This window comes from Calypte anna, chromosome 2, assembly GCF_003957555.1.
Source record: "Calypte anna isolate BGI_N300 chromosome 2, bCalAnn1_v1.p, whole genome shotgun sequence".
Classification (NCBI taxonomy): domain Eukaryota; kingdom Metazoa; phylum Chordata; class Aves; order Apodiformes; family Trochilidae; genus Calypte; species Calypte anna.
In genome coordinates this window covers 32,593,590-32,665,678 of record NC_044245.1, presented here as the reverse complement: position 1 = coordinate 32,665,678, position 72,089 = coordinate 32,593,590, and the positions used below count along the sequence as shown (strand labels likewise).

Here is a 72,089-nt window from a genome sequence, read left to right as displayed (position 1 = left end):
GAGTTCGGATTGACAGGAAGCTGAACATGAGCCAGCAGTGTGCCCAGGTAGCCAAGAAGGCCAATGGCATCCTGGCCTGTATCAGGAACAGCATGGCCAGCAGGTCCAAGGAAGTGATTCTGCCCCTGTACTCAGCCCTGGTGAGGCCACACCTCGAGTACTGTGTCCAGTTCTGGGCCCCCCAGTTCAGGAAGGATATTGAGGTCCTGGAGCGGGTCCAAAGGAGGGCAACCAGGCTGGTGAAGGGACTCCAGCACAGACCCTATGAGGAGAGGCTGAGGGAGCTGGGGCTGTTCAGCCTGGAGAAGAGGAGGCTCAGAGGAGACCTCATCACTCTCTACAACTCCCTGAAAGGAGGGTGTAGCCAGGGGGGGTTGGCCTCTTTTCCCAGGCAACTCTCAGCAAGACAAGAGGGCATGGACTTAAACTCTGCCAGGGGAAGTTTAGGTTGAACATTAGAAAGAATTTCTTTACAGAGAGGGTGATCCGGCATTGGAATGGGCTGCCCAGGGAAGTAGTGGATTCTCCGTCCCTATAGATATTTAAAAAGAGACTGGATGTGGCACTCAGTGCCACAGTCTAGCAACCGCAACAGTGGTTCAAGGGTTGGACTTGATGATCTCTGAGGTCCCTTCCAACCCAGCCAATTCTATGATTCTATGATTCTATCACAGTTTGAGTTCTTGTTTTTGAAATCTACCGCTTGTGAGGCACTGGAATCATGGAAAAGCCTGAGGGTTTACTACAAAAAGCCTTTTAAGAGTGAAATGATGAGAACAAGACATCAGATTTGATGTTATTTGGAGAGAACATCCTTGCTGGTTTCAAAAACGTGCCATGTATCTTGGAGAAACCCAGCCTGTGCAGACTGCAGAAACACAGACATGAGCTGGTGAATCTGTACCAGGAATGAGAAGAATCTCTTTTTTTAAAATGCAAAGCATCTTAAGAAATTTTTAATAAATTTTTTGCAAACTTTTTGACACTTCAGTAGAGAACATCCAAAGATTTGATTTTAATGCACTTCAGTGGTTTTGAACTGATAACTTGGTGGAGCCACCAAGATTGCCTGTACCCACACAGAAAACAGATGCCTAACTTATAGGATCATAGAATGGTTTAGCTTGTAAGGGACCTTAAAGATCACCTAGTTCGAACCCCCCTGCATGGGCAGGGACACCTTCCACTAGATCAAGTTGCCCAAGGCTCAACCTGGCCTTGAATACTTCCAGGAAGGGACTGTGTAAATAACATTTATCATCAATTCCTGGAATAAATTGCCTTTCAGTGTCATCTGTTACAAGGAACACTGAGTTCCACCAAAGCTTTTGAAAGCATCAGTGCTTCACTAGGTCAAATTTGGTTAAACATTACAGCTATATACAGCAGCTTCTTGGTGAGAAATGCTCTCATCTTGAGAGGATCATATGTTCTGCATCACAGGAAAAGAAATCTCCAAAACTGAGAAACAAGTTTGAGATGGAAGAGACTGATGAAAGAACTGCTCTGCATCCTTGAGAATCAGATAACACATTTGTTACAGACTTTGTTACCATGCAAGAATAACAGAATCATAGAATATGCCAAGTTGGAAAGGACCCATCAGGATCCCTAGTCCAACTCCTGCCCCTGCGTAGGGCACCTCCAAGACTCACACCATGTGCCTAAGAGTGTTATCCAAATGCTTAAGTTCACCCTGTCTTTCAGTATTCTGCAACATTTGGAGACATTTCAGGCCACAGTCTTGTGGAATGAAATAAAAAGGAAGAATTCTTGGTTAGGTTTGAATCATTAAAATGTTGCAGATGGAGTCCAAATGATTATTCTGTTCACATCAAGCACCTTTGTAGGACTCAAGCAAAAGTCTTGCCTCAAAATTCTGCGCTTTTGAAGACTGGGCAATTTTCAGAAGTACAAAAATGCTTTGGGAGAAGTAATCAGTTTTCCATGTAATAATCACATATAATGATTATAATCATATATAATGATTACTACATATAATAATCATGTTTGCTCCAGGCAAACAAGAGTTTAGATTGGTAATCTTGAAACAAACAAAACTCCACAAAAACCCTTACAATAAAGACTTTCTCCATTTTCTAGCTGTAGTCATTTTCTCTCAAGAAAATGTAAATTAAGTATTATTGCATTAGTTGCCCAAAGGCATTATTTCTTGCTCTGCCTTACTTTTTATGTTTTACCCTCAAGTAATAACCCCAGGTTTTGCTTCTTCATGGTTCTCACCATGATTTTGTTTAGCATTCTCCTTACTACAGCAAAATCAAAGAGAGCTCCTGCTTCTCAGTCAAACTGGGAAAGTATCTAATGTCTTTAAGCTCAAGGAAAACTGAATAAACAGTGTCAGTGATGTTCTGGAGACCACCCGAGTGGCAGGACACCTAAATCCCATTTTACAGAATATAACCTTTCCAGTCCTCTCAGTTCACAGAAACACCCGTGTGTCTTTTTCCAGTGCTGCACAGCCAGATGGGAACCAAAGACACCCAATACTTGGATCACTGACTTGTATCAGCACTGAACACTGAAATGTAATTTCAAAAATAAACATGCATTTGTTTCTGAATACATTTTCTTTACTACCTGGTTGGAAGTCGCAGTGTACTTTCTTCCTTCTTCATTTTTAAGTCAACAGTAGTATAAAAAAGTAGTTTCACGGCTTTGGGCTCAGCAAGAACAGTGTGAGCTCTGGATGCAATTTCAAGATCTCTGTAGCATACAATCTTGGATATGTAGGTTTTTGCATTCAAATTCAAATAACATTTCTTAGATTAGACCCTGGAAAGAAGGACCGAAAGAGCAAGATAACACAAGCTGAAGCTTTCATCAGCACAAACCCAGCAGTGGCTTTGTGAAGGTGGGGTTTTGAGCAGTGTGCTGTTTTCTTCTAAACATCTGCAGAGACCGATGACATTAAATGAGCACAACTATGTTTGAATGGCTGCTCTGACTACAGTATTCAGTCTTACAGTTCCTGCATGCAGGTGTTTAATCACTGTGGTCTCAGTAGCTATGTGTTTTTATTACACTGACTTCTTCCTTTTGGGGCCTTTCACCAGTGTGTCTTCAGACTTGATGGGGGTGGTACCAATGAGAGAGTATATTTTTCATCTTCAGGCTTTATTTCAGCCATCCAGAGTAAGTGGAGCCAAACACAAGCAGTCACAGGCACACACATGCCCTGGGCTGAGCATCCCTGTGAGAGCAGACAGACTGCACATGAAGGTTACTCACTAAGGCTCATCCAGAGGGAGAAAAGGATCCCTGTGAACTCCTGTCTCCCAGGACACACATCACCTTTTACCAGGAATGAAAAATTGGCAGATACAATTTTCCCCTCTTCCGAACAGCACCTAAACCATGTGCCAAAGAGGTTTTTAAAATCTGGATTTTATTTCACATTCGATCAAAACATCCAGAAGGACAAACTACACCAGAAAGATCTTTGCTGGTTCCCATAAAACAAGCTTAAGCATATAATCCTTTGGTTTAGTGTTTTAAACAGCCTCTTAGGTGTCTTTAAAAATCTTGGAGCTCCTTCTTAAACAAACATTTGCAATCAGCTTTGCATTTTGACACAGGAAGAACAAAATTCCTATTTAAATATTGTGGACAAAACAGTCTTCATGCTGAGTCTGACAACTAAGTGGTGTGAAAGGCTGGCACAACTATCCTGACTTCCACAGCAAAAATAACCAATTGTTCATCTGGTTTGTTATTCTCTCCTCAGGAAGGAAGGCAATTTGAAAGAAATGAAGCTTAGATTTGGGCCAGTGGAGTAAACAATATAAACATTTCTGCAAATGAAATCCAGCATTCACTTTATTTGCTCATCTCTCCTTCCTTTCTATAAAAGGCAGTCACCACAACTGAACTTCTGAGAACCTTCCTCAGGGATTTATTCCCAAGATAAGCAGAATTACAATTTCCCAAAGACATTCACACCAGAAGTTCCAGAACTAAATCCATTGCTTCCAACAGAAGTACAACAGTTTTTATAGACATTTAGCCCATCTTGAAATGATGGCAGATCCATCGCATTCAACAGTAAGTTATAGATTTAATTTCCTTCACTGTTAATCTTGCACTCCACACACACTCCTAAAAATCTATTGCAGTAGATGGCACCTCAGCATGATCCTATCCTTGCTGCTGTGGGCTGAATGCTAATCTTCCATGCTCTCCTCCTCAGATTTGGCAAAACTGAGCATCAGCATAAGAAGCATTTAAGCTCTTTCACAGTTTGCAAGCTGTCCAGACAGCTATTCCTGCACTCCCACATGAAGGAAAGATGGAAAAGCCCAATAGATCAGATCTGGCTCATGGATGCTCCTGCTCAGCTCCGTAAACAAGGGACAGAATAAAGTGCCTATCTTGCTGCTGGAGGTGCCACTGGTGTAACCATTCCCACAGGAGAAGCATCACGAGGAGCGTGATGCCCACCAAGCACGTCAGACACTAATGCTGGCACTCAGTTTGACCTTCCCCACTTTAAAGTAAAGTTACAAACCCCCTCCACTGCCTGCACAAGAACATCAAAAGCATTTTTTTCAAAGGAAGTCTCTCAGCCAGTACCAGCTCTTTATCTAACGGATATCATTTAATCAAATGGGAACTGATCCTGAGAAGCCTTGTGAACTGAGCTATGGAGGAGGATGGACCTGAAAGCTTAGCATGCATCACTGGTGAGATGAATGCAGAGCTCTGAGCACCTGAAGCCCATGATGGATGGACAGATAACCAACACCCTATCCCTACCACTGGCAGCTTCAGGATGCCCTGGGCTGACAGGGAGAGAGGGCTCTTCTCACAGCTGCCCTGGTCTAGCTCTAGAGACTTTCAAGAGGTGGTTAAGGAAAGTTGGGGGCGTAGGTCTCCTTGCAATGGCATAACATCATCATATCCAAAAGCTCTTCATTCAAAATCCCCTGCAAGAACTACCCTAACCATAAAATAAACAAAAGACACAACTGTGTGTAGAGTGTTGGCTTCACAAAACTGCAGCAGAAACATTGAAGGCTGCAGCCTTTCTTTTACTCCTAGTAAAACATGAACATCACCTGGTGCTAGAAAGGGCAGAGTACAGACACATTGCTACTCCCATGAGACTGAAGCATATGCTGCCACAGGTTTGTTTCTGTGCTCTCTTCCAATTTTGTGTACATACACAAACATATATGAACCCCAACTGTATAACCATCAAGATCAATTCCACCAAGAGCACAAGAGTAGTGCTGGGTTTACACCTCAGACCAGCCTTGTGCCCTCAAAGTACACATGCTGCCTGTGGATAGGACTGAGAATTGCTTTGAAATTTGCCTGAAAATTGCTTTGCATTGCAATAAGATGCACCAAACAAAGAGATCTGTCGAGGGAGTGCAGTGGGAAATCTGAGCTGTCAAAGGGCTGAGCGAGGCTCACTCAGACAAACCCTCTTCCCTGTACATGGTCACTTCCTTAACGTAAGGATTTTACGTGACCTCCGTCTCTACTGATGAAAGCAACATCTCTATCCACAAAGCATGGCCCTTGTTTTTATTCACTGAGATTTCAGACACAAAAATACAGGTCTGAGCAATTATCTTTGCAGAAAAAGCAACAGCAAAACTGGAATGCATTAGCCATAAATGAGCCAATTAACTCTAACCTTTGCTAACCTGGAAGGCCAATGGTACAAACAGTATGCCAAGAGTTATTTGGGTCCTATAGATGCCCTTTAAAAAGCTAATTATCTGGAAATGAGTGACTGTGTCAGATGACAATACAGCAGTCCAGCAGAAAATGCTGGGAGGGCAGTGGGGGGGTTTCTCCTCCTGGCCCACATGCAGCTTTCCAATGTAATTGAACACCTCTCACTGTTCAGAGGAAAGCAAAGATTTCTTTCAGCAGAAGGTCTTTGGAATTAATTACACTGCCTCTTACTAGGGAATGGTAAGGCACGTTTGTTTGGATGAGTAGAGTTTTAGAAGGTATGAAAAAGAGTACAAAAGCAAAACAAAAAAGAGAGGGGAGGCAGCAAGCTGTGCAAGAGTGTCAATTCTTCCAAGAATGCCAGGATGAAACACAGCACTAACTTAGCTTGAGTTACTAAAAAAGGAAGCTCTGAAATGCCTGTCATGGATCACAGTCATAGACAGGCATGCCTCCTTCCAGGTGAGGACAGGGATTTCAGAATGGCTTTCCAATATAGGGATTAGCATGGCTTTCAAAACTAAAATACCCATCTATATGTTATCTCAGTCAGAGACAGAGCATCAATCCCAACCAAAGGGTCTTCTCCAGGTGACGTACCTGGCATCACAGCAGGTGTCTTAATCATGGGATTCTGATTCCAACTATAGATTTAGTTTTAATTATTTTGCCTTGGTCCTAAATACATTTGTTTTTTTTAAGCCTGTGAAACAAACTAAACCCATGGAAGAGTTAAAAATGATGGTTCCGCTGGAGCCTTGACCTGAAACTACAGCACCCTTCTCAGATTTGCTAAGAAGGAACCAGGAAAACCTGAAATGAAGGCAAACAAGGACCTTTACCTGCTATCTTGTTTCCTTTCTACTGTTCTCTCATCTCTCTGTTGTCCATCTGACTCCCATCTTGCCCCATTGCCTTGAGCATCCATCCCATTTGTCCTTAACTTCCCAGTTAAGCTTAATCCTTAAGCAGCAGAGAATGTAAAAGTGCACCAGAATGAATGACCATGAAATGCATCCACCAGCAGAAAAGGAACAGGACAAGAATCACTACCTGCAGCCCCTACCAGCTTGAAGCAAAACCCTGGACATGAGCCAAAGCCTCACAGAGAAAGCCTTTTAAAGCTCAGCCTTCAGAGTGGCCTGGCCAAGCACTCTGGAAGGCAGATCTTTAAATATTACATCTGTGAATGAAAATAAGCCCTAGGAAACATCAAGGCAAGCACTATTTCCACAGAACTGATGAAGCTGCTGACAGTCATATGCACTACATTTATTCACACCATGGCTGGCCACCTTCCTGCATCTTTCCAGCTCCAAAGGGTGAACACCCTATAGAATGTGGCCTCCCCAGATATTCAGCCCTGTGGTTCTGATTATGTGACCATAATGCATGAAAAATCAGCACTATTTGTAAGCACTAACATGCAAAAAGGATGTGCAAATGAACAGTATTGATACAACCTGCAGGATACAGGCTACCTTAATGCAATATGCAAATGCTGCAGGAACAGCAACAAGTCTTCTGCATGCATGCATGCAGAGTCAGGAACCACACTGCTACCACTATCCTTGCTAGAAGTGGGATGCAGGCCAGCAAGGCTGGAGCACACATCCATGGGTTATTGTTGCTGCTTGTTATGGGACAGGCCCTGACTATATGCGTTATGCACTACTCTTGAGGGCTCATCTTCTCCAGGCCACTTCTGTTTGTGCAGAACAACAGGCTGGTTCACTCAGGCTCTTGTAGCACATGAGACCCATTACACATGAAAAGCCTCTGAAGTGGGAAGAGTAGGATGCTGTCGGGGGTTAGGAAATAATGTACAAAAGCATTGTTGCTAGTGTAGGCTCCTGCCCTTGTGTGTAACTGTCTTCAACAGGCCAACAAGAGAGAATATGAAAATCTATAAAACATCAGCAGACAGCAGGGAGCAATCGGAAAACATGAGACCATAAAACAGCAAAGTACTGCAAGATCATTATATGCTTAGCTTTCACACACAGCCTGTATGACTCCAACACTGAAAAACAAAACACGACTACCACAGCACCCAATGAAAGGAAAACCAGCAGCTAAACCAACCACATCCACCAGCTCTGTAACTATTTCCCCCACTCTCCCACCCTGAAACCCTTTAAAAAAATGCATTAGTTTCTCAGCCCAAATTCAGATTTACAACAGCAGACCACTTTCTCCCAGGAGTCCTTTAGAGCACACTTTTCTCACCCCCCAGCAGCTACTGGTCTGTAGCAGCAGCAGCTGCTCTGTATGCCAGCCTGTTACACAAGTGAGCTGAACAAAAAGCATCTCCTGGGGTGTTGCACATTTAATGAGCTGGGATCTCTTAAAAGAAGTAAATTCACTAATTTTATATTTATTAGAACTCTCGGTATAAGCAATTGAAGTTCACGGATCATTAGCTGAGCTGATTTTTTGGTTGATTACGTTATCAAAACTCCTTATGGTGCTCTGATGACACTTTACTCCTGTTTAATGGTAGTAACAGTTCATGTACCTGATCTGACACATAGAGTTTCACAGTTTCTTTTCTAAGAAAAAATATCTCCAGAAAAAAGTGACCCCATGGTCCTTTCAATGAATCTACTGTAAGAAAGAGAGCACGCTGAGCTCTCCCCAGCAACACCAGTCCCCTCTGTTATTAACTTCCCATTCAGATCACTTAATGCATGCCCCACTGACACTGGACCTAGCAGCTTGTTCCTTAAAAGTGCTTAAACAAAGTTCTACCAATTCACCTCTGTTCCCATTGCTAATTTTTTTCCATTTCATTAATTGCTGAGGTCTGGCTTTTCCCTCCCATTTAAGTTATCACAGCAGTGCTTTCAGACACCTCAAGACACCTCCTGGTCAATAATCACCAAGATCTCCATGCTGCTACTGGCTCCATGTTGACTCAGTCCTGCTGAGACAGCCCAGGGTTGGGTCTGCTTGAACTATGGCCTGGACCTGTTCTGCCATCAACTTATAATGGGAAAAGCATTAGTACAGAGGGTAAAAAAATCCCTACAATCTCTACTTAGCACTTTTGAAATTGATGTGAGCTCTGGCTTAGATCTGACCTTTAATCAATCAAGACAGGACAAGAACAAAAAAAAACCCAAAAAAACCCCGCGAAAAACAAAAAACCAAAACAACAACAACAAAAAAAGCACAGAGCCCTGAGATTACTAACAAGCCATGCTAGTAAAACTCAAAAGCCTAAGAGACACTCTTTGGAAAACAACAGCAAATGTGGAGGGTTGACCTAACCTAAGTATTTGGTATCACTGTAACACCATGCTGAAAGCTCAGCAGAACCAATTTTCTTATTTGAGAATGAAATGTTGTAAATGAGCTCCTCCTCTCATCTAAGATTTACCCACTTCAATGAACTGGCTGAAGCTGAAAACCTGAGATGAAAGGAAAAAGCTCATGGGTTTTCTTAGGAAATTTTTGTTTTTTAATTCTCCCTGGAATTAGTCACTTCTATGGAACCTCCCGAAGTCACGGGAAGAGTTTTACTGACAAGAACCAGAGAGGTGGCATTGACAAGGGGTGTCTTCATGCACATGCCTTCTATTCTGAGATTTCTCCTCCTCTTTCTATTCTGCATTCCATTCAGCTTCACTTTGCATGGCAAAAGTGACCACAACACTTCAGACACACCAGCTGCCTTGTGGTTGCACGTTAGTGTCCAGCCACAGTTCCATATACCATAGAGACATAAGCTTGATCTCTGCTTCTTCCAAAGATTAAATTTTCAGCATACAAAGCACTTCTTCCTAAAAATCAACTTTCTGCCCGCAGCACATGGCTCTGCTATTATTTTTCTGGACCCTGTGGACCTGCAGCATCCTCTCTCTCTGATGATTCTATCTATGTAGGACCAGCGCCTGCTGCTCCCACTTTCAGAGCCTGAAGAAGTGACCATAACTATCTGGCATTAATATTTTTCTCTCATTTTGTCCAGTTCCTTACTCTTTCCTACAAGCACACCCGACCAGATCTATGCTGACCATACAGTCTTTCTCACTAATTTAACCCATTCTCACTGAATATTGTTCTTTCACAGCCCATATATCCCATTTCTGTGTTTTTAACTTCCAATTCTGGCCATTACCAAACCAAATCCCTTTTTTCTCTCCTTCTTTTAAAGGTTTAAAATATTCTTCGTTGATTAATTACACATAGTTCTAGTTGGCTTTAGACAAAGAATCAAATAACAGGTCAGAATCAGCACATTGCAATATCATAGTCTACCCTCTCTTCCCTAGTTTGTAAACAGGACTCCTTAACACCATCCTTTCAGTGTACCAACCCCACTTCCCATATTAATTGTGAAGTTCTCCTACTGCTTAAACTCCAGGAATAGTGTATGCAGTAAGAGCAAATGACTCATTCAATCCAACTGCAAGCAAATATGCCAGAAGGTACATGAACATGTACAAGTGAGTTAAATGTTCTCGTGAGTGCAGTTTCAACCTTTCCCTGGAAATCTGACACCATCAGGAGAGCATGTACCATGCAACCCAGTCACCTGAAAGTGCTGAACACATCACTGAGATGGGTTGCAGGAGGAACCTCAAGTGTCAGGAGGGGGAAAAAGGTGGCAAAGAGGAACACTCCTAAAAAATAGGAATCATTTTGTTTGAAAGAACCTTCATCAAAAGCAACCCTTAGCAGCAATCCCCACAAATCACAATGTTCCTTCAGTACAATGTCCATGGCGACAATGAGACTGAAAAGAAATTCTTGACACAACATCTGAGCATGGAATTATACCAAACATTTGTATTTAGGTCTATGTGTTGGGAGTTTTTGAACGAAAACAGACACATGAGCAATCCTGACTCTTTAGCTTTAGCCAGAGTGAGCTGAGGGCCTTGAGGCCCAGCTGCAAGGTTATTAAAAGATCAGCTACGTGCAAAAGATAAGGGAGTTGGCAGCAGAAAAGAAGAATAACAGGAGGGGAAAGCATCGCATAGACAGCACATAAGCAGTTGTATTTAACCAGTTCTGAGCCCCTGAGAAGAAGAAAGTTACGGCAGATAAAAAGGTGCAGACAGGATGCCTGCGATTGGCAAAGCAGAACAAGAACGATAAGCAGCACCCTATGGCAACGTGACAACAGGTGTGTGAACAGCTACACGCAGCCAATCAACATGAGCCATGAAGACACCAAGACCATATAAATGTCACACTTTGCTTAATAAAATTGAGCTTTGTTGCTAACTCATAATGAGTCGTCTCTGCTCCGCAAGCCCGCCTCTACATCTATGCTAAACCCAGGCTGCCTGCATTCATACAGAAAAAGTAATCAAGGAATTACTTCTGCTCAACTGTTTGGACTATTTGTGCCTCACAGTGCAGAAACAGACACTGAATTCCCTATTTGTTTTTTCTAACAAAACCAAATGATTGCCAGTTTGTTTCCACACCCAAACCTGAAATTTAAAAACAAGGATCTCACACACTCCTTGTGCAGCCTCCACAAAGTGACTCTTTTTCTCAGAACAAGTTACGGTAATATGGACCACCTCAGGCAGACACTCAGCAATCACAAAAACCCCAAGGATTAAGATCTCCTTTTCTATTTTACATCCTGGAAAAGCAGTCCAAAGGGTTTGTTTTGTTCACTGTAAGACTTCTTTTGGTTTAGCCCTTTTGTCAACAAAATTTAGGGATGTTGAAAATGTTGCATCTTTTCTCTGACACAACCCAGCAATACCAGGTACAAAATCAGGTTCTGAATATTTAGTATCAACATCTTTTCTTCCATCTCTCCGGATTTTAAAATAAGTCTATTTAATAGACAACCTGCAAGAGAAATGTAAACTGCCTCAAAACAAAGAATCATGCTGCCTCAAGTTAACCAGATTAATTTGCTTATAATGCATGTCCCTACCAGTAGTTTTCCATAAAAGATGAAGTAGGCAAGATTGCTTTCATATTAGAAAATTCACAGAAGCTCAAATTCTAGATGTCATTCTAACACATCTTACAAGAGTAAAAAAAAGTTTGATTCCTTTCCCCTTTTGCAAATGTAACTTAGGAGCTGCACTATGATTTCCAAATGCCTTCTCTACAACATGAAGTTTCAATTAAATTAGTCATTAAACCAAATTAATTAAGTTGCAAAATTTCTATACAGATGGACTTGATTTTTTTTCAAGAGTCTTCCTTGGTCTTTGCCCTATTCTAATCAACCGAAGAAAAATCAATATATAAGCTGATACAGCCTGTTGGTAGTTGAAGGATGAATTCCAAGTCATTTAATTACAGTTAATTTGTAAAAACTTTCTCTGCTACACAAATCCCAAATTGGCATTTGCACTTATCTGAGAACTGATCGTTTGAACTGATGATGGGGAGGGGTGAAGGGGATACATCCATCCACTCTACGGTATTAAGTAAGTAATGAATGTTTTCCAGGCAACATTTTAAATGAGAGAAAGGAGAACTTAAGACCATAACAACTTGCCAGAGCTTGAGGAAAACACATCACACAAAGTGGCCAATGCTATGAGCTCCCGCAAAGCACTTCACACAAGGCCCAAACCAAAAAGGTTACCTTTAGTTTTGACTCATTCTCCCTCTCTTCCCACTCACATCCCACAACCTTCTCCGAGTGTTTTCATTTGGTTCTTCCATTCAATAGTTATCCCCTTCAAATGCTCTCTTCTTCGCCTCTCCCTTTGTCTCCTATCTTCTCCCAGTTCCCTTGCAGTTATTACTCTCTAAGTCCATCCCCAGGCACTTGTAAATGTGACTTCTCAGCAGTCCAGGGGAAAGGGAAAACCCAGGCACTGAGGGAAGCTTACTGCTTAGGCCTAACCTGAAATAGACTGACACAGGAGCAATTGGAATGCAATTTTATGTAATAAGATGATTTATTCATTATTACAAGGCAGGCATAAAAGCTTACAGATCATGAGAGAAGCAGGTTTGTTACAGCTGTCAGTTCCACCAGCAAAATGTATTAGTCATTTAATTTATTATTTTTTTAATACCAATATAATTATGTATGTGCCTTTCCTTATAGAAGGAGGTTTTGCACAGAGTTCTTTATTTTCATAATGAAACATCAACAATTAAAGTGTCACGAGATGACTGGGCTGTCAGTATGATTGACCTACGTATTACCAAGGACAGCTGCATTAATAGGAGTCACCTCTCATTCCTTTCCTGCTTTCGAAGCAATTTCAGCGTAAAAGAGTACAAATATCTAAAGTACTTCTGAAGTTGGCCTTCCAACCGGGACTGGAAAGTCCCAGCAAAGGATCACTATGAGTAACACCTGTATCATTGATGACATGTAAATCAAAATGAGAAGCTCAAGGCTTTGTTTCACCATCTCACACACACTAGCCACGAAGCCCAATACTCTGTAGAAAGTAAAAAGCACTCAGCTTTATCTCTCAGTGACCATGATGGGAGAGCACACTTCCCCCCTTTGCAGTAGGTCCTATGTAGAATTCATGTTGGATGGGAGCACTTAAAGCCTGCACCATTCCTATTTGCCCGTGAACAACGTGGACCTCAGCAAAATCATACCTGAACTCAAACTGGGCATTCAGTGGGCCTTAACAGCCCTTAAACACTAAGTGGCAGTTTTTACACTTTCAGATCCTCTTTAGCAGACACTCCTCACCATCTAAAGAGGAAAGGGCTAGGGATGTGTGCAGGCTGGAAGAGTGGAAAGGCTGGAGTCCTTTGCCTGAGAGAACCAAATGGTGGCTGTAAAAAACATACTTCAGAAAATACAAGTGGGAACAATCCACTCCACTACCTCAGTGCACAACACAGGGAACACTTGATGGACCCATGGCTGGAACCTCAGAAGATGTAAAAAGCAATAACTTCTTTCCATCCAATCTCAGCATTTACCAAAGACAACAGAAGAGATGCAGAATTTGACACAACTCCCAGTGAGCTGAAAACCAGGAATTAAGTGCTTGCTGATACCACAACTCCTGAGTAAGTTTCATTAGGATGCCACGGATTGCCATTCTCCAAGTGGTTGACTTTGTGGGTTTTTTAATACCAGGGTTCCAGATGCCAGACCTACCACCAAGGACCCAAATGTCTCAACTGGTAGTGAATGTGTTTACATTGGTTTGGTACAGAAATAAAATATGCCTTCAAAGCATCTCTGGCAAAAGCATCTGAGTCTCCAGTTCTAGGCTCCCCAGTAAAAAAGGACATGGACAGGGAGCAAGTGTAGCAGGGTCTACACAGATGGTTACATGGACTGGAATATTTGCCACATGAGAAGAGGCTGAGATCAGCCCAAAGACAGGAGAGCTCAGGGGTCAAAATAATAAATATCTGATGAGAGGAGGTAAAGAAGGTTGAACCAGACTCCTCTCGGTGGCATCCAATTGAAGGACAAGAAACAAAAGGACCAACACTGAAATAAAGACAATTCCATTAAATATAAGAAAAAGTTTCTTTAAAGATGGTAAAAAACTAGAACAGATTATCTGGAGAGGCTTGGTGTCTCTATTAGTGGAGACACTCAGCATCTGATTGAGGACGGTCATGAGCATGTTTGCTTGGAGCCATGGGTTGGACTAGAGAAGCTCCAGAGGCCCCTTTCAACCTCATCTACCCTAGGAGATTCTGTGACATTCTGGTTTTAAGTGTCTGTTGTTAGCCTAATACTGAAACAAACAAGCAGAGCCTAGGTCAGGAAGAGTAAGCACATAATCAGCTAAATGCAGGCTAAATCAATCTATCACAAACTTTTTTGGGGGGGATATTGTTGGGGTTTTTTCTGTGCCTACCCGCACACTTATGATGTGAGGTCTGCTTTGGCATGCCCTGAGTTGTTCACATCATCTTGGGGAATATTAACTTAAAATGTCAGCTTTCAGATTAGATACATCTGAATGCCTTTCTGTATCTTTGTCAGCAGCAGTTAGGAGATGAAGATGTTGGATGCAAACAGGTTTTGCCGTAACATTTACTGACTCCTGCAGAAGAGTAATCGAGTTGAGTCACAGCATAAAGAAAAAGTGAATGCAAGCACTTTACACATGTTTTTTAATCATCATCCCTAAGAATTTGCATTTAACTCATCCAGCAACACACTGAGAAAGTATGAGGATGCAAACCCCTCCTCCTGAGTGAAAAACAACTACACAGTTTCCAAGAAGCATTTTACACACTTGTTATAGAAAAAAAATTAAAGGTATCGGGATGTGGAGAAAATTAATCACTAACTTTGGCTTGGAATGGACTGCCCAGGGAAGCAGTGGAGTCACCATCCTGGAGGTGTTTAAGGAAAGGCTGGATGTGGCACTTAGTGCTATGATAGTGTTTAGGTCATCGGACTTGATGATCTTGGAGGTCTTTTCCAGCCTCAGTAATTCTGTGATTCCATAATCTCTGCTGAATTGTGCAGGTGAACCATGAATTGGGATGGCAAATTAAATGCTGTAATGAGAACATTCCACATCCCTTAAGTGACCTGTTAAAAAAGGAAGGTTTGAGCAGACACTTGAAGATGAACAGAGAAGCCTTTTTTGCCCCTACCTAGCGTTATAAAGTGATGAAGCCCTTTGAGTGCAGTTGCACTCAAAGGAAAAATACCCAAAGTACATGCAGTAAACTCAAGGGATTTGGTTCAGAGAAAGACAAGATAAAGCAAGACAAGATGCACAGTCTACAGACTGAAAATCTGATTGAGATCAATCGTACATTAATGATAGTGGAACAACTCCCTTCCCACCCTGCTCCTGCACGAGACAGAATGTGCCTTGGCATGAAAGAAACAGCAGTGTTGTACCACTTCAGCTTTAGTTCCCACTAAGGAACACTACCTGACTATCAAAAAGCCACCAAATCTACAAGACACATTGGTCAGATACATATATATTAGACCTACATCTTTCCTATGTATTCAGGAGAAAATTATTTTGAGATTTTCCAGGAAATTAGTCTTTCTTGTGCATATGCAATTTGGGAATTACTACAGGAGTTGTATGTTAATCCTGTAGCCTAAATAAAAATGCTCATGCTTGCATCCATACTGTTCCACACTGCACCAGTAACACAGCATGCATATCATTCCCCTGCAGTAATCAAAATATTCCCAAGACTTTTATCCTCAACCAAACTCACATGTCCTAGGTTAAGACATTAGTTTAAAACAGAGGGACAGAAGCAAGCTAGGCATTCAACCTCCTCATCACGCAGCAAAGCTTTCAGTAAACAGCAAGGGAAACAGTGACACTAGTTCAGGTTCACCAAACCATTAAAGACAGCTGTTTGGATCCATCTCCACTCAACAAAGCATTTAGACACACACTGGAGCACTTTCTTGATGTAAAATATTTCTGATGATGGGGGAAGAGCACTGTGAGGCATGGGAGGGAATAATCTATACTTTGAGGTCACTGCCTGTGGTGGACTTAGAGCAATGACACATATTCTTAACTAAACTCAAAAGAATTTCAAGGGTTACATCAGCTGACAGAAACCTCTTACAAGGTAAAGACTACCCTGATTGTACGGATGTAGTGAAGAGAAGAATGTTCATTGCCAAGTCTGTCTCAACAAGCAAACTGTGAGAGAAGGGACACCTGGGTTACCATATACTCAATTTAATCAGTGCAAGGAGTGAGGTGGGCTTCTTTACCTTCTCCTGGTTCAGGACTGCCCCTCAGTCTTTGATTTTCATCTTTGTGAGAAGCTCCTTCACCAGACTTAATGAGAAAGAAGCTATTAGCAAAAATTCAGCATGAGCTAATGGGCTAAAACATCCTACTAACTGAGTCTCTTCTGGAATATGTGGCACATCACTCCCTTTGAAAAACAAGTCTGCTTGCATCATACTCTGTGTATTATTATTTTTTTAATGCTACCCCTACCAGAGACAGCTGAACAAAAGCAGGTGTATTTCTCAGAAGTTCACCTCCTCTCTGCTGCTTACGGCTTCACCTGAAGGCAAATATGAGTAGATCATAGTAATGACCTCTGCTGCAGATATGTCAAACAAGCACAGCATATGGGGAATAAACAACAAGTCATAACCTGTATAGAAAGGGATCCTGTTTCCATCATCAGGTACCACTTTTGAAAAATAAAGAGGTATAAAACCAATATATAGAATTTTGGTAACATCTCTCAATGGACAAAGTCAGTCCTACTTGAAGCAGATTTTTGGCAGGCAGGGAAAGCCATACAAATGCTAACATAAATGCAGCTTCCTGCCCAGCCCCACGACAGTTTACCAGTTTACCAGGCAGTGTGTTATCTGGCAAATTAGACATATAGGCAGCATACTCTAAATAAAATGTTTCCCAGCAGGATGAGACATCCGTGGGTGTTTTCAGCCTTGTATCTAAACAAGGCTTCGTATCTTACTAATCATATACCCATAATATTCTGGCCACAAAAGACACTTACTGCTTCCAACACTGCATTTGACAGCTAGCTAAGAACATCAGGCTTCCATATAAATTAAATCAAAATGCTTTAAAACCAATTTAGAGATGTACAGAGCAAGACTTTACAATTGATAAAGGCTTTGCTGAAGTCATCCTTGCAGGAAAAACCTATTACTTTGAGTACTAGTAATAGTAATTACTTTGAGTCTCTACAAATGTCAGGCTGCCTTTGGTACAGAGCTAGCCACGTGTGCAGCTTCCAATAGAGAAAAGTCCAGCCACTTATTAAGCTTCCTAAGACTGGTACTGCAAACACGTGTCAATTGCATGCAGTTAACCTAGGTCTTCTTTCCCTGCCATCTTCAAAAGAGAGATTCTAATTCAGGTTTCTACATTTTAATTTACCCAATTCAAATTTCTCCAAGTTCACACATTTTTTTCTTGATGGACTTAAAAAAAATTATGAAAGACAGAGACAAATTGAACAGAAATTTTACTCCAGCCTGTCTTTCACCCCATAGTATTTATATATACCTACGTTATTCCTGCCTGACAGTTGCCTTATCTAACTACAGCACTGGAGGCTTCAAGCCTCCCTTAGCCACTCCAGTGCTCAATGATGCTGAATTAGAATGTTTCATTCCCTGATGTCTAATCTTACCTTCCTTTGCTTTAAAAATCAACCCATTAATCCTCAAAGGGCAAAAGTAGCAATAAATCAATTTTGTTGATTTCTGTTCTACACTTTTACCTTTCTGAAGACTTAAAATTTGCCTTTTCTTTATCCAGGTGTTTTTCATAGCTCCTAGATCCTGGTTTGTAGACATCAGAGTTTCTCATAATCTTCCTTGAGCTATCTCTGATGAATTTTTAGTCCTTGACGTGTGACATCCAAGTTCAGAAAAAGTAGCATGCCAAAGAAAAATGGTATCCCCATTATGTTACTTAAAAGACAGACAGTAGCACTGAGATCACTTTACATGTTTTAAGTCCTTTCTTCTCCAACTAAATTATTCTGGAATTGCTTGGTATTTAACTTATTAAAACCAACTTAACCTGATTTTGAGCCTACTAGACTAATCAGTGCATGGTCAAAAGACACGATTTTTCACACTTTTTAGAAATGACCCAATCTTGCATAGCAATTTATGCAAGTGAAAGCGAGTTGCACTACTAAGATTTATCAAAACAGTGGAAAAAGCAAAGACATGTTTCCAGCAGCTTCTCACAGCAGTGACCCCTGTGGCCCCCCTGCTTCCAAAACAGCACTGCCCTAGCCCACAACAATGGCACAGTTGAACCACTTATTCACAAAGCCCCTCAGAAAAGAGGTAAGAGTGAGTTCAATGAAAGCTGGGAAGCAGAAGCCCTAGAGGAATCTAAATACAAACACCATACCTGTACACATACCTGAACAGGATGAGTTTCACCTGTCCTGCACATTGGACAGATGTGGCAGAGGGGGAACCTGCAAACATTTTATGTAAGAAAAAAGCTTTTTTCAGTGAAAAGTGCTATCACTTGCTTAGTGGCACATTATGATTATGTTACTTTGTCAGGTCTGTACCCACAGTGAAGATGCCAGTACTTTAAGCTTACATGAAATTCCCCTTAGCATAAGCTTGAAAGCTTAACAAGAATGAAAGATACTGATTTTATAATGAACAACCATGTGTACAACTGTGCTGGTCATCTATTTCACAGAATCACAGAAAGTTAGGGGTTGGAAGGGACCTCAAAATACCATCTAGTCCAACCCCCCTGGCAGAGCAGAGTCAGCTACAGGTAACGTAGGAACACATCCAGGTGGGTTTTGAATGTCTATAGAGAAGGAGACTCCACAACCTCACTGGGCAGCCTGTTCCAGTATTTATATGCCTACAATTTGTTTCTCCTCACCACCATGGATCCTGAAAAAGCAATAAACACTACTAGAGAAAGTCCAGTCTCCTGAATAATGCAAGTTCTAATGTAGAAATGCATCTCTACCCACCTATCTATAAAAAGACTCGTCCTTTTTGTAAAGCTTTTCAAACTTCAAAATGAAGTGAGTAGGTGGCAGGTGCTGTTGCTGGCATGACACCTAAAAAAGAGGGGACATTCCAAAACAGATCACATTACTTGAGGGTTTTAAACTGAAAGTGAAGCCACAGAGAGTAACGAAAAGATTAGGTTTTCTCTAAATTAGACATCAACCATTCAGAAGGGCTGACAGTACTTCTGTAGTAGTATTGACTTAACATAAAGCAAATGCTGATTGCTTCCTGCTTACATCTGCCCAGGATCACTTGTCTGTGCACTGATGTATGTATGGTGGTAGGTCACCTTCAGCAAATGAACAAATGGATTTCAAAACAACTTGAACAAAGTATAAGTTTTAGCTTAAGGCAGTAGTCATTTGATAATCTGAATGGCTTAACCAGTACTTGCTCCTCTGAAGCACGGGAAGTTGTTTCACAGATTTCAGGGGTCAGGGGGACAGATTTACTATACATACGTAGGAACAATCAAACATGCATTCCCTCCTAGGACTTGGGTGAGACAAGACAATTCTGCCACCTTACTGTTGAGCTACTAACCTGATGACACATGAAAAAAAGAAACTTAATAGACTTATGAATCATGATACTAACTGCAGTGGATGATGAAACTCATGACTCAAGCTACTAAGATTACCATGTTCCAAATTATATTACTTGCATTTCTTTTATGTATTCCTTTGCAGGTAGTATAATTTGTAGTTACCATCAATTAAATGACAGTCATAAATGGAACTTCAAAAAGATAAAAAATGAATCGTGATGTTGAGCCAAAAAGCAAATAAAAATGTCAAGAGATTAACTTTATAAATGCCCTGAGGCACAGCATTAAGATATTAACACAATATACACTTCTGTCAGAACACTCTGCCTAGAAAGTTATTTTACATTTTCAGTAAACTAAGTTCAGTATTTCCTGATGCTGTGTTCTTGAAAAGGTCTAACGTGGTAACTTCTGGTACAGTTAGGACCAGGAGAAAACAATGCAGCCCCCTATGCTCTGAAATATGTACAGGTGACTATGAAGCACTCCACAGATGTACTGCTTACAGAAAAAATCGCTGCACGTTTCTTAAGCTTCCTATCAAAACCTGTTTTTTTAAAGAGACTTTCATTGAATCAGAAATATACAGGAAGGAAAAAAGTGGTGTTCAAAACCCAAGTCATTGGTACTCAGTATCTCTCTGAGTTCCCTGGACCATTTCTGTCTCCAGCAGTAGAAGCAAATGACTACAAATAAGTGAGGCTTTAGATCCTATCTCTGAAGATTGGCTGCTTCCCCAGTAAAACAGCGGGACAAGACACAGCACATCCAGAAGAGGCTGGAAGCCTATTATTAAGTTGGAGCAAAAAAGGCTGTTCTGTGACAAATCACTATAAAACACACCTCTCATTATGCACATTAGCAGTCATGTTATTCTCAAATGGCACCATGTGCCTCCAAGAGAACACCAGCACCAAACCACTCTTGCCCTCTACAATAATGACATTTGTAGAGACAATGTAAGGAATTAAGTGCTGAAATACAAAGGCTGTTGAGTCACAGTGACTGAACTACAAGGGCCCAATAGCAAAGATGTTCCAAGAATTTAACAGCTTTGCAGATAAACAGTGAAGTCAAGCTCTGGTTAACAAAGTCTTTCAAAAGAGTATGAGGAAAACACCATTAATGTAAACATCCTGTCATCCACCAACTCCGATGTTTCTTTCTTCCATGTGACGGGTATGAAATTGTGGCCCTAGCTGTGCCTGCAAGCCATGCACACACATTTTCTCCTGCTCCTCCAGCATGTTACATGACCAGGTAGACATGGCAGAGCCTGACCACATAAGCTTCAATTCTTTAAAGCTTTACAGTACTAAAAGAAAGAGGATGAGAAGCCCCTGGGAAGGTAAAGACTGTGCGTGTCCTTTCCAGAGAAGAAGTTCACAAACCTTCCTAGTAAAAAAACTCACATTATGTTCTGTGTCAAAGCACTGGGAAAATGGTGGCACACAGGAACTTCTGAGGAGTTTGCCTCTCCCCCACCTCCTTGACAGAAGTTACTACTATCAGGAAGTATCTTGCATAGGTAACAGATGGGAGAATTGAGCAACCCAGGGGTACCAGTGGATGGAAAGTTGGAAATGAGGTGGAATTGTGCACTTGCAGCCCAGAAAGCCAACCATATCCTGGGCTGCATCAAAATGGTGTCTAGCAGCTTGAGGGAAGTGATTTTTGCCCTTCTACTCTGCTCCCACGAGACCCCCATGTGGAGTTTTGTGTCCAGTTATGGAGACCTCAGCCCAAGAAAGACAGGGATATATTGGACCCTTTCAGTACTTAAAGGGAGCTTATAAGAAAGACAGAGACAGACTTTCTATGGGGCCTGTAGCAACAGAAGAGAGAATGATTTTGAACTATAGCAGGGTAGATTCAGACTAGCTGAAGATGCCCCTGGCTTGTTGCAGGGGGGGTTAACTAGATGACATGCAAGCCATTTTATAATCCTGTGATAACTTGAAATTAAAAAACCTCCCCAAAAAAAAAAAAAAAAAAAGAAGAAAAAAAAAAAAGAAAAAGCAAAACCAACCAACTTGACAGAAGAAAGGCAGCTGGACAAACAAATGAACAACAGCTCCACATCTTGCTGGCAAGGACAGATGATAAAAATTACAGGCAGACTGATGAGCTTACGACAACTGCACATCTGCAACATGAACGCTGGCAACAGCCAGCCTTCAAGAAGAAGTTGCTTTTGTGGAATCATCATTTTGACAGTTATCTTAAATTAGGATGGAAATTAGTTAAATTAGTTGCTATGGAACAGATCTGCATTTCCCAGCAGCAAATTCAAGCTTTTAAGCAAAGTCCTATGACAAAAAAAAAAAAGTTTTTCAACTAAACCACTTCAAATTCCAGCAGCCTCCACCTGCATCTCCTGTTATTAAGGTCAGCAGGCTTTTACTTTGGAGTATTCATCCAGCTTTCATGAAAGTAGATGAACCAATGCATCTTCAATCTCTTTGCCCCAGAAGAATTTTTCTGGTTTCTGAATCAGTTTTGTGAACTCCAAAGTGCGATAATTGTACACAAATCCTCTGGGCTGGGCTGGCTTTAAACACTTTCATTGTATGTGACTTTTATGCTGCTCAAGACTTCTTGCCCGTTTGACCTCAAGTGTTTCAGCTGGCAGGACTTGCACAGCTTGCAATTTACCACAGTTCATGCAAACAAAGCATAAAAATTTTAGTGTACTGATTACCACTCAAAATCCTTCTAATGAATCTCAAAACACTCAAAGACCACCTAGTGGGTATGTAACTCTTCGTCTCCTTCAAGAACAGTGTCTACCCTACTTCTGCCTTGGCAGGTGGGGGAACAGGCAGTAACTTAACCCACACAGGGAATATATGGCAACACCATGAAGAACTTGCCCTTCATGGATTTTCAGGTTCCAGCAACACCACAACAGACTCTTTCAGAGCACAGAGAAATCATTACCAGAATGGGAACAGAAAAAAAGTTCTCAAGCAGTTTGTACAAAAGGGAAGCTGCAGCAATGCATGGGGGACTCAGTAACAGATGGAGAGGACATTTTCAGTGTTGCCTCAGCCCTTGGAACTAACTATGTGCAACCACATACTGACTCCAAGATCTGTAACATGCACTTTAACAGAATAGAAAATCCAGGCACATGGAGTAAAAGCAAAACCTGCTGTTACCTAAAAGCATAGTATCTTGCATCTCAAAGCCTGGTGCTCACATGCACCATCTTCTTCTGCTTTGAACAAGGACTCTTTCTCCAGAGCTGTCAAGTCTGCCAGTATCCAGTGTACTGACACCAGGAGGTATAGCTCTAGACCCTCCTGAACCACAAGGCCATGAAAAAGGAGATCATACAGAACCAAGAGGGCTGCTAATGTGACATATTAAGCTCGTAACATCATCCTCAAGATACCAGAAACTTCTAGTCTACACTGAGACTGTCAAGCTGAGACAGAACAGATCCAGTCAGCTTGACCATGCTACCAACCATCAAGATTGCAGGGAAGTCGAATAGCTGGAAGTTCACAAGTGAAGAAACATGTGTCAGAGTTTTGGCAAGCTTTCCCAGCTCTGCTGTACAGCAACTGGAAGGGAGTCCCACCCACAGGCCTTAGACAGCTAAATGGCTACTGGCAAAGCAGCAGGGTAGCAAATACAAAACTTCACATCCTCACACAGCAGGAAAGGTCTTGTTTCACCCCACCTATTGCCAACATACCTTGCAGCTGTAACAAACAGATACCAGATAAAAGTGACAGTAAAACATATTTTTAAAAAACAATCCAATTCAGTGGCTTTAACTTCTGAAGATGCTTCTACACAGTGTGATCTTGACATGGTGGCAGTTCCTGAAAAGCTGCCAAAACCCAGTTCTAACTGGGAAGAACTCTGTACCCACCACAATGCAGGCTGGCACTAAGAGAACAGAATTCCATATTGTAAAACAGATCTGTCCACAATGCTAAAGGGCACAATTTAAGAATTTCTATCTAGCTACAGTGTGTCTGCTGTGAAGAGCAGATGTTTCAAGACAACTGCTGCAAGAGCTGCAAGTGAAGCGTGACATGATGCACAGAGCCTGTCAGCACACACCCAGAAATATGATGGAAGTTTTCACCAGAGTTTTAGATTATATGAATGAAGATCTGTCTCTCAAACATCCAAAATGGTCTACAAAGACATCAGCTTGCAAGCTACTAGACTCAGAATTTAAAACTCAGGATGAGTTAACACATATTTCCTTCTAAGTTGGGGAAATGATGTGACTGCAGATGCAAGAAATCTTTGCCTGTTTAGGGGAAGTCCTTGAGGCAGCTGCCTTTTATAGGAATATAATTTAACCTGCAGGCTATACAAATCTGCAGCCACCATCAGGAAAAAAAAATTAAAATAATAGCGAGGGCTTGTAAGAAGGACCCTGTACTAGCAGAAAGGTCTTCTAAAGTACAAAAAACCTCCCACTCTTCTCTAAATTACACAGGTAGAAGGGTTTAAGTAATAATGGACTAAGTGGCAAACTACATGGAAAGATGCAGTAATGTTATTATGGATGTTAGGGTAAACATGAAGGTTAAGGGGCAGTGAATAGAACAGTGGGAGCCTCCAGAAGTGACCAGAGGTGCAACAATTACAAGGCTTGTAAGAAGGACCCTGTGCTAGCAGAAAGGTCTTCTAAAGTACAAAAAAACTCCCACTCTTCTCTAAATTACACAAGTAGAAGGGTTTAAGTAATAATGGAGTAAGTGGCAAACAAGATGGAAAGATGCAGTGTTATTATGGATGTTAGGGTAGACATGAAGGTTAAGGGGCAGTGAATAGAACAGTGGGAGCCTCCAAAAGTGACCAGAGGTGCAACAATCACAAAGGAGGAGCAGTTCCCACAGCTCCGCTCAAACCACGGAGATCAGGAATGCTGATGTTCTCCCAGTCTGCTGAAAGAACTCCTCTTCACAAAGAAAACCAGCCCTATTCCACCTCTGCAGGCTAGGTTAGGTAAAGACAGATAAAGTGTTTTTTTTTCAAGTGCCTGAAGAAAGCATTTTCCAGACCTACTGTAGTGAGATAAGGCAACCCGGTGCCACTAATTGCCAGGGAGTGGGCATGAGCTTGTGTTAAGCCCACCTGTGCCTGATTGAGACGGGCCCTCACTGTGCATGAGCAGGATTAGGGGGCCAATAAAAGGTAAGGCTCAAACTCACAAACTCAGCTCACACTGGAACTCACAATCTCAGCATGCTTGGCTTTAAGTGCTTCCCTCAGCACTGCACTACCCTTATTGCTTCACTAGAGCTCATCTCTGTCAGGGTGAGGCTTCTGAGGAGTCTCACCTAATTAGGCACAGGTGGGCTTAACACAAAGCTCATGCCCACTCCCTGGCAATTAGTGGCACCTGGTTGCCTTATCTCACTACACCTACAGTCTAGAAGGTGATTTTAATAGCTGACTTATGTACTGATCCAAAACCAAGACTGATGCTGACATATAAATGGCAGACACCAAGGTGAGGAGTGCAGAGAAAACACAAATCTGAGCAAGTAGTAAAGGTAGCAGTCCTTGTTAATAGAAGCTTTCACCACCAAGACCTGGAACTGCAGGCCATTAGAGGCCAAAAGAAGGTAAATGTCTTGGGCCTATGACAGAACTGAATTCCTTACTTCTCAGTGGAACAATACCCAGACCCTGAATGTCTCCCGCTGACCTGGTCTGGGCCAGGGCACTGCTCAGAACTGGAGACTGATGATACAAAGGAAGAGTGAGGTAAGTTTGATTTGGGCTTCTCAGAAGTAGCAGCAAGTAAGGAGACTGATGGGTCCTACAAGATAACTTCAACCTCCCTTCTCTATCCTCCAAGCTCATGTGTAGCCAGAAAGATGAAGCTGAAAAAGGTGTGTCTCAAATTAAACAGCAGGCAGCTCCTTACCATGGATTAGTATTCATCTTTGGCAGGATAGCTGTACAACATAACCTTTCTCCCCAAAGAGGTTGTGGAGTTTCCTTCTCTGAAGACTTGCAAGACCTGTCTGGATGCATTTCTGAGTGACCCACCCTAGTTTTGGTCCTGCTCTGGCAGGGGGGTTGGACTTTATGATATTCAGAGGTCCCTTCCAACCCCTGACATTCTGTGATTCGGTGATAACCCTGAACCAACCTATTTTCTTACGGCCTTTGGCGAATAAGTTATAAAAAGAAAGCCACAGATACTGAATTACCATAGAAAAGGTCAAAGTACAAACAAAACTGGCCACACTAAAACTGGAATCAACACATTATTCAAATGGAAAAGCTGTCTTGTCCCCTGACACTCGTGTACCAAAAGGTTTTCAAAGTTTTATTGTGGTTTAAGGAAAAAAAAATAAATTCAACTCACATGCTAGGTTCCACATGTGAAAATCATGTTACTTACAGCTGGTGAAGAGACTGCACATAGTTTAATCAAGCATACACAGAGACTTTGGTTTCTGAAAACCAGTAATGTTAGCAGTTAAGGGATCTAAGAACTGCACTTCAGGTTGCATGGACTCTGGAGCAGGAAAACCACAAAAATTTATTCTAATATACACAGCACATTAGGCTAGTCTTCTCACTGTTTAACATTAATTACAATTAAACTCATCTGTTTATTAATAGTGAAAGATTGCAATCAGTCTATTTGGAAAGCATCCCACAAACTTGCTAAGCTATTTATTTTCACTGACAAAAAACCAACATATTAGTCTTCTGTAATTTCTTTAATGAAAATTGTTTATCACACTAACAAAAAAACTGCATAACAAAACATTTTTCAAAAGTTTTGCTTTCATTGGTTATACTGACAGTATGGAAACTAAAAAATCATTATCATTTAATGAAAAAAAACCAAACAATGAAGCATCTTCCATCCTATTCCATGTAGAAACCTATTCAGTTTCAGGACAGAAAGGGAAGTCTAATATCAGAGGTGGATTTGTTAATCTTGTATGGACTGTGTTACTGTACTTGAGGGCTCCCCAATCCCCCTGGTGCTGCTTCTTGTTCTTTAAAAACTACATTTTTACATTCTTGATCCAACAGCATGCAACCTCAGCAAGACCTTGAAAAATACTTGTCTGCCATCAGTACTGTCCAAGAGCAACACCCAGAGGCGAAATGTATTTCTACAGCAACTCTGCACATTTTGGCCTGTTTCTTTCCAAGAAGATAGGAAAACCTTCATGAAGATAAGCAACAAATTCCTGTAGAACTGAAGAGCTGACAAAACTGGTAATGTTAACAGCAACGTGTTGCAGGCAAACAAACCCGCTCATGACAATCACACCTTATAGCTATTGCAAACAACACTGAAGTACAGATGATGTATGCACACACTTAGGCAGAGCAAATAAGCAGTAGTTTTCACAAATGTATGTATTTTGACTGTTGGCAGCTGCACTGCAAAGGAGCAACTAGAAGGATACCTGCTCTCTAGAAAGCCCATCAAATTTTTCAAATACATTAAGACTGAAAAGAGGCAGGCTGCTCCTCATTTCCTTTATCAATTGTCAAAGCAGTGCTTTTTTTTTTCCTTACATATGCTGTAGGAACAACTTGTTTATGCAGTAACAAACAACATTAAGCAAAAAGGTACCACCCTAGAGCATATTTAAGGAGGTTCGAGGAAGATCTTATCTGGAATCGCAGCAAGAAGAGGAACAGAAAACTGGATTTAAAAAAAAAAAAAAAAAAAAAGAGGACAAAAAAAGAAAAAAGATCTCTGGCATCTAACAAGATTATTCTCTGTAAATTTAAAGCCTACATAATGGGCAAAGACAAAGGGTAACAAACTACAAATACTATCTGTAACACCATGCTTCTACCAACGCTTACTTAGAAGTCACACAGTGACAACTGTGTAATTATAAAACACAACTGCACCTACCCAACCTTTTACGTTTTGAGATTTCAGATCTGGACAATGATTTCAAGAAACAAACAAAATGAGAAGGCTCACTGAAACACCAGATAGGCAAGTTCTTCATCAGTTAAGTAGGGTTTGCTCCATTCTCCTCAGTAAATCACTATTTTTTTCATTTGTCTTCTCAGAACCATGTTCTTCATGTGATTCATGTTCTTCACTTGGTTGTGGTGAAACTGGAATTTCATTAGCTAGCTGGAAGCAATCATCCCTAAGCACCTGCTCAGCTGTCAGTCTGTTACAGCAGAACAAATTCAGAAGAAGAGATTTAACTTTATCATCCTACAAACAGAAAGACAAGGATTCAATCAGTAAGCAAAACAAACTCAATTACAAATAGAAAACAGTCACTTGATGAATACATCTTGTAAGTGCTTAGGGCCCAAAGCCCTTACAAAAGGTTGTACTGTAGCATTCCCAGTGGTCAACTTCACAGACACAGTGCTCACAAACAACGAATTAAAAGCAAGCATTCAGCATCAGGTCTGTCAACCTGGTACCAACAAACTTCCCAGGAAAACACAAATTACATTTTAAAGTATCACTGAACTACTATAAATTATAGAAATACTGAGTTGGTCTTTCTGCCGAGAAGGAACAGAACAGGTACCATTCACCTTTCAGAACTTTATTTTAACTTTTGTCACGTTGCTTTATCCCCCTACAAGAGCACAGGAAAAAAAAAAAAGGAAAACAAAGCAATGGGTTCTACCAACAACATTTATTTTGCTATTAACCCATCACTTGCACTTAGGCTTATCAGAAGAGATTATGTGCCTAAATGCTTAACGCATTAACAGAGCTGAACTCCATACACAAAACATAGAAACACAGCTGCTACACATATGCATAAACACCAGCTGTTGAGGGAGGAAGAGCAGAGCACACACTGGATTTGGACAAGGAGACTGCGACAAAGAGAATCTCATGTGCTGATCCAGACATCCATATTGCCAAAACTCAATTGGAACAGAATCTTTCCATAAGAAGGCTCGCTTGTCCAGTCTCTAAACCAGCAGCACCTCTGACCAGGGTCAATGAAACAGCAAAACCACCAGACACCTGTACACCTCTCACCTATCCCCATTCCACAAACAAAGAGGAATCACTGTGATGCAAAGGAATGTACAAAAGTAGTCAGAAGCCTAAACACTGAAAAAAGCAAATTCCCAACTCTTCCACTGTAATTATCGGAGTGATTCTGGAGAATCAGAGGCTCCTCAAATAATCTGAAACCTGGGTAAAAAATATGAGATCTGAAAACTGTTGATCCTTACAGGCGTAAAGGACTGTTAATGTTTATAAAAAGTTTAAAATGCTCAAAGGAGAATCTCTAGGTTAAGAAGATACAAACATGTGCAGTGAAATACAGGACTAAGCCATAACTACACCTTTTCCCTGCAAAATTAGAAGTGACCAAAGACTGAGCATCTGAAGAGCTTAAAAAGCGAAGTACTTGTATATTTGCATTTCATGATACTATCAAATGTCTGACAAAAACAAGTACCTCCTTCTCACCATCTTCATGCACCAAGGAAACTGAAAACTCATTCCACAAGAAATAGGACAACACTTCATCATGTTTACTCTATTTCATTGTATTTGCTCTTTTGTTGTTTTTTTTTGAATACACAAAACTGGATGCTGAAACACACTGAACACTGAAGCCTGGTATAGCCAAATGAGTGGCTACAAGATCTTATCTCTAAACTTTGCTTTCCCTCAGCAGTTACCTATCATTAATATCCCTGTTTTAAAGCTTAACATTTTTTTCCTATGGCAATTTTACACCTGCTGAAAACAAAAACCATACTATTTGCAAGCAAACAATTCCTCTAGGCACAAGACTGAGGAAGAAGAGAAATTACCAGCCTGTCAAGAGCCTGCAGATGGACATGGAGATTAATTCTGAATAAGCTGATTATAGATAAAGCACTTAAAAGCAAAATAGATTTTCCCCAAGAATTGGGACAAGGATTAACAGCCAGAGGTCTAAAAGACTCCCCAAGAAACAGCTGAAAGATATTTATTACTATTAAATTTCTCAGTAAAACCTTTATTTGTGTTCCTGAGCACTGCAGGCAGAACAGATTGCTTTCCAGCAGACTTTGATGGCTGGTGCACGTGCATGTACATGCATCCAGGATGAATCCTTTAAAGCCACCAACAATGATATATTGATTAGCTTTGTATCACCTCAAAAAGTCAAAATAAAATGCTGCTTTTCATCAGGGAAAAAAAGTTAGAAGAAACTTGTTCTTATTAAAAGCTTTAAAATTAATTAATCCATGCTAAAAACAGTAGTGGCTAAATTCATTCACTGTCCTTGATATAAAGGCAGTTGTTTGTACTTCAGAGGATACTTGCTACAGAAGAACACAGAAATATAATACCCTGAAACTGTCCATTTAAACCTTGATTTGCATACATCAGGCTTTACTTTTAAAACACTATCACAGCAGATATTTTATGGAAAACAGAAGGGAACCAAATATTATTTTTAATGTCCCAAGAAATCTTTTCCACTTCCTTGAACAACTGAGCTGCCCTTATGCATGAGAGAAAAAGTTAGGTTCTTCAGTATCTAAGGATTATTATGTGTAACTGTGAATGATGCACGGGGCATACACATCTGTACAAGTCTTGTGGAACACATTCAAAACCTCCTAATGGTGAATCCAAGTATTGAATCTTCTTTCCTCCGTATGTGCTCCATGTGATTAATTTAATTTTTAATTATAAACCAAGCAACTATAATGAGCAATAAGAAACATCATTTACAGGACCACCTCCCTCAATTCCTGCATGCTTTATTCTTTTATTTGCCATGGTAGCATCACACTGGATGTTAATTTTGCAGAGGTATTTGGTAGCCAGTCCTGTGCTTTTATCACTCATGCTTCCATCACTAGAGAACATTGATGAAATTAAGTTATTAAAAGACATAGTGTAGAGGATAAAAGTCATCTAATAAAAGAAGATTATTTACAGTAGTGTGTTACCCAGTGACAAGCTACCATGCCTAGACACTGGAATCACTGTGTTAGTCCGTACTGTATCATGACATTTCTTATCCTAAATGCAGTAAACAGGATACATTAAGCTCCTAATGAAAATAACCCTAGTAATTTAGCACCATGCTTTAACAGCTCCACAAAGCAGGTAAATCACTAATACACAAGCATAACCAATAAAGACAGATTTAATACTTAAATTTCTTTTTCCCTTGACAGAACAACCCAAATTTATTTGACCAACAAAAGCTCCTTCACTGTTTTGTTTCCTACTGTACCATTTAAAGTATTTTTCTACTTTTCTGGAAAATATTGGAATTAACCTCTAACTCTTTCCTACATTCCTTAGAAAATTCTATCCATAACGTAAGACTTAATCCAAACCTAAACAGGTTTTTTAGTAACAGTATAATGCTTGATTTAAGGAGTTTCATGGCATTTCCAAGTCTGCATAAAGCAGTAAGTTCTCACTTGAAGTAAGAGCAACAGAAGCAGCATGGTATGAGAAGTAGCCCATACAGGTCAAGAAAACTTGGGCAATCCACTCAAGAAGGACTGGGAGGGACACAGGACAAGACCAAAGCAGTCAGTAAACAGGCAGAAGTACCAAAAAAGAGAAGGAAACAGAAATTAACCTGGGAAAGCTAAATATTTTAAAATGGTCATTAAACCTCACAGTGAATTTATTTAAATTATGTATGGTGGTATGGCTTTTGTTATTCCAATTTTTATAAGGAGGAAAAGAAGTGTCTGTAGCCGAGACTTAAGAAGTTGAAAACAGGTAAGAAAAAAGGTCTTATCTATATGCCAGGAGGCTGAAAGCTTATGGCAAAGAGTTTCACAAGAAAATAGACTCAAGGAAAGACAAGCACACAGGTAACTAAAGCACACAGAGAGAAGGTCATAAAATTATCTCCAAGAGGTAAGTTAGTGAAGGGCTGAACCCAAAGCTGTAGACCTAAGTTGGGAAACACGAAGGCACACAAGTCTACTTCTTATTCTCAAAGAGTAACTGAGACACTGGGCAAGGATAAGATTCAAAAAAGGGACTGAAAATAGATTTAAAGGTGACAACAGGTGCTGGCATACAGTAGACAGAGAACAGTTGAGACTAGAAAGAATGAAAGCAGCAACACAAATTTGTATCATGCAGGGTCTACTTGTATCTATGCATTTGTCTTAGTGCCATAGAAACATTTATGTTTCACCAAAAAACCTGAACACTGGCTGTTTTATTAAAGCTCAAAGACCTTGCAGTCATTATGTAGGAAGACAGATGAACAAAGTCAACTTCCCTGACTTCAGAAAAGATAGGGTCCTAATAGTTCCTTTGAGGCTCAATCTTAATGACTTGTTCCCCAAGTCTGTAACTTGGTGTAATTCAATTAACAGTCATCTGTGAAGAAGTTGCTCCTCTTGAGGTAGGTGTTAAATACTAAGAAAATTCTGGGGGCTTCTGCCTTCTTAAATAAAGCTGTATTTCTGCATGCTATTTAGAATGAGTAGAAATTAATCCTATTATTAGTAATAATAATAGGATTTACTATAGTAAATATAATATAATATAATAATATAAAAAATACAAAATATAATATAATAGGATTTACTATAGTAACAACAGTAAATTTAAAGCATTACATCAATCTAACACTTAAAATGAAATGTTTAACTTTAAAAAAAAATAACAATTAACCACCAATAAACACAGTCTTCTCTTTCTGACAACATACCATAACAACCACATTCACATCAGGTGTTCCATCCTCTCTTATGCCCAACTCCTGGTCCTGAGCGCAGAGCTGCAAATGAAAAGATACGTAATGCATAATACTGGTTGTTTCCCCTTTAGTTTAAGAAAACCAAACATCAGTGAAGGATACTCCAAGTTTAAATTGAAATTGTTATTGGAAAATTCCAGAGGAAAGGCTTTTTTCCTATTTTCACATTGGGGTAAAAACATGCAAGAGGCTTAAGTTTGCCTTATACAGAAACAAGAGGAAATAAGTTAGTACTCAACTTTTAGAGCTCAAAAGAAATAGTGTTCAAAAAATAACACTCAAAGCCCATTTCCAAGCTGCATGTTTAATTATATATTTCTCTTTAAGAAAAGCTGAGGGCCAACTGCACTCTAGCAACCAAATGTGAACACCGTACCCATAAATAAAGTAAAACTTCCCCAGTCTTTACTATTGCCTAGAACCATGCCCACTACAGCATTTTTTAAAATGCTGCCAGCAGTTTAAGCTGAAAATACCTCTATTCTGAACAAATACAAAAGACAGCAACACAAAGCATGTGGTTCATCAGTGCTGTGCAACATAGCACCTAACACAAGAAAGCAGATTGCCCTCTCCCTGGCATAATACACACTACAAAACAAAACAACCATCTAAGCACGGTTGCCAGAAAAAAACCCATACAGCAGTCCCATCCTTGCCTTCATATTCCCTTTCTTTTGATTGGGCAATCAAGGCAAGGTCACAAAAAAAGAAGTTCATGAGGAATGAACAAGAAATACAGCAAGAACCCAGAATCCCCAGTACAAGAAACAAAAACAATTTTTGTTCATTTTGCTATACAATCACACTGTATATTTTACAGAAAAATGCACTTTTTCCCATAATAGTAACTCCCATTCATTCTGCACTTAACCAGTCAGCTGAAAATATGAGCACTTGTTTGGCCAGAACAGTTAAAGCAGAAGCTGGAGATAACATTTACTGATCTTCATAAGCCTGCTACAGTTCCACAACGTTACTTGGAATTCTTCCACGAGCTGTAACATACCCAGAAGAGAAGGCAGCCATAAGCATACATGTCAGAGGCTGGAGAAGCTGGCTGTCCCATTTTCAGTTCAGGAGAAACTAAGCTCAAGGTACTGACAACCATAGTGTTTGCAGCAGCACGTTGTTCCTACAGGGAAAAAAACTGTACCTGTAATTTCAAGCAAGATTGACAGCACATTGAAGCAGATGTATCTCCCTTTCCCCTTCTAATGGGTCAGAAAACTTTATTATACAGATCTGTGTTGACCCAGACTGAAATGCAAATTTCTCCTTTACTGATGAAAAAAGTGGTGCATATAGGAAAGAAAAAAAAAAAAAAAAGAAAGAGATAATGTCACACTCCTATCACCTGTAATCACAATAATGTAATAGGGATGGAAGATTTTATTCAGCAATGGAACTAATAAAGCTCCTAAGTTGATGAAGAATGCAAATTGCAATGCTTCTCAAATCAGAAAAATATATGTATCACAAATATTAGAAGACATCTGACACTATTTTGGAGAACATTAGTTCTAAAGTCCAGTTCTGCCAGCTTTCTTATTTTTATTTCTCTGCCTTTGTGGCCTTTACTTGAAGTTAGCTACTTATTCCCTCCTTTCTTTCCAGCATGTTTTAGGACTGTCTACTGACAAAATACAAAGATAGATTGAGTTTGTAACCTAGTCTGTGACAGCAACCTGCACCAGCTAATAGCCAGACTGGAGTTAGGTTGAGTGAGTTGAGGTTGTTGAGCCTGGAGAAGAGAAGGCTCCAGGAAGCAGCCTTTGAGACCTCATAGCAGCATTCCAGTATCTGAAGAGGGCCTACAAGAAAGCTGGGGAGGGACTTTCTGCAAGGACATGTAGTGACAGGATGAGGGCTAAGAGTTTTAAGCTGAACCAGGGTGTAGAGAAACAAGATAAACCAGGTGCCTTGAGTTGCCAAAGAGTGGGTGTGAGTCTACCTGTGCCTGGTTAGGGCAGGCCCCTATTACCAGGGGGCCAATAAAGGTTGGACACACACCCACAGAGAAAAGCTCAGCTCATTCTGATGTGAGGCAATGGAGAAGCCAGCAGCTCATCGAGCCTCAGGAGCAAGAAAGGCTCTTCCTGCTACACCAGGGTATATTTAGGTATATTTAGATTACACATTAGAGAGAAATTCTTTACTCTAAGGGTGATGAGACACTGGCACAGGCTGCCCAGGAAAGCTGTGGATTCCCCCTCCCTGGAAGTGTTCCGAGGCCAGGCTGGATGTGGCTTGGAGCAACCTGCTCTACTGGGAGGTGTAGAATGCAGAAGGGTTGGAACTAGATGATCTTGAAGGTCCCTTCCAACCTAAAACTTCCATGATTCTGTGGAGAAGAACAGTATCCAGACTGCCAAGAGTCTTTGGTAACACATCAAATATCAGCTCCACTCAGAGAGCACAGCATTGAGCAGTACTGACATCCCTACATGAAAGGCACACACTCAGTCCAGCCTGTGAACCTCCCTGCTCTGTGACACGTGAGCTGCCTGTTCCAGCACACCCACACTTACAGGGAAGAGAGTTTTTAAGAAGAGGGATGCTTTTCTCAGCTCTTGCCATTTTCACAGTAACACTATCTGCATTGAGTATGTCCTTTCAGAAAATTCTGTCATCAAAAATTTTTACAGCATCTCTCTTCAGCATGTTGAAAATTTAGGTTAAAACACATACATAAAACACATACTAGAACACTATTACCTACCAAACAGAAAGGCAAAGACTTCATAAGAGCTTGACCAGTCCTCCTACAAACACAGGCTCTTACTCTTGCCTCTGGTGATGCTGATTACCATTAAACATAAAAGACAGACAGACAGCAAACTATAGCAGCATCTCTTTTTTGTTCCACTATTTTATTTAACCGGAGTCCAAACTCAGGAATTCTTTTTTTTTTTCCCTCTCCAAGATTAGATTGTTCCAAATGCAAAAAGACTCAAACTGTCCAACCTTATTCAGAATGTGAAAGAGGAGTCTCAATGCTTAGCACCATGTTTATAAGTAAGTCTTTTAAACTGCACCCACTGTTGTCTATTCTGATAGGCAATTCTGACTAAAAGTCACTAAAGGATTTTTTCCTTACCTCTGATTTTGTGAAATCGAAATCTCCAACGATTCCTTGTTTTCGATTCACAGCAAAAACATTATTTCCATGAAGAGATCCATGTACTACATTAGCTCCATGCAATGCCTGTAGACCTTGGGCCACTCCTTTCATTACTTTTAAGGCCTCCTATTGATTTCATTTGGGTGTTTATCACAAAGATAAATATGGAAAAAAATAAAGCACAGTATCAAGTAAGCTTCTATGCAGAACTGTTGCTTTTTTAAAGTTTGTCCACATTCAAAATTCATGCTAACTCTATTTTATGAAGTAGGGATTAATTCACAGTGTGACTATTATGTCTTGAACAGCCAGGCAGGGGAGAAAAAAAAAATTTAAAATGCTGTCACCAATAAACAGATCACCAACATGAAAAAATAATGGGGGGCAGGGGGAAACTACAACAAAAAACTGTGGAACTTGGACCTTTATAAGCATGTCCCAGGAAGTAAACATATGATTTGAATCACCAAACTAGAGACTGTATTGGCTTCTAACTACTGCTTCTTTGAGAAGAGATGTCTATCCAAACTGCCTATACACTACGTGGGGAGGAGGGAAAGGAAAAGGAGAGGGATGAAGTGAGGGAGGAGAGGGAAAAATAAAAAAAGGTACATACGCAGGGGTCCTCTAACACTTCAATACAGAAATGACTGCCCTTGAACATCTAACATGTTCAGTCCAAGTACTCTTAAAATGTACTTGTAATAGAGCTGAGGCATTAATTTCAATAAAAGAAAGAAGTGTGTCCAAGTAAAATTGCATTTAGAAAGTTAGAAACTACCACCTGACCAGATACTAAGAAAGTCATGCCAAGCCTATCCTGTGCACTTTTTACGGCCACTGCCAGCAACTAAAGGTGGTCAAACACCATAAGAGAAGGCAAAACAATAAGACTTCAGTGCAGAAATAAAATGGTGATAGTCTTAACAGTTATACTTACTTCTAAAGTTAAGGGAGTATCAGCCTGCAAAGCTCCCAGACTTGCTCCTGGGTAGTATGGGACCATTACATACACCAAAGGATCCGACTTCAACCAAAACAGAAAATAAGAAAAATAGATTGCTTCAAATATCAGGAATAGTGGCAAGTTCAATATGAAGTAAATGTGTGATAAATCAGTTTGTTGTGTTTACTGAATAGACAGTTTATCTAAACTTAGAAAGGAAGTATTTTTCTGATTCAATGCCCCAATTTAAAAAAATGTAAAGCTTTAAGGTCCTATTGCAAGACTTTCAGCTTAAACCAGAAATCAAGATCATCAATTTGAGTCTTACCTTGCAGAAAAGAAGAAACAACAGTTGTAATAATCCAGACTTCTCCTTCTGCTGATCCCACACTTTGTGATACTTGGCAACTCGTTCTATGACTTTCACTTCTGAGTTTACATCTACAGAGTACCCCTTAAAAACAAAACAGATACCCCCATCTATTAACTCCTAATGCCTATAACATAATTAATTTTGAAAAAAATTAATGCATAGAAATACACATTGTTAAGATACCACCAAATAATTTCCTCTTCTAGTTAGCACAAAACTCAATTTCAAACTTCATAGACTGTTCCCATATTTTCTCAATTAGCTCTTAGAAAGCTTGTACAAACCAAACAGGAAGTGTGCCTCTGAGAGTTAAATAAGCCAAGTCAAAAGAAGAATATTTACAGCTACACCCTATAATACTAAACCCCTGCTTTTCTAATTGCCAGCAGACTGGTTGAGATGCACAGCAAGGAAAAGCTGCAGTTCCTGAAACTTCTCAGTGAAATCATCAGAAAGGAAAACCAGAATCTGCAAAAAGAGACAGGAATAATGAGCAGGAAAAAAGGTGACTAGATACCAGAAAGAACAGACAGTAGAGGGGAAGCACTGTGTACAGCAGTCCTCAGAAGTACAAAAACTCAGCAAGCAACATGGAAGCAATTCAGAAGGAAAACAATGCTTTATGTTCTACAGACACTGACAAAAAAGCTGCCATCAGAAAAGGGCTGTTAAACACAGGGATTTGAAAAAGAACAGCAAAGTGCATTAATAAGCCAAGGCCTCACCTGCAGTGCTCACTGGAAGACAGTGCCAACATTACCTTTAAAAGAACCTTCTGGCCCTCAATTTCTGAACACACCAAAGGCCGCTTTGTGCTCAGCTTCTTCACAGGCTCAGCATCCAAAAGTTCCCGATCCAGGCTGCTTGTCAGAAGTCCACCAGAGTTCTGAAGCACATGCACACACAGATATCCATGCTAAGCACATGGCATTTAACAGCTGGCAAAACCCAAAAGGCTCTGACAACCTCTCCTCTTGCTCAGTCAACTTAGCAAAGCACAAAACCAGCTGGGATACACTAAAAAGTTACAGGATCTGTTACCAAGAGGCTGGCCGTGGTGAAGCAGCAAATGAAATGCATTCCTTGAACATTTCCCAGAAAAGGGGGAGGAAGAAAAAGACCATGGTCAACAATGCTCAGGGTATATGTCCCCCAAGGGGACAGAGACTGTGCAGAGCACTGCTGGTGCAGAGTCTTGCTAGCACCCAAAACAATAAATGACAGTGCATTCAAACACAACCTCTGCTTACCATATAGTTTAAAATTCCTATTTCTGGATAAAGGAGTGGTAACTCTGGAAACCATTTCTGAACCAAGAAAGCAAGCTTCTCCTAAATGAAGAAAACAAGACCCACAGCTTCAGGTCACTAGTTTTCGACATATATAAATATCCACTGACATTTGCAATGTATAACCAGAACATTCTGAGGTACACTGACAACTGTACTTCCTCCAACAACATCTTCAAAGTAACACTGCCATTTGTTTCTGTGCCACCAAGCACACAACCAGACAACATGAATACAGCAGTTCAACATGGACAAATTTTTTAAAGCTCTGATGGTGGCTAGCATTAAAGCCCCAGAAAGCTTATGCACTATCAGGTAAAACACCTCATCTTCTCTAAAAGGTTTTAGTAAGCCTAAACAAAGGAAAACAACTTAATTACAGGTTAAAAGCAGCAGAAGACATCCATTTCCAGACCCTAAATAGCTGTAATGCTGCAAGGTAACTTACACACAAATGCTGTGTCTGCAGGGGAAGGTATATCACCACAATAAATGTTGGTGCCCTTCTACTTGCTCACATGGCCATGGTTTCTAATGCTTCCTCACATACAGAGGACTTTAAAAAGAGTGATCTCCTTCACTTCAGGATAAAAGCTCATTTTAACCCAGTCATAAGGAAACAGTTCCCCTTCTGGCAAGAAATAGAGTTCTTCAGCAACTGAGCTTACACTTTCACCTGTCACTCTACTGGGCTGAGAACTACAGCTCACATTTTTTTCTACCTCACCCCTTTATAGAGAGGGGAAGGTGGGGAAGGTCTGAAGAAACTATGTTCAAATAGACAAAATTCATCAGTCTCCATGCCTTCTGCCATAGGTTTCACCAAAAAGAGCTACTTAAACTTTCCACACTATAAAAATCATGGGGTTTATTTCACCCAGAGCACAGATTAAAGTAACTGAAATGCAGATGTGGCTCATACAAGTTTGATTGAGTTGCCTAAGTGGTTTAATACTTACATACTCTTCTTGTTCCTTGGATATTTCTTGAAGAACTCTATTTCGCAGATCAGCAATTTCCTCTTTTATTCCTTTCATTTCATACTCACTGTAATCATCAGACTGCATTAAGAATAACAAAGTTAGCACATACTCCTCATTCTGCTGTTATACCAAACAACGGTAACCTACTGTATCAGGATTTAGAAGAAAACAGCTTCCATAACACAGTCTTAGAGCTGAATGTATTCTCAAATGCATATTTTTACTCAGTCTTCTTGCTGGAAACCCAAAAAACCCAACCTCTTAAAACCTAACCGCCAAGAAAGGTGTTTCCTTTATTTCTGTGACAGACTGAATGTTCTACCCCTTTGCCTACTTGTTTCCCAAACTAAACTAATTTTATTTTCTTTTAATTAACTGCTCACAAATAATCGTAACAACATCATATATCTACCAGTAGTGCCAGGTTCATTCACTTTTCTCCCAGAAGCAGGCATCTTTGCAACATCACTTCACGGTTCAAGAATCCTTTCCTTGGTTTCATTACTGCATCTCATTTTTTAAATACAACTTGGAAGCCTACTGCTCCTTCACAACGCTTAAAGAGAGACACATGCAGGTTCTTTTTCCCCTTGAGAATGATCAGAACAACTACAGTGTGATAAAACAAACAGCACTGAAGCTGGGCTAATGTTTACATTCTTTGTACTTCTCTAAAGAGTAGTGGGGGACCCCGAAAACTACAACAGCCATGGACTTCTGTCACCAAAGGGGAGGTACATGCATTATTAACAAAGTAAAAACTTAAAGTAATCACACAATCAGAAGTGTACAAAAAAGCTGGACAAAAATGTTCAAGCTGTGAGCAGCAACCATCACCAGAGGGACTTGATTTTACCTGAGTGCCATGGCTAGGAACTGCAACAAAAGAGCAGCTCTGTACTGACTTTTATTTTTAAGCTGTTCAGGCTTTGTCTCAGGAGCTTGTAAAACTTCCACAGTTAAAGGCAAAATTGAGGTCAGAAAACACAAACTGTTCTATATAGTTACCGCTTACTTGGAATAAACAAAATTAATGTTTCTAAACCAATGTAATAAACAACAGACAAAACCACCAACACTGCAACATTTTCATACTTCCTCAAAGTTGTTCTTTTCAACCAGCTTCCACCTTAACTGGGCTTTTAACTTTTTCACAGTTTTCTTAATTGATAATAAGCTGCTAATATCAGGCCTTTTATTCAGCCATTCTTCAGCCTGCTGTTTGAACTATGAGGAAGAGAGAAGAAAAAAAATCAAAGTGAGAAAGTGTCCAAGAATTTTCTTTTAATATCCTTTAATCCAATGCACTAGAGAAATTACCTGAAGTCTATCAGAATTTAGCTTTTCAAGGTCTTTCCCCACAGAAGAGGGGTTTTATTGTATTTCATTTTAATTACATTAATGACCTTCTGGAAAACTTACATTCTACTTAAAGCTCAATCCCCTGTAGTGACATACTGCTGATTTGTAATGAGTCTACAGATTCCAGCTTCAGTGCTTTATTTAAAAATAATAATAGTCTTTGTATTTAACTGAAATGAAGCATTGGCTAAGGTAATGTACAACTGCAATTCTCAAGCTTTAGCCCAACCAATATACTCCTAGTATTTCCTTACAAAAACCTGAGAGTTTTCAAAAGAAACTTCTGTCAGAAACGTTTACTTCTATAGATCAGTATGATAGAAATAAATAAGGCATAAGCTCACCTCAACACTGGCCAAATACCTGTTCTGTATGACAGTGATCATACTTTGCTCCTGATGAACTTTATTTATAATTTTATTGTAAACATTCATAATTATTCCCTTGTCTGCTTCATCATGCTCCTGGATTGAGTCACATAGAGGAAGATCAAAGACTGATAATCGTTATTCATTTATACAAACCAACATTTAAGATATAAAATCATTACTGAGGAATTCCACTGTGAATGGGAAAAAATCATTTATCATCATTTTCTCTCTTCTTGAAGAGATTCTAAAAGGGAAGTTAGCACATCAGAGTTCATCCAATAGTTTCAATAGAATAAAACTGACTGGGCCTTCTATACAAAGTTCAATTTCAGACTATGCATGCTATGAAACAATTATTTTTTTTTACGACAGGATAGTTAAATACACATGAAGCATTAAAGCATGTAATCACTGCTCTTAAAGACAGTCACTGGTTCTATCACAAAGGGCTGTCAGAAGCAGACTAAACTACTGGTTTGTTTTTTGTTGTTGTTAGCATTATGCTACTTTAGAGGACAGGTTAAACTTTTGCTGACATGATTATTCCCTGGCACAGTACAGAGTCTCACTCAAGACAATGAAAGTACCTCAAGGGGTTAGCAGAGGAAATTCTTACTAGAAAAGTTAAATAAATGGGAAAAAGGCTAAAAAGCACAGAAAAACATCAGTAAAGCAAGAACACTTGCTCTGTGCAATATCAAACTGATGAAAAAGTTCTCTTAACACTGAAAAAAGGAAATTTATCCATGCACATTCACCCAGAGAGGCAATCACGTTATCTTCAACAGAAACTTACTTTCCATCACCTGTATTTTCAACACAAGCACCCAAACTCAGTACAGCTCAGAGAAAACTTCTCTGCATAGAGAGGGGGGACACAGTTTTCCTAGTATTTCTTAGTTAAGTCAGTCATACACACAGCTACATTCCTGTAACACAAAGCTGTCCTCTGCCAGTTGCCTAAAAAACCCATTCTTTCCTCTCTAGGGAGCTACCTCTATCACATTTCCATAAAAAAAGACGCTGCCTTGTAGTAAATAAACTCATCTGACACATTAAGAAAACCTTTTAAACTGAAATAAAAGATGTATAAAATATACAGAAGTCATGACACATAACTTACTTTTAAGTCAGTATCCAGCTCCTCACAAATAGCCAACTCAACCTTTTGGAGAATTTCATCTGCACTGCCAACTACTTCCTCTAAATCTGAAGATGATTCAGACATCAGGTCAAAACACTTTAAAGAGAAAAAAAAAATTAAGCTTGCAACTGAAAGAAATCAGCAAGCAGACAGCAAAACATGCAAAAAAATACACAGAATTAGCACTACTGGAAATCTAATCAGGACTGGTGTTAGATCTCCTCTTTATCTGCCTCACACTTGAGTGAACAATTTCTGGAACTGAATTAAGATTCACCAGCTTAGAAGGAAGTTGATTCTTGCCATGATCAGGTTTTACTTCTGTGATCTCATTTTGATTTTTACCAAATATGAAACGGCAGAAGAAACCAAACTATTCTCTTATTGGATTTCATCTCAAAAGTTAACAGGTATACTCCCTACACAAAGTAGTATACAAGATACTCAATATGGCAGTTTCATTACTGAGGGGGCTTTCCCTTCCTATGCACTATCCTCCTGGAGATAAAGGCACATCCTGGGATCTGTTTCACACTTTATCAAGTGTGAAATAAGGTTAAAGATTTTACCAGGAAACTCTGAGAGTTTTCATAGAATTCAGAAATAAATGAACTTCAAGAGAAAAGATACAGCAAATGCCAGAGAAATATCAGTGAGATCAGCTTATAATAACAATGAACACTGTTTTCAGTAAAGTTTTGTTAGTAGAGTCTGCAGAAAGAGTTTAGCGTTACACTGGCAAGTAGAAAAGAAATTAAAATATGGTCCTCTAATTAACATGCAAGATACACAGTCATAATAGAAACCTGCAAACTCCACCTTGTTTATTTACCTATGGTGCATGTGCACTACACTGAAGACTGAAAATATACTGCCTCAACCTTAAGGGTTGAGAAAAACTTCAACAGTGCCATTTCCAACAGTATGTTGCTTCCCAGTGCCTAGAGTTGCATGCATCCTGGAAAGGAGCCATCCATTTTCTGAAAATCCCATTTTCTGTCATCAATTCACTGCCCATTGTAGATTTTGGTCAATGCCACATGAGATTCATTTGGACTCAGAAAGAGAGGAATAGAATCATCTTTTTACAGTAAGGGGAGGGGGAAACACTTCAAGGAAGCATTTGCACTACACAATTGCTCACACCTTTATCAAAAAAGGAGCCTAGAGGTTAAATCGCAACAGAATAGCCACATATCAAAAGCTGAAATGCTTAAGATGGAAAAAAGAAAATTTCTTCCTTGGTGCTCAAACCCATGCCAAGTCTGCATGTTTCCTTTGTCTCTGGACTATTTGCAGGAAAATTCAAATTTCAAATAAGTAAATCAAAGTTCACCCTACACAAACACACTTTAGTTACTTTCATACACACCGACTGGGTGCACTTTGAATTGCACCCAGCAATCACAGAAACCCACCTTCAGGTTTGTTTTCCCCCTTTAGTAATTGACCATAAGTATGAACATCTGAACATAATTATATTCATTAACATGACCTCTACCAAGTCCATACTGCTGCTGAACAGAATTTTATTATCAGGTCAATGAACACAATTATTCCTGAAAGTGTCTGGACATAGTAAATGCTCTCGGTACAAAAATATAAGGGTAGAAAACCTTTTCAGTATGAAAAGGCAGGTCCTTTTTGGGTTACATACAGTTCAAATGGGCAGAAAGGTTATGCTGACACAAACTGAGCACATTTAAATAGAAGTGCAGCAAGAAGGAGATCAAAGAAGCTCGGCCTGTAGGCCTGCAGGGAGAGCAGCTTACAGTCTTCCCAGAAAGGTTAAGAGTCCTAAATTCAGCAAGAACAGATACTAAGCACAGAGACAGGAAAGCCATTCAGTTTCATCACTCCTCTGCACTTTCTCTACAAGCAGAACTCAATGGATGGTAACCCACTTCCACCATCAATCTCCTTTTAAGGCAAGTAGCCCCCTCAACACATCAGAATGGTACTGCAGAAAATACTACAAGTCACGCAAACAGAAGTGAACAATTTACTTGCATAAATTCTCCACACTCAGCATTTCAATGAGAAAAATAATTCTATTATGTATGTGGCTGCAACTTGTACCTAGATCACATCAAGTCAGACTGGCTTCTTTAGTGATCTTTTATCACCTCCTGCAGTAGAATTTATGAACTAGAACCTTTTAAAATCTTGTCTTTCTATCTAAAGGCCACTTGAAAGGACTATTTAAAGCATTTCAGTCACATAATGAACAGATAGAGCACACCCATACAAAAGTTAAGCTTGCATAAAACAACTGATCTTTATACACAATACGTCCTTTCACAAGAAAGCGTAAGCTCTGGCTCACAGCAAAAGTACAGTAAGAATAAAGGTAAATTAACACTCCTTTCCTCAGTGCATTGCCTTCCCATCTGTATTTAGGCATTGTCATTTAGTGCCACTGCTCATATGCCCCATCTCCCTGCCACAGGTAGTTGAACCTTCTAATGCCTACTCTTCACAAGCTCATATCAGTTATCACACTTCATATTTTTCACCAACAGGAAAGATCAACTGTTTGCCTTACCTTTAAGGTGCCACTGAACCAGTCAGCAAGCGTTTGCAGAGCTGTGTCTGTTTCATTTCTGACACAAATTAATTTCTTAACTTTAAGATTCCTCCACTCAAAGAACTGTTGAAATACCTCCTCAGAGTCATCTGCTTCAGAACCTTGACCATACACCATCTCCAAAGAAGTAGACAGTTCCTGTGCATTAAGTGAATAAAAAAAAAATAGTAACACCCAAGTTTGTAAACCAGAAAAAATATGCGAGAGTGTACTATGGGGGTGCCGATCCACAGCCAGCTGAACATGAGCTGGCAGTGTGCCCAGGTGGCCAAGAAGGCCAACTCCATCCTGGCCCAAATAAGAAACAGTGTGTGCAGCAGACGAGGGAGCTGATCCTGCCCCTATACTCTGCCTTAGTGAAGCCGCACCTTGAGTATTGTCTGCAGTTTTGGGCACAGCAGTGTAAGGACATTGAGGTGCTGGAGAGGGTGAAGAGAAGGGAAACCAAACTGATGAGGGGTCTGAAGAACAGATTTTATAAGGAGATGCTGAGGGAACTGGGGCTGTTCAGCTTGGAGAAGAGGAGGCTGAGGAGAGACCTCGTTGCTCTCTACAGCTACCTCAAAGGAAGTGGTCGTGAGACAGATACTGGCCTCTTCTCTCTAGTGACCAAAGATCACCAGAGATCTCACACAGAAATCAGAGAGTCTGATTTCTCCCTTTAAAACATGGAAGGAAAAGACACCACAAAAGCTTAACATCTTACAAGAAGTCATCTGTACTCTAGCTTCCTCTTCCCTATGGATTGGATGTACTCATCAGGATAGAGAGCAAAATGAGGTTCAATTTATAATGCTAATGTTTCTCAAAGAAATGCTCTGACTCAGAAAAAAAGTGAACAAAGTGAACTTGTACTAAGAAACAAAGTGAGCAGCCAGACATCCAAGGAACACCTCTGGAATGGTCCCTTTTTTCAAAAGTCATTAGTCAAATTTCTTCTGATGTGCCTTTGTCATCACTCTGATTCCTAGGTGAACCAGCAATTACCTACGTGTCTGAGAGCTGAAGGCCCCTGTAAAAAATTTTGCAGTCTGTAAACTTTTATTTCCATCTACAAGCCACGTATTCTACAAGTATATAAAGTCTGGAGTCCTCCTCTTCCTGACATCAAACTCAAGTGCTATATGTATGGGAAAGGCATTGAGGTTGAAGATCAGGGTGAAGAGAAACCACTTTAACAATGGGGAGATTGTCAAACGAGTTGAAGAGAAAGTCCTATGATGACAACTATTTGAGATCTACATTGATGTTTGCAGGCAAAGTGCTGTAGCTCAAAAGAGAAAATTCTGTCTCAGAAGTGGGATATGACTGAATGAACTTGTGCTGTTGTAATAAACCCTTCAGCTTTCAAAATCCATTCTTTTATTTATCCACACCATTCCCAACCAGATGACTGAAGAAACCCAGTGAAAGACTGCTCAAAGTTTCCTTATATAGAGCATTTGACTTTTTCCTTTTCGTGGATTCTAGGACACTTGAGTTGAATCTCAGAGACCCTTCCAAACAACATCTATGTCATGTAGATGAAGAAAAACACAAAATCACCTCTCTCTCCTCCTATTGCAAGAGGTTTTACTCTCTGCATCTCTTCAGATTCAACAGCAAATACTATGGAAAAAGCAGTATGACAGAACTTACTTGTCAGAAGCCATTCAGACACTTGAAATACGCAGGTCATATGAGCAACCAAATTAAAACAGGCTGACACTGCTACCACAGGCCAGAAGGTGGCAGCAATTAACTCCCCTCACTGCGGACCGCAGATAGTGCAGAGGTGAGGAAGTTCCTCGAGGACCGAAACACCTCTTCAGCTCTTACATAAAACTGCAACCAAAGGCTCTAACTGATAGTCGGTAAAAACTTGTTTCTGTTTCCCTACTTGGAAGAACTATTTTTGTCTTCCAGCTCCTAATACGAGAGGATCATCAACACAGTTAAGCCAAAGCCTTGAATTCATGTAGCACACCAGCAGCATTTCAAAAGCATCCCCTCGAGTATTTTTTTAAGCTATTAAAATTTCACTGCAGTACAATTATCTGTGCTTAATGCCTACCATCTAGTGGATGAGCACAGCATAACCTCTAAACACACCAAAGAAAACAACCACAAAAGAGAAAACCCTTCACATCATACCAGAACTTTGTCTGAAGAAACGAGAGACACACAGAACTTCCAGTGATAGAAATCCATTAAAAGCTACCCACCTAATATCTTTTTTAATTAGACACCAATCTGCATAACAGGCTAGAACCAAAAGCTAAGAGCAAAGCATTTTTTGAATGGCATTGCAAAGTAATTCAATTGGTAACTGAGTAAGTAATTCCATGAAAATGTAAACGTTTCAATTTACAAATGCTGCTCTAACCTTATGCAAACTTATGTGCAGTCTGTAATCTTAGTGATTCTTCAAAAGAACCCAATCTCATACATATGTGGACAAATACACATCTGGAATTTGTACAGACAAGCTGTCAAATTATTGCCAACCTTTTTCCCTCTCTCCACATACACTTGCACAGTCAAAATAAAAACAAGTAGTTTTTCTGAAGTTAAAAATAAATTATTTCCAATAGCAAAGGCCAGAAACACCGAGTTGGTAGTATTTCTATTGGTAAGGTCCTCTTCAGAAGTTCTTGCTGCCCCTACAGAACCTATTTTCCTGTCTATTTGCCCACTTGCTGTTGTTGGTTTGGCTGGGAGGGAGAGAGACTCTTGGTATACACATGTGCTTCTGCAGTGCTTAACCCTCACCATTAAAAAAAAAAAACAATAGAAACATTTTACACTGTGCTACACCAGCTAAAACTACACAGCCATCTCAAAAGGCAGAGTGAGCAAAGTGCATAAACCAATCAAAAAATTCAGTGCCACAATTTGCAGGATAGCTCCAATGACTTTCTCTCAGTATCACCTGCCTTCTACATGTGCTTTGTGAAATCTTGTTAGTCATGAAACACAGAACCAGAAATGTTGCTCAAATCCAGAATAATAACTTGCCTCTAGAAACAAACACCTATGAGACCAGGATCACAAGTAATACTGAGAAGTACAGCTTCTCAAAGACATAACTTATCTCAGAAGTGTTATTTAAAGCTTCATCTACTACTGTTGATGTCTCTAACATGTTTCTAACAACTACAAACCACCTTCCACACATTCTCAAGTGTTTTAGAAGCACATAAAAGCAACCTCCTTACCTGTAATGTCCTTGAGCGCTCAGTCAGGGGCAGTTGATCTACTTCCAAAATTAATTCTTCTGCTGCTGAATACAAATTTCGCTGCAACTCATCTCTGCTGCTGATCAATTCATCTCTTTCAGCCTATGCAGAAGGAAAAGCAAGTCAGCAACTCACACACAAATGCCACTTACACAATGTGGAAAGTGATACAAAAAATCCCAAACATTTAATCCTGCAAAGTATGAATACTGCAATATATGCCTGACTAGGAATGAGTGAAAAGGCAAATTTTCTTTTGAATCTCTGCTCCTGTGAAAGGACCTCGCTGTACAAATACAGCATCCTTCAGAGTAGAAAAAATGTCTACATTATCAGATAACTGGAGAAGTTTATGCTTGGCTGCTGATACCCAGGGGAATCCTGTAACTGTAAAGTTAATATTTTCTAATTTTCCTTCAATTTTAACTGTATTTCAGAAATTAGAATCTGGATTATCTATACTTTCATACGTGCCAAATTATAGCCACAAAGTGAGATTGCAAAAGATCTCTTGATAGAAAAGAATACTCAGTAATGAAAAGAATCCTTTTACCATTTTTTTCCTCACCTTCTAGCAGGAAAGATCAGTAACCTATAAGCTCCTTACTGCTTACCTGCAGTAAGAGCATTAAACTAAAGACAATTTTCTAGAAACACATAAGTTCATAAGAGTAAGATATATATAGTGCAATCACATCACCAATGCTTTCTTGCTTTCCTGTGATTTAATGGTCTCATAAGCATGGGAAAAAAAATTAATCTTCCTTCACAGGTAAGTTCCAATCCATTTTTAGAGCCTATTTCTACTTTTGGCATCAGTTTTTAACTTCCTTCAGTTCAAGTTAATACTTTGCAATATACAGAATAACTTAAACTAGGTCTAGCATCAGTATTCTCATTAAACAGTTCTATTTATTCCACACTCCTACATTTCCTTGTTTTTTAATAAGCAACTGAATCGTTCCTTTTTTTTAAACATTGGTATGATTACTTTTTCATCCTTCCAACAAAAAAATGTTGGATATATAAACTACAGTCTCCAGTAAGCTTCCATAAAACACTATCTACAGCGTCTGATAAGTCAGCATTTGTATTACACCCTATTACTGTATCTGCCTGCACTGCCATCCGGAGAACTCCTTATTATCCCTGTTTTTCCATCTGTAAAGCTGCCACCCTCTCAGTAATATTTCATAGGAAAGCTGATTAAGTGATCAGCACCACTACCTTGCTATTTGGACTGAAATTTCTATGTCAAATTCTATGATGAGTTGAGAATATATCTTTAAGCATATCCACTGAAGAATGAACATCTTTTTTACTTTCATACAAACTATGCCCCAGGGTCTACCCCCAGTTCACTGTGTAGCTTGTTTTCAAGACAAACATTACAAAACCACTTTCTTAAGAACAAATCCTCCAGTTGCCCATCCTCCTTTTTGGAACAGTATCTGGGAGACACACAGTTATAACAAACCACATAAGATAGCAGAGACAATGAAAACAAAAATGATGCTATTTTCTCTGCACTCAAACTTTATTTGTTTTACTTCAATCCGTGACACTTACTTATGATGTCTTGCTTTGAGGAAAACTTCAGATATTAACTTCTAAAAGCTTACAAATGAGACTTGTGACAGTGAAAGAGAGCATCAGCACTTCAGGGAGGTTAAAAGAAGAGCATCTTGCTTGGGCAACTGAATAGCAAGATTTAACTCACTAAAACCAATTTTGACAGCTAGGCTGACAGACTAAGTTTGCTTACAGTCTGCTGTAGTTTAATAGCCAGCTATTTCATCCATCTGTCTGACTTCACTGGACTCCCAGTACACTGGATTGACATGTAGCTCATTTTAACAGAGCAGAAAACAAAGTTAGTGACATCAACATAGTCAATCACACTATCAAAAAATATTTGTTAGCATATCTGCAGTCCGTATAATTGAAGTAAGGATAACAGGCAGAGTAACAAGCACACCCTTTCACTTTGTGCATCCTGGACACTTCCTGTACATTAAAATAGTAGCCAAGATTTCAAAGACCAAAGTCTTCAAAATACTTAAGACAAATTCTGCAAAAGCCTTGTGTTGTCCTGCTTCCAGCTGCTTCTAATTCATATTGAAAAGTAAATTAATTCTTCAGAGATCTCTACATTTCTAAACACATTCTCATTTGTACATACTTTGCAATACTCAAGAACTCTGGGAGATATATGACATTTAGCAGAACTCCCATCTTCTTTATTTTTCCCCACTTTAAGTATTTGTGACAGTATCAAGGCCAACTTGCTCTCTTTGGATAACAGGGATTTTATTTACAACTGCTCTTGAAAGTCACAAGATGCCATGCCACTGTTCATTTACACCTTAGCTCAGGCAACCACCAATGATGTCAGAATAGGCAGGGAGAATGCCAGAAGTGTGTTGTTCATTTCTGAAAAAAATGAGTTTTCAAGTGATCATAGAATCACAGAATTGGCTGGGTTGGAAGGGACCTCAGAGATCATCAAGCCCAACCCTTGAACCACCGTTGCGGTTGCTAGACTATGGCACTGAGTGCCACATCCAGTCTCTTTTTAAATAGCTCCAGGGACGGAGAATCCACTACTTCCCTGGGCAGCCCATTCCAATGCCTGACCACCCTCTCCATAAAGAAATTCTTTCTAATATCTAACCTGAACTTCCCCTGGCACAACTTAAGACCATGCCCTCTTGTCTTGTTGAAAGTCGTCTGGGAAAAGAGATCAACGTCCACCTGGCTACACCCTCCTTTCAGGGAGTTATAGAGAGCGATGAGGTCTCCCCTGAGCCTCCTCTTCTCCAGGCTGAACAGCCCCAGCTTCCTCAGCCTCTCCTCATAGGATCTGTGCTCGAGTCCTTTCACCAGCCTGGTTGCCCTCCTTTGGACCCACTCCAAGACATCAATATCCTTCCTAAACTGAGGGGCCCAGAACTGGACACAGTGCTCGAGGTGTGGCCTCACCAGCGCTGAGTACGGGGGAATATCACACCTTGTCAGCACAAAACAGAGGACTACATGAACAGACATGTGGAGCTGTCAAAAGCAGCACGGTGCTGTAAGCAAAACTTCAAGTATTTTGGCAGTGCAATGCACTGCAACGCACCATGCAGACACAACTTCATTATTAGTCGTTCACAACTGAAACAGGTGACCATGTCCTGACTGTCTAACATGTTAAAAAAAAATTAGTCCATCAGAAACACCTCAATTGCTCTTTGAGAATGAAACCTCTTTTCATGACTTTTCTTGTGTAAGTATGATAATTAAAAGGGAAAAAAAACCCAAAAAAACAAAAACCACACATACCTCAATGATACTAAAGCAACCTTGTCCTCTATTGAATAAATACTTTGAGACTCTCCAGTCACACCACTATGTATCTGCATCTGTCCTAACTCTTGTCCACGTTGCTTTCTTTCCCCTTTATCCCCAGCCCAACCAAGTCAAACTGGAAAAGGGAGGCAAAAAACAATTCTAAGATGGCTTTGTTTTATTCATCTGCTGTTCAGCAAGGTTTGTGGACCTGCTGGAGCTCAAACACTCCAGCTAAGCTCCAGATAGTTGCAACTGGTATTATTTCACTTGGGATCAGGAATTCACCTAAGGGAAGTTTGTCCCAGTGAATCCCTAAGCAGCTCCTGGGTACCTCCCAGTCATAGCATCACACAATGTCAGGGGTTGGAAGGGACCTCTAGAGATCATCTAGCCCGACTCCCCTGCCAACGCAGAGTCACCTCAGGAAGGCCACACAGGAAGTCATCCAGGTAGGTTTTGAAAGTCTCCAGAGAAGGAGTCTCCACAAGCTCTCTGGGCAGCCTGTTCCAGTGCTCCAGTCTAGCTTCCTTCTACACATTACACCCCTAAACAAATCACAACACTAAAATACCACCTGCTTATTAACACTCATCTTAATGCTGTCAGGTTTAAACATCTGACTTAGTTTCTAGTAAACAAAATAATTTCTTTTTCCTACAACAATCAAGTGTATGCTATGCTAAAGATGTTCTAATATTTTTACCTGAACTTGCTTGGGTTCATATCTTAGCTCATTATTTCTAGTCCATTTCGTGAGCCATTAAATTCAGTGTAATATTAATTCCGTGTAATGTAAACCCAGTGTAACGTTTAAAATGTTATAGGTTACACTTGAAAATAGTCACAACACATTTTCTGTCATTCTCCCAGAGGCTCAAGCATCATCCCTTCCCTGCATTACAACGGTGGCTGCCACTGACCCAGGAACCTCCCCGTTCCCAAAAGCGGCATCGCAGCCCAGGCAGGCGTTTTCAGACGTGTGGTTGCAGAGAAGCTGCAGCAGATGGCAGCTTTTCCCTGTACAACAGCATCTGCCTCTTCCTGTGCCTCCCCATGAGAGGGAGGCATATACCAAACGGTGGCATGCTGCTTTAACAAGAGGTTTTAAAGACATAGACGCTGCAGCTGCACAGCTGAAGCAGTTTCTATGATAGAACAAAAGCCGTTTAGCTACCATGTTCTGATTTCCTTAGATTTCTTTACAAAATCCAGGGTGTCAAAAAGTATAGCTGTAACAGAAAAAATACCCCTCCACAAATATGGGCAAAGGTAGCAAAGCCTCCCACGTTATCTAAGTGAAGGACAGGTGTTTCCAGTCATACTTGTAAGACTAAAACTGGCTCTCAATGACAGTTAAATTATAGCTTTTATAAAAAAAGTAATTCCAACCTACCACGTTTGTGCATAACTGAATCCTCTCTTGAGCTAAGTCATACGCTGACCAAATCTTCTGCAACTTTTCCAAGGAACAGGGAGCAGTGAGACATCCCTCTGTAACCACTTCTATGGCTTGTGAGAGCTGCTCCTCAAAACGACTGCTCTTGTTTGAATGCCTAAGTTGTAAGGAGGAAACAGCATTTTACCAGGATTTTTCTTTTTCTGAGCAATTTAAAAACCAATGCTATTCAGACCCCTTGAGCATACAGATTTTAAGCTAGCACCTGCCATGTTCTTAACCTAGATTCTTCCAAAAGTAGAAGTAGCAATTTGTCTCATTCAGCTATTAAATCTTTTATTGCAGAAAGAAGAACCAAGAATACATTCATTACATCTCAGTACTGACAAGGTTGTACACAAAAATTTGCTCCTGCTTTTAATTCCCCCTTTGTTCTATTTCCTCCCTTGATTTATTTTTTACTTACCTTCCACAAACACATACACCAATACATATTTCTTCTTAAAAGGAGTTGATGGGTCATTTCTATTTCAGGTCTTCTCACTGAAGTTTTGCCTAATGGGAAGGGCAATTTGGGCTATCCAAAGAGATAACACCTCAGCCCATGGAACTCTGACTACCCAGTTACTTGTAACAACTAGCTGCATTTACTGATTAGCATTTCCTTGAAGATATTGCAAGAAAAGTTTTAATTACAGTTATAGGTAAAGGAGCAGAAGTAACTGAAGTCAACTGGTTTTGAGAAGCAGGCAACACAAATTACAATGTGAGCTTCCAAAATGCTCAGATTTCAGCCTTGCTTTTGGGAAATACTCCTCTCTGTAGAGAACACTGAATTTTTCCTTGAAAATTAACATGCAAAAAAACTTTTGGGAAACAAAAAAAGCATGCATGCCTTTAAGAGACAAACAAGACAATGATAAATAGTACTATATTAGGGAAGAAAAAAAAACAAAACAAACACATACCTAGCTTCTTTCAATGCCTTCATCTTAGCAGCCAGACTCTTCATTTTCATTCCAATGAAAGTACGTAAGGTTTCCTCATAACTTTCAACAGTTTTTCTGGATGCTTCTTTCTCCCTCTGAATCATTTATCATTTTTGGAGCATTGTTTCAACAAAGAGAGATAAAGATAAATCAACTGTCAAAATAGTCAGCCAGGTTTACTAACATGCAGATCATAACTTAGACTTTTGGATACTAAACACATGCAGGCATATACACACACACAGAGCTGGCCCTCTTCAAAACACTAACAAAATGTCTAGAAAGACATACAAACCAGTGAGAATAATTTGACTTTCTTTAATAGCTTCTTAAAGGTTAGTGGTTTATTTCCTTCCTCTCATTTCTGTAGTGATGTGTTCAAGTGTGTTTCTTCAGCTACTCCCCACTTGCTATCAAGCCTTCAGACAACGTGGGATTTTTGTCTTTCTTTGCTGAAAAATTCCTACCCATTAGTTCAGGGAAATAAAGTCTAAGACCCCATTAAACTTACTTCCATCACTACCACACTTCAAAATGATGGAGCAAAACAAGAACTCTCACCGTATGTACAACCATCCTGGCTATCTCACAAGGAACAGTCTTAAGACAAAAGGAGGAATAATCTTGACCCAAAAAAAGCCCACTCACATCAGGCTACATTCAAGGGGTAAACTATATCTAAAAGCTCTCATAACACAGCAAATGCTTTTATAAACTCCACTTTAGGAAATAAAACACTGTCTTCAAAGTCACTCAAGGATTTAAATAGTTCTGTATTTACAGGCGAGCTCTCAAAGTTTCATGACTGCAGAGGGTTTTAAGTACCCCTTAAGGTCACCATCACACATCCTCCTTCCACAACAAAACATTGCCTGCATTTTAGAAGCGATCAAGTACTTTCTTTCTTATAAGAATATCCACAACCTTTTCTTTTACAGCAGTTTACTTGCATTCAACACAAAGAAGTAATTAAAATTCATAGGGAAAAAAAAATAATCAGACTATAAATAAGAAATGCTTCTATGAATTCTTTGCTTTCAAGTTTTTTTTCTTAGCTGCAAACATGCACTACATTGTTTGTTAATTTAGTCAGCATAGAAGTCCACAAACATCACTATCTTCAGTTGATGGAATCTGTGCACTGACAGGTTAGTATGTGTAGAAGCACAGGATTTCTAGGTAGAGATGACTGAGTAGCAAAGCTGGTTATGAATAGTTTTATTCCACAAGAAAGAAAAAGCAGATTTTCTTTTGTATCTGCAGAGATAAAAGTTTGCAAAATAATTTTCTGGATTCATGCAAATGTTGCATCCTTACACACAAGCTCTTCTTACTACCGACATTTTTGACACTAAAACATTCACAGCATTTTTAAGCCTATCAATAATTTAGTGCTGTCCTTCTCAGATAGTGCTAGGAACTTCCTCCATAAAGAAACATAAGCAGCTTTTCTACTAAGAAGCAATTAAAGAAATACTGATTTTTTCTTTTTAAACTGTTCTAAGATTCCCCAGCTGCTATGACTCTGTGGTGCTTTGGGATTTTCAGCTCAACACACAGAAAGCTGTTTTTCCCTTTAAGCAAGTGAAGAGGGGCAAGAATTACAACCTTATACACAAAGCATGTTTTGTAATCAGAAAGCACAAAACTCCATGGCCAAAATTAACACCAGCAGCCCAACCCGCAGTTGTATTAAGTGCAATGCAGGGCCAACAAATACACCACAGGGAACTAAGGTCCAACCTGGACTGAGGAATGCATGGTGACACACACTGACAACACCTCCCTGCACCAGGGCAAGTCAAATCTTCAACCACTTTAATCCTTCTGTATTCCAGACAACAGCACACAGATGGACTGCTGCATGATGAAACCTTTAGATAGCAGTATTATCAGAAACACAAGCAGCATCCTCTTTGTGCTTCCACATACCTGAAGTTCATGTTTCAGCTGTTGAACTTTCAGTTCTAGATCCTTCTGCCTCTGCAAGAGATTTATATTCTCCCTTCTGAAATTTTCTTTATCTTCAGAGAGCTTCTGACCTGGCCTTATTTGTGCCAAGCTAGTGTCCGACACTGAGGCATGAGCTGGCAATTTTTCCCTTTTAAAAATTAATTAAGAGGAATTAAAAAACAAACAAACAAAAAAAATCCCAAACACACAAAAAACCCAAACAAAACCATCAATACTCATTCTTTCATCCTACTGTAGTTCATGACTACGGAACACCACACCAAGACTACAGAAACACCTACACAAACATGCTTTACTTCTTCGGAATTTGTATCCCTCTCCACATCAGCCTTTACAAACGCACTGAGGACAAAACCAAATAATTTGAAGACAACCTTTAAGAAGTTTTCAGAAACACTAACCCAAAAATCTTTCCCATCCAAAACACATCTTACAATGTTACACTTCATACCCAGAGAACTCATGGGCCATTGTAATTCAGACCTTCTACCTACTAAATAAACCAAAGCACTTTAAGGTTAGTGTTTTGGATCTAGACCCTGAAAGTTACAATGAAGAAGAGTGATGTGAAGCCATCTGTCTCAGACTGCTCCACTAGACCCCACAACTTCACCTTCACTCACATGGCTTTGATTACATCCCAGCTTCTTTCTTTCCCACTTTCCTTTGCAGCATACCACCCCAAAAATGGCAGCAATGGGCAAAAAGTTTAAAGACAACAGAATATACAGAAATGGAATAAAGAATCTGCTGTCTGGCAGCTGCTCAAGCCAGTCAGGATAGCTTTGTACAGGGAAGGATTTCTTTCTAAAATACAGATTCAAGATGTACCTATAACCCAAAAAAAAAGGCAGATCAGAGGCACTTTACTATAAATTTAGACTTTTTTGAAGAGCATCTCATTTCATTTTAGTATTTAACAGCACAGACTTGCCTCAATCATAGAATCATAGAATTTTCAGGGTTGGAAGGGACCTTTAAGATCATCTACTTCCAGCCCCCCTGCCCTGGGCAGGGACACCTCCCACAGTGATCTCAGTGTAAAAGAGATATGTGGAATATCTCTGGTATGTGAAAGAGGTGTGTCCTCACGTGATTTATTAAAACATTTGAAAAAATCAAATTATGGATTATTAGTAAATTCAGAACATTTTTGGGGGGGGAACATAACTTCTTACACCATCTCAACTTTCGGAATGCCAAGTACCATCTTTCCCTCCCACAAACATTTTTCTCAGCAGCCTGTTGCCATGGCAATCCTAGCAGCTGTAGTACAAGTCTCTTTAAAAAGATTTCTGACAACTTTAACTGCCAACTTACCACTATCTCTTGTCAATGTAATTACAAGTTGCAGAGGTGTCCTTGTTCCCTAACGCTTACTTCAAACTGTGAATTGCTGTCTTTATTTCTTACAAGAACACAGTTATATTCCTACACAAATAAATCACCAAAACATGTTTGTCCTTCTAGGTGGTATACTTCTATATTAAAAACTCACTGGACACAAATATGGAATGGAGTTCAGTAAGAGGACAGTTACAAGAAGTCTTAAGGATGAGCCTATGGAAATTACACAGATGCTAAAATGAACATCACTGCATTGCCTAACACTGCAAAATCTGCTAGATACCCTGCAAACTTCACTTTCAACTAAGCTCTCTGGTACCTTCTCATCTACTTACTAGGTGCTACCTTCTTTTTCAAAATCCTGCATGCAGATGTAATTACAGTCCGTCTCTGGAAATCAAATGATAAAGAACAAACTATCCAACGAGCACCAATGCAAATGAACAGTTTTCTACAGATTAATGTCCTACTTCCCAGCAGCACAGCATGCACAAACATGCACACACACACACAGGCTCACATATACAACCTTTCCACTAAGTATCATTATTACTTAATGCTGGGAAGACAGAAATTTACTAATTTACATGTTCAGTTCTCCCTCCACCTTCTCACATACCCACATCTCAGCAACTAAGCTAAGCAGATCACTCATACTAAGTTTTTTATGGGGTCCCACTTCCTTACTTTGGGCCAAACACACGGTTTCCAGTAAAATACTGATTCTTGGAGCTGGCAGCTACATGGTCAAAGCGTCCTTTTGAAGCGCTGTTCAGCACACGATCGGGCCTGTTAACCCACAGTGGAACTGGAACTTTTAATTTCTGATGTTGGTTTTGCATGATGTCTGCTTTCCTGTATTCTGTGTCTGTAGTGTTCCCTGGAATTGTGCACCTTTCAGCAAACCCTGCCTTGGCCACCTCTTCTCCAATATCTGTTTTTTCATATTCTGCCTGGACAATAATGGTACCATCTTCATGCTTGGCTTTGCGATGTATTTTTATTTCTTTTTCAAAAACTAGGCTGCTCAAGAATTTCTTCCCCTGTAAAATAAAAATACACTGAAGTTGTGTACTTCATAAACTGAATACTTCGATCTGAAAGCAGCTATATTTCTCCTAAGAAAAAAAAGGACACGTTTAAGACCAAAATGCAAAGAGCTACACAGGTAAAGCTTATGTTTAACATTTATTCTGTAACAAGGCCATGTCTCTACAACTACAGCTGTACCTGGTCTTCATCATCAATAGAATAGCTCTCCCACAATGATCAGATCTGAAGAATTTTATATCATTTGTATCTGACAGAAATCTAAAGTCCCATTAACTCACACGAGAAGTCAGCAGGCAGACTACCCAAGTCTTTCAGATGACACTAGACCAACTATTTGTTATACAAATAATATTACAAAAATATTTTCATTATTACATTAACAGCCTTTCAATATGTGGTCCAGAAGCTGAAATGGAACACAGCAACAAATTTAATTGTGTATCTACCTTGTGGAAATTTACCTTACCAGAATTACTCACTTAAAAAATGTGGAAATGCCAGAATTGGCAATTATCAGTTTAATCAGTAGTAATATCAAAGACAAACAACTTCAAAAGACTGAGAAATGCACTCAAGACCTTCACACGGTATCTGAAAGGAAGTTACCCTTTATTCACAGGGTTTTTCTCTTTTTGCTCCACCACTTTGGAAAACAAGCTGGGTTTGCTAAAAATTAAGAATGGAAGGACTGGGGACAGGAAAGCTACACCAAGCAAGCATATAAAGCTTTTTTACCTCAAGCAACAAGAACTGATGAAAAACAAACAAAACCCAAACAAAACAAAACCCCAGGGAAATGAGAACAGGTATTTTCACCTGTCTTAAGTAATCACATTAAGCAATGCAAATAGGGCCACAGGGATGAGACCATAGAGAAGGGTCTCAGGAGCTCTTCTAAACTAGAGATGTGACACAGCAAGCAGGGCAACCACTTCCTGCCTCCTCCTTAAACTGCTGCTCCCAAGCCATCAGCTGGTGAAGCAGACTGCCAGTGACAAGCCTCAAAGCAGCACGCCATCAGTACTATAAGCAGTATCCCAGAAAGGGACAGTAGTAAAACTTGAGGCTAGTAAAAACCTCACCACTACTGTAACTCCACCAGCAGTAACCAGCACCACTCAAGAGGGCTCAAAGCTTTCAACAGTCCTGTTGGCATTAGCTCCTGAGACTTTCATGTTCATTGCTGTCCAGGGACAGCAGGGTTCAACTACCATTCACATTCACCTACAATTCTCTCCTGACCAAACCTGTGCAGTACCCCAGGAATGACAACATTCAAACAGCTCACAGAGATAAGTCAATTTATTGCAGGTTCTGTGGTCAAGGAAGGTATTTTTCTATCTGAAGAGAAAGAACAAGAGATGCTTGATTTCCTCAGCACCAGAAAGCACTTGGGTGAGTCAGAAATAGACCTGAGGCTCTAGACAGAAAAAGCATACTCTAAAAATCACCTTCCAGCACAATCTGAACTATTTTTGACAGAACAATTTTCATTTCTAGAGTACACTCAGGGCAACAGATCAGTCCTTCCCAGCATGTTCTGCCTTCTCAGTTAAACACCCAGCTCTTAAAAGACTCCACCTGGTGACACTGTTCTGATATTTGGCAGCATCTGTTACAGATGACATAATCTGCTTCAAAATCTGTTACTCACCTGGTCAAACATATTTAAGTTCTCATCAGTTGACAACCGCAGTCCCCAGAGCCTGTACTTCTGAGCAACACTTGGACACTGCAAGTTTGGTGGAATTTCAACTATGTCTGATCTATTCAGAACCTCAGAATTTCCAAAGTCAATGTATAATACCTGACACTGCAACAATAACATAAAATAAAAATCAGCAGAGGTTACACAAACCTGCAAAACATGCAATGATAACTACTGGAATAGAAGCATTTTAACACACCTGCATGTTGCAGAGATCAGAATATTCTGTACTAAGCCTACACATCCTTCAGAGGAAGAAACTGAGAGAAATCTCTTATGCTGGTACTAGACTAAGAGCTCTGTGACAAAACTTTTAAGTAACAAAACAGATCTTTGCTGGATTTTTTTTTCTGTAAGGGATACAATGAAAGCAATATAAAATACTTTATTCAGTTGACAGCTATGCAATCTAGTATTTCAATGGCAACCAGCTTGATTGGAAACTGCCATTTTAAATAGAAGTATTACTGTCTCTATCAGTATCATCAAAAGATGATTAACAGTTCTTTCAGGTCATTTGCATCTTTGCTAACATGTCACCCAAGGGCTGCCATTTTCACCACTTTGAAGTTTAGAAATTATATTGCTTAAGAGCATGAACTACCACTCCTGAATTTATCAAGAGATTCAAACAGCACTTTGCAAGTATGTTACGTTTTGCTAGCATTTTCATCAGCATTTTTCAAAATTACAAGTCATCTGAAATGCACACACACAGCCAGGTTTCAAAAAGAGAAAGAGCTGCATTTATTCCTATCATCTAGAACTGATATATAATTAAAGATTTTTTTTAAATAGTTCCTGCCTTTTCATGGTTGATCACTTGCTGTACCATGCACCTGTACCAACATTTATCTTCGGAAAAACAGGCAGCATAAATCTGAAAATTAGGAAAAGAGATCAAGAGTAGCATTCTGAAAATACAAGCAAACCTCAAAGTAGCATATTTAATGCATTACAAATCTTATTTTTATACTGTCCTATAATTACCCAAAAGCAGCCTGAAAACAAAGTAATCCAATCAATACCCTATCTCTCAATATAGTACATGCTACTGCTTTGCAAACAATTCTCTACTCCCAAAACAACAGATCAGATTTAAAATTGCTGCTAGAAAACCACATTTGATACAGCAGGCTCCCCTGGCTTTTCTGCCAATGTGTTGCTCAACATTTTACTGACACCAATGGCTTAGTAAGCCCGAAAAAGGAACAGGCCAGTCATACCACAAACACACTGGCTTTGCTGTTAGTGCATTTTCTTCATGTTCAAAAGGAATGGAAAAGGTCATTTACCTGAACAGACAGTTGAAGCAAACCATTTTCTTTAACCCTGTCTTTGCAATAAGCCTTAAGTAGCTAACACACTAAAACACAAGTTGCCATTACTCATTAAATACATCCTTGTTACCTTCTTAAGAGTACTCTGTCTGAACATTTAACATTGCAAGTTTTTGTAAGATCTTCTCTGCTCCATGCAATAGGGTAAAGAATTACTTCTCTGAAAAAAAACTGCTCTCTTCTTAAGGACAGTCCACATCATATACTGGACAATAAAATAGAATTCAGTGTTCTGTGTGTTACTTTCTTGTAGTAACTCCCTAATGTTAAAAAAATGCTATGGTTGCAGAATTTGAAGCACAGAAAGACTTAAACTTGCTCACACCAGCTGAGCATTTTCTTTAGGAAAAGCAGCAGTTCTCAAATAGATTGTAAGAGAATACAGCCCACAGCATAATCAAAAATCAAGAAAATACTGAAGAAAATGGTTGCATAGAATTAAGTCTTCCAGATCAGGGTGAGAAACAAACTCCACACATGTACAATCTCCTTACCTTACTGAAATCAAGTTTACCAAACACTGCATTAGCCCGAGGACAAGCTTCTGACAGCGCGTAAGTCAAACTCAAGAGGTCATTTGATCTACTGACATTCTAAGACGTGGAGAAAAATGAGACACTTTCAGTAGCTATGTGATAATTTAAAATTAAATCAAATTCCCAAATTAAATCAAAACAGCTGCCCTCCTGTTGAGACAAGTAATGCTCCACCTTAAGTATTCATCTATTTTAGTCACACTTGTAAGCCTGCTCTCATTTTCTTCCAAGAATCAATGAAATGGATCAAAGGCAAGTAATGTACCCCAGAGAAATAGTTTGTAATTAACATTTTTAACAATTTAATTACCAGCTTCTGTGATCAGTATACAGATCTTGCTTATCAATCCTGCCTCACAAATTTTAAGATGTATTTGTTGTTCTTTTCTCTTTCTCTCCATAATACAAGGAGACAACAGTTCTGGCATACCCCTTGTTCTCCTTACATGCAAGACTTCGGTTTTGGTTTGGCTGAGAGAAGCAGAGCCTTTCGATTTACAATCTGGTATCTGGTATCTGGTATCTTTCGATTTACAATCTGGTACCAGATTTACAATCTGGTAGCAGTAACATAGCACTTATTAGACAACATTCTACTCGTAACTGAAAGGAAAGGATCCAGAGGTCAGAACAGGAAACACCAGTGTAACTAAACATTTGACTTACAAGAACATGCCTAACTTTTGCATCTTACAATATTAAATAAAATACTGTGTCTGAATCTCAGAATGCCAGGTAAGAACCTAAAGGAGAATTATTTATGACTAGTACATCTTAAAAAACCCTTTATTAAAAGAAACTGCTCCATAAAGAGAATGAGTAAAGTTTGGTTCTACTCCCCAAATAACTATTAAGAGACAGCATTACCACCTTGCACTGTCTCAAACCTACCCAGGTGTTGACTAATATGCTCACATCACCTAGCAAGGAGACCAAATAGAAACTGTAAGCTGTGGTACTCCTGGATTTTCCCCTCTCCATGCAGCACCCACATTAATGAAAACTACTCAGTTTCAGGACTTTTACTTTTCCTCATTCACCCTTTCCAACATCCTCCTGTTCATCTACACTCCTGTCCACCTACACAAAATCTCAAAGGACCTTGCATCTCTGAAACATCTCCATGCCAAGCTTACTGAAACTGCCTCACATGCTCAGCTAAGAGGGCAGGGCATACACTCCCAGCTCCCCCTCCAACTGCCTCCTACAGTATCCTACAGTTAACAGCAAATACTTTAACCCACAATTTATTTTTTCAGCATAGCTTCTACCAAATATTCAACAAAACCCAGCTACCATTCAGATGGATGGATGAACTATTCTTTCAGCATTTCAGAAAACAGAGACTGCAGTTTAAAAGGGCACAATAATACTAATACTTGAGGTTCTGAAAGCTAAAACGCTGTTATTTTTTTAGACATTAGGAAGAAATTCTTCACTGTGACAGTGGTGTCACAACAGAACTGGCTGCCCAGGGAAGCTGTAGATTACTCATCCCTGGAAGTGTTCAAGACCAAGATGGATGGGGCTTGGAGCAACCTGGTCTTGTGGGAGGTATCCCTGCCCATGCAGTGGGGTTGCAGCTAGATGATCTTTAAGGTCCCTTGCAACACAAATTATTTCATGATGATTCTATCACTATTTAGTCTAAATTCCACAGAAACCTGAGGGGAGGGAGATAAGATTAAACACCTCAGTTAAAATCAAACAGTTCTGTGAAATCACCTGTGCCCAAAATGTTATAGCATCTTCAACATGGCAGCCCACAACATCTTCAGCTTGAGGGAGAAGAAAAAAAGAAAGAAAAATTAATTTTTTTTCAAGTGTTAAGACAATGTGTTTCTTTCAAAAACCACCGCACATTACCTTTGTCACACTCTGTGTGTCCATCCATGGCAAGAGGGTCTGAAACAAGATATTTACCGTTAGAAGAGCAATTAGGGTATTTTATAGAGGACCGTGGTGCGGGGATGTACACGCACTCACCTCACAGGCCCGCTCAACTTGCACCTCAGGGCTTCGCTTCTCAGCCGACTCCCTCTCTCCCACCGCCTCCTCACCCCCACGCTCTTCTTCAGCCCTTTTACCTGCCAAGGGAAAAGCACCCATTTCTTAGTGAAAACCTTTCTATTTTTTTTTTTCCTTTTTTTTTCTTTCTTTTTTTTCTTTTTTAAACGTGAGAAAGCGCCACAGATCTAGCACGGCAGCGCCTTCCCGCCCGCAGAGCCGTGCTCCCGCCTCACCGCGCTGCTCCTGGGAACCCCCGGGTGCAAGGGCCGGGTGCCAGCCTATCCCCGATGGAGCGCAGCAACCCGGTCCGACCCGACCCGAGCCGGCCCTACAGCTCCCGCGGTGCCCACACGTGCTCCCGCCGCTGCCGCCACAGAACCCGCCCTGCGCATACAGTCTCCGCTCCCGCCCTACACAGACCCCGCCGGCGCCGGCGCCGGCCCCGGCCCCTTCCCGCCCCAGCCAGGCGGTGCCTGCCCGCCCCTTCTTCAGGGGGACCCGTGTGCTCTCGTCGTGCCTGCCAGGTGGCAAAGCGAAGCTTTCAGTTCATCTGTGTTGCAGTAATGCGTTGCACTCACTGTTCCTGCAAATCCGTAAGTGTGTGCCCGGACCCGCCCGTCACCCCCACTGGACAGGGTGTCAGTCAGTGCATGGTGATCTCATAGCGGGGAGACCCTTCAGTGGCCTGAAGGAGGGCTACGAGAAACCTGGGAAAGGACTTTTTATTACGGCATGTAGCAATAGGGGAGTCCTAATGGCTTCAAACTGGAAGACGGGAGATTCAGGCTTCGCGTTAGGAAGAAACAACTGTGAAACTGGTGGGACAGTGGGAAGAGCTTGCCCAGGGAATCTGTAAATGCCTCCATCCCTGAAGTGCTCAAGGTCAGGTTGGACTGGGCTTGGAGCAACCTGGTCCAGTGGAAGGTGTCCCTGCCACGACAGGGTTTGGAACTGGATGATCTCCAAGGTCTTTTGCAACCCAAACCATTCTGTGATTCGGTTTTGAAACACGAATGAGGCAGCAGCAGGGAGGCTCTTGTATTGATACCCTGCCTGCCAGCCTCAGCATACCCTTGCAACGTGCCTATCTGATTCACCTTCTGCCAAGTGTCAGTGCTCATCTTTTGGTGTCACATACAAGGATTTGCAATTTTCTTGCCTTATTTGAGACTGAAAATTGATGGAGCCATGAGCAAGATAGAGGCAGCTGTGTTGCACGTTACACCTGAGCCTGGTTGAGCTGGGGAGGTACCTGAATGAACACAGGGGATCAGTGCCCAGCCGGGGCCCACACAACAGCTACAGTGAATGTAAATCTAGCAATAAAACTTGGGTAAAGCAAATAACTATTCACCAGAAGACAAATGGTCAGGGCTCCAAAGCAAGAGTACGCTTCTAGACAAAAGTAGTATCTTTTGTTATGAGGGGAAAAAAAAAAAACAAACACCTGTGCAAAAGCTTTTAGGCTCAAAAATGCTTGTTGTTGTTTTCAGTTATATTTGTGCTAAGAAAAAATACTATCATCACCTGCAAAGTTGTCTTTTTCTTTAGGCAACATGGCTGCAGCAGAACTACTGCTCGAGACTCCAGGGCCACACCCCAGCTCTCATGTCATTTAATATGCACATCATTTAATATGCACAACACGATATTAAGACTGACAACTCGACAAAGCAATTCTGTATGGATGCCATTACTGGCTGTGAACTCACACATGACATTCCGCTTCCTCTCAAACCTGAGACAGATGTGGTTTATATTCAGTATCAGAGAAGCACAGAAGGGGAAGGAGCCCCTTGAAGGCTTAGGTTCACTGCCCAGTCTCTACAATCATAATTGACTAAAGTACATCTAAGCCTTTCCATAGGATAACTAAAACTAATAAAAAAGTACTATTCTATGCTCTAGGAGTGTTCTAATAATAGCAAAATACTGATTTGAAAGCCTCCTATTTTAAAACCAAGAAGTGCTTAAGCATTGCCTAAGATCTACACAGGCTTTACCAGCTCAGAGCAATCAGTGTCTGACAAATCATTTCCCTCATGCCAGTTTAGAGTCAGAAATGGCTAACATACCTAGCTGAATAAAAGATATATACCCACAAATAAATCATACAGATGAACTGATAACTTAGCTGTCCCTTGAGATTCAAAGTTCACAACTGCTCTCAGGAAAACAAACTATCACCAAGTACATGTTAAACTGAACTCTATTTAATGACAACTGTCAATGGCAAACATAAAAGCATTTGGTCTCTGCTTTTGCCTTTAGAAAGATTTGTGTTAACAGAATTATAAAGAGATTTTTTTGTAGATTTGGGGGTTGTAATTTTGGTCCTATAAAATGATTTTTTTTTAGGATAAAAATATGAGTAGTTCCAGTTAAGTGCAAATTTCACTTAAGACATTACATCAGTGTCCAGTTTTCATAGCCAGCAACATTATGATATATCAACATGTTTTTTCATGTATATGTATAAACAAAACCTGTAAAAAGTACTACACAAGTACCGAGAAGTCAAAAGTACACCTTCTGATAAGGAAAGCAAATCTTTTTCTTGCATGTCATCAACATGGGTGAAATGTGATCAGAACTAAGCAATATATAAAACATAGTGTTTTAAAGATCCTACTGGTTTTCCAACTAAAAAAAATACCCTGAAGTAAATGTAGTAACTTTTTAGTATCATCTTAAGGGATGTCCTGGTTTGGGCCAGAATAGAGGTCGTTTTCTGTCTTGTAATTTTGCTTTCATCTAAGTCTCTTGTAAGTAAATTAATAGCTGAAATTAACAGCAAGTTTCTCAGTCAGTGTCTGCTTCTCGGACTGATAACGCTCGATGTTTATAGTTACTGCTGGAGAATGTTCTGCAGAACCAAGGACACTGCTCAGTTCTGAGGTACATCTTGTGCTCCAGAAAGAGAAAAGGAGTAAAGAGGTCACACCTGCAGCCCTCCTTTAGCAAGGAGCAGACAAGATAAATGACCAGACTTGACCAAACAGAGTATTCCATCCCATACACGTCATACAAAGTTAAGGGATCATGAGCATCAAAACCCCTTCCTTCTTCCCCTTCTTCACCTGTCCTGTTTGCTTCAGCATCCTGGGAGGAGTCCATCCATTCCTCTGCCTGTGGTCCTGATGTATCCCAGCCTGAGCCTGTGTGTTCCTGCCTCCAGCTCCCGACTGCTGCTGACCCCAGGAGTCCAGCCTGGACTCTCCCAGGGCTGCCCTGCAGCCTCGCTGGTGACGTGAGAGTTATCAGGGGTGAGAGGGAGGTAAGTGGAATCAATTTTCCTGTATATTTGTATATAATTAGATTTTTTTCCTTTTTATCATTACTGTTTTATTAAAGCTGTGTAGTTTAATTTCCAACCCATAAGTCTGTCTCCTTCCTTTATCAGGAAGGGGGATTAATAGAGAACATATGTCATTTGGTTAATTGCCGGCCCAGCATTAAACCATGACAAGTGGAAATTTTAAAGTAAGTTTAAGCACAGATTTTTTAGAAATTAATTTTATTAAAACCTGTGCATGATGATCACAGTACAGGTTAGTAAGACTGAATTTGGCAAACATTTAAAACTTTCAAGTATTTTTAACTCAAAATGTCAATAAAAGCACAATACTTTATTTCCTAAAAGTAAAGTATTGTGCTGTAATATAAAAAGAAACACAAAATGCAACTTTTTTGTAATTATTAAAACCTCTGTCTATAGCAATATTTTGCTGTGAGAAACCTCATCTCTGAAATACACACATATTTCTCGAACTGCATTCCCTAATATAGCTACAGAGATGAAAGTAAAATAAACACCATTGAGCTTGTAATAATCTCTCTGAAGACTGAAATAAAAATATTTTTCTATATTTTTATTTACCATTTGTTTACCAATGTTATTTATTTGTTTCTTGTAATTCTATTGAAGTCTCTCTTTTATTAGGAGACTGGAGTATCTGCAGAAATGTTTACATATTAAAACCAGAAGAGGGAGCTCAAATTAATGTATTTATTCAAGTTAAAGCAGTGTGTTACAGTACTGAACTTAAAGGTAAAAATACTTCTAAAACATTAATTAGACACTTTGATAGATTATATTAAAGTAACAGACAAACCTCTTTTATTGGCATCTGTATTAATGGCAGTATAGCTCAGAGCTTAGGTAAATGGCCTTTTTCAATCTTTGAATTTAGGCAAGTAAGCATCCTACTCCCTACTCAATCAGATTCCATTTGCCTCCATCAGTCACTGTACAACCTGCACGCACTCTCAGAAACTCTTCTTCCATCCCACAGCTGATACATGAACAACAACAAAAAGCAGGTTGCCCTGCATTCAAATGTATTCAGCATCACCTCTTTTCCTTGGCATATCAGGCACATAGAAGCATCAGGCACATGCAGGCAATCTCTGTAATGGTAATCAAAGCTTTCTAAGCTTCTCCCAACTCTTGCTAAAAAGTCCCAGTACACACAATACCACATGAAAAACCTTCAGTACAAGAGACATCTTGAAGTATTTTTAAGGACAAACCAACCTACACTTCTCTGCTTTCAAAGGAGATGAACAAAGTTAGCTCAGGCTCTTCTAATTGCAGATCTTCTCTCTGCCAGTTATTCTGTACCCAGTTCTTGCTGTACTGCTTTCCAGATTTAAACCAGCACACAGTTACCAAATTTTAATTTTTCCAGTCTTACTTTTAATACAATATATGCTGTCACAGCCATTAATATGTACAAAGAACACAAAGACACATCTCCCTTCTTGAGAGATTCAGTCTATGTTGGATTAGATGGAAAAGAGTATCTGTTGGATAAAAAACTGTATCAAGCACTATATAATTATTTTTTTACAGGCAATAAATAACATTGATTTATACTTTATGTTGTCAGAAATTTTGTGCAGTAGAATCACAGTACCAGACAAACAGAATCAGGACAATGGTACCACTAAAGAAATCTGGGATAAAGTATACAAGCAAGATCTCTTGAAGTAGATAGTAAGTATGTGTGGAAATGGCTTTACGTGCATAAGGAACTTCACAGGTAATAAATATTTTTATTTTGGCAAGAACAGAGTCTAGAACAGTGTGAAAGAAAAAATGTATGTTTGAATTTTTTATATAGGCATTGAAACCAACAGAGAGAAAAATAAAGGATTAAAATGAAACAAATAATAACAAATCCCACCAAGTAGAAATCCATGACCAAGATGAGTTCTAAGGACTCCACAAATGAAGTACATCTTAAAAGTCTAGTAACAGGACATTTGGTGGTTTTTTCCCCTATTACAATGTAATACTTAAAAAAACAGTTCTTTAAATCCGTAAATACAATTTTCCATTCTCAAAGGGATATCTTTGTAACAGTTCTGGAGATTAAAAATGCATTTATTAAAGTTCCAATTTTATTACAAGACCATTCTTTTCAACATTAGACCAAAATGCTGAATAAAGAAATACAAGTATGCAGGTAGGCACAGCAAAAAATACTCTTCAATACAACAATTAACAGTGTGCCGTATAATAAACATTTCTTTATTAATATCATGGGTTCTTTGATGACTTTGGGCTTTTCTCTTTCTGCTTAGCAGCCTTCTCCTTTTTCAGCTGTAACAAAGAAAGACACCAGCGGTGATACAAGGATTAATTTGCAAGTCAGCTAGTAATGCAATATTAAATCTCCACATCCAGTCACAAAATTCACCAGAATGATACATGCTGTGGAAAGAGCTACAGGTCAGTGTTAGCCCAACCTAGCATTGCTTAACTTTTGCATCACAGGACAAAGAAGCCCCTCCATAGTTCTGCACCTTCTCCCCTATTCAAACCCGGGCTGCCTTTATCTCTGATGAGGGCAATCTAGGTATTTATGTATACCTCAAGGTCAAAGTGCTTCATGATGTTCACAGTTTTATTTTTATGTCAATAAAAGGTAAAGAAGTTTTATTACAGATGGGTAACAGACACAGACTAATCATCATGCACAAAATCACACAGGAAGTTTCTTACAGAGGTAAACGCTAGACCTCCATCTCAGTGTCTCCTCACTGACCTCAATAAAAATCTGTCCAGTTAAGGTGAATAATATCCTAGACATGACTGACCACTGCAGTCCTGCAATAGCTTGTCATTATATTTAAAACTATTTTTAAAAGCTAGTGTTTTTTTTCAGGAAGAGAACAAATTATTTACTGGATTTATATGTCACATAAATAATACATTTATCTTTTTCATATATCCCCTTGTGAAAATACATTGAAATAAGTAATCAATGTAGTTACTTGCCCGTTCTTGATAACGTTTTTCAAAGTAAGCCATGTCATCAGCTTCTGAAGGCTTTCCATGAGAAGCTTCACCTGTGGCACTAGAACTACCTAAAGAAAAATAAATAAACAAAAAACCAACTTTTTTCATTAATGATACTTGCTGTTTCGTTAGTTATGTTTTACAGTTGCAAAACACACTTAAAATGAGAACTCACCTTTATAGCCAAGTAATAAACCCCAGCAATTAGGAACAAAAACTTCTTTAGTCTAGCAGCTATTATAAGTATCCTTGGAGCAGTTCAGCATTTATATTAATTGCCAATACTTATACTAGATAAAGGACATAAAATAAGCATAACCAATCAATAATTCCATGCAGAAACGACTTCCTGGCAGAAGGCATTTTCATAGGATTGCACTGAATATGTAGGATCCATTCAGATATGATGAGCTTCTAGTAGGAATTAAAAATTTAAATAACTGATCCAATGAATAAGTAACACCATTAATGAGGAAGATACCAAATACTAGAAAAACAATAAAGTTAAAATGAACATCATGACCAAAAATAACAAGCAGTAACAAAATATTTATTCTAGGCACTCCAAGTACATGAACGTTGTACTAATTTTTCACATAACAAGACTTCAATACTTATTTTAATTTTAAAATTTTATTTTAGCCCAAGGCATCCTTCAACTCATAAATAAAGCCAATTAAATTTTTATCAAATACTTATTTTAAAATAGTATTATGCTATTAATACAGCACCTGCCATCTGTGAGATGGCTTGAGTAGAACCAGAAGGTCCCTGTAAAGCTTTTAGAAATGGATGATCCATGCTGGTAACAGAGGACTCTAAAAGTTCAGCAGGAGGAGGCCCTGTTAGAAAACAAGTTGAATGAAAACAAAAAATTAACTTCACGAGATATATTACAAACATACATGATGGAGTTAAAACACTGTTACAAATCAGTTATCTGCAACCCTCATTGTAGGCTCCATAAACTTGAGTTTACAACAGCAAAAAGACTTCAAAATAAATGAAAATCTTTGTTTCTTTAATCACTACAGCTATGCTATCATTTCTCAACTTCAGAATAATCCAGGAAACTAGATCAGAATTTAAAAAATAAATAAGTACATGGGAATAATAAGTAAAATAGTATTTCAAAACAAAATTAGTCCATTACTAAATGACACAAGATCACAAAGCAGCAGTTATCAAGGCCAACTAACGTGCCTGTCAAAAATAAAGTTCTACAAATGACCTTTTTTTATTATTATTCTGGAAAGCTGTTAGCCTTTGAGTTTAGGGGAGGAATGCTGTAACTGCATAACCAAGAAATACTTGGGCAGTATTAGGCTAAAGAATTAACATAAATATAATTTTGAAATATTAAGAGAAAAATAGAAATACAAAGCTCTTTCTAAAATATATCTTGGGCAGTATTAGGCTAAAGAATTAATATAAATATAATTTTGAAATATTAAGAGAAAAATAGAAATACAGAGGTCTTTCTAAAATATATGCTCCACTTCAACTAGAAGCTACTGGGCTGAACACCAGAATTATTGATAAGTTTTTTTAACAGTTCTCTAAGGAAGCTGGACAAGATGGTCATAGTGGTCTCTTTAAACCTAAGGACTCATGGGAAAAAAAAAAAAAGTCTATCCTAAATTCTACTCGCGTTGATCCAGTTTGCCTCCAAACTTTGAAAGTCTATGCTGAATTACTACTTTTCCTTACTACTTAGTTGGATAATTAATATGTCATCTCAGGTCAGCTGCACTTACCTATTCCACTGTCATCAAGTCTCATGTAGCCTTCTGCTAATGAGCTAAAACCAGTCAGTCCTCCCATAGCAGCATAAGGAACATCCTGCCCCACAGGCTTTCCTTGGGCCAAGCGCTCTTGTTTTGTTTCCACAACTGTTTCGTGAGCGTATGTTGGCTGACCACATCCACAGGTAAAGCAGCTATGAAAGCCCGAACACTTGGAACCTAATTAGCAAGTAAGTATTAGGAGGGAAATTATAATGAAATGTATACTTCATTGCAGGGAAAGAAGTGCTTTCTTAAACTGATCTTGTTACAAACGAGAGGTCCTTCACTGCTAAACCACCCAGGTATGTTTTCTATTTGGAAGCACGTACATGATTTGATCAGCTGTCTCTTCTGAAACCTTTTCCAGCCTCTTTTATCATGGCATGAAAATGCTTTATAGAACAGGAGAAGGGATGAATTTAGGAGGGATTTAGATCACAGGAGTCATCCATTCTCATGGTCCCATTCAGTCAAGGTCTGAGTACCTCCGAGGATGGAGATTCCACCTCTTGGA

At 39.7% G+C, this 72,089-nt stretch overlaps 2 protein-coding genes across 2 annotated transcripts in view; both read right to left on the bottom strand.

The window, feature by feature from the left end:
• Positions 1-27,666: 27,666 nt before the first annotated feature.
• STK31 (serine/threonine kinase 31) lies at positions 27,667-63,580 on the bottom strand. The gene is made up of 24 exons (XM_030444631.1): positions 63,463-63,580; positions 63,338-63,376; positions 63,197-63,249; positions 61,430-61,528; positions 60,401-60,475; positions 59,542-59,700; positions 57,522-57,877; positions 55,446-55,614; positions 53,493-53,608; positions 52,522-52,681; positions 47,772-47,894; positions 44,533-44,712; positions 41,967-42,083; positions 40,817-40,936; positions 40,206-40,337; positions 39,087-39,188; positions 38,089-38,169; positions 37,599-37,724; positions 36,794-36,919; positions 36,460-36,546; positions 35,496-35,645; positions 33,405-33,530; positions 32,348-32,416; positions 27,667-27,885 (listed from the first exon to the last, which is right to left on the bottom strand). Exons 1-24 carry the CDS (start codon positions 63,578-63,580, stop codon positions 27,667-27,669), a joined length of 3,102 nt encoding a protein of 1,033 aa, XP_030300491.1.
• A 5,446-nt stretch (positions 63,581-69,026) lies between these two features.
• Positions 69,027-72,089, bottom strand: part of FAM221A (family with sequence similarity 221 member A) — a 6,698-nt gene continuing 3,635 nt past the window's right edge. Inside the window, exons 4-7 of the mRNA XM_030445723.1 lie at positions 71,546-71,752; positions 70,520-70,630; positions 69,768-69,856; positions 69,027-69,089 (exon numbers count right to left, since the gene is read on the bottom strand). Of these exons, the coding sequence (XP_030301583.1) occupies positions 69,027-69,089; positions 69,768-69,856; positions 70,520-70,630; positions 71,546-71,752 (470 nt within the window). The remainder of the gene's footprint in view (positions 69,090-69,767; positions 69,857-70,519; positions 70,631-71,545; positions 71,753-72,089) is intronic.

Excerpts from the sequence above, each read along its gene's own strand:
- STK31 (XM_030444631.1), bottom strand. The coding sequence starts at position 63,580 with ATGGGTGCTTTTCCCTTGGCAGGTAAAAGGGCTGAAGAAGAGCGTGGG. Across the intron at positions 52,682-53,492 it reads AAGGCATTGAAAGAAGCTAG|GCATTCAAACAAGAGCAGTC; the intron begins GTATGTGTTTGT and ends CTTACAACTTAG. Across the intron at positions 32,417-33,404 it reads ATGGCTGCCTTCTCTTCTGG|CTCTGCGCTCAGGACCAGGA; the intron begins GTATGTTACAGC and ends TTTCATTTGCAG.